The following is a 65764-nucleotide window of genomic DNA, read 5'->3' as shown; positions in this document are numbered from 1 at the left end:
GGCATGACCCTATTGCCGTTCTCCAGACAATGAAGCTGAAGCAGAGAGAGGTCAAGTAGCTTGCCCAGGGTCACAGAGCTAGCTGACGGCAGACCTGGGATTTGAACCCCCCAAATCCAAACTCTAAACCCCTGCAATAGACTTTTTTTCCCTTGTTCACCAAGGGATTCTCATTGCCTGCCATATAGCAGGTGCGCCAAGAATTATTTGGAAAAAAGAAAGAATGCATGAACACCCACAGGGGAAATAGCCAAGTCTTCTGTGGGGCAGTGGGGTGAGGGAAAAGAGGTAACCGCAGACGGAGACGGAGACAGCGAGTGAGTTTAGGAGTCCGAGGAGTTGAAAGCAAGTCTTCCAAGGGGTAAGGAAGATGCCAATAGAAGTGGCAGGTGACGAAAGACAAGCTGGCCTGGGAGGGGGAGTTCAGAAAGGCAGGTGACAGATAACTCCACAGCTGACAAAGGAAAATATAAAACAGACCATTGGATCTGGCCAGGAGCTGGCCCCTGGGGACCTCGGGGCAGTTTCCAAAGAGTGCCGGGAAGAGAAAGCAGACTGCATGGGCCAGCCAAGGAGGGAGTGGGAGCGGGAGCAGCCCGACAGATCTTACTCCCCTCTGAGCCATGACTGGGTGGGACTCAGGAACGGGGAGTAATCAGGATAAGTAAGGTCTTTTTTTCAAGATGCCAAGGTGATTAGGGCCTGCTTAAAGGCAAGAGGCAACAAATCTTTGGAGAGTCAGACCAGCTCTCCCCAAAACAGGGATGGACTGCACCCCACACCATGGCCAATGCCAGGAAATATAAACATGGGACAAAGCGTGCTAACATTTGGTGTGAGGGGAGTGAAGGCCAGGAGAGCAGTGCTTGGGAGGAACTTTTATCCCGAGAGCTGTCTGGTAACCCCAGACATGAGGTAGAAAGGTCTGGAATGGGAGGAGTATGGTGAGGCATTAAAGTGAATTGATTTAGAGGCTACCAGTGAATGAAAAGCAGATAAAGGGCAGAGACATGAAGAGGAAAGAGGAACCTATTTTCAAGAGCTAGCGAGTTCAAACAGCATGAGAAAAGCAGAAAGAAGACAGGACGGTTAGTGCTGGTCATACAGCTACCATGAACAAAGCATCCCGTTACCTGCAGAGGGCTGGCAGCGAAAATGGGCCTGACATCGGAAAGCAGGCGGGGAGAGGGTTTGGCTGAGGGAGGCAAACAGTGAGCAGTGGCCCAAAGAAGAGTCGCTGAGGAGGGAAGCCTGCGTAGAACCACGGGGAAGCAGCAGGGTTTTTGGTTGGTTGGTTGGTTGGTTGGTTGGTTGGTTGGTTGGTTGGTTGGCAGGGCAGGGTGGGGATAATCAGCTCAAGGGCTTGGCCCGAAGGGGCCCACTGGTGCCCAAACCCCAAAGGGACAGGGAGCTGTCCTGCTTGGGTGGAAGGTGGTAGGCAAGGGCCAATAGGCAGGCCCACGAAGACAATGAAGGAAGGGAGAGCCAACAATTTCTTTCAACAACCATTTGCTGAGGCAGGCGTTGGTTATAGGCTCTGCCTGCTCTCCAGGACTTGACATTCCAGAAGGGGGCAAAGCCAAGACACAAATTAACCTATAACCTGAGGGGACTGATGGTCCGGAGCAGAAAAAGATGGAGAAAGGGCTCTGGGGGGGGGGGGCGGGGTTAGTGTTGATGTGTGCCAAAGAAATGCGATAAAGGGGTCTACGCACGTGCCAGCATGACAAGCCCTTTACTTTCCACCAGGAAATGAGGAAGAGAGGTTTCACGCTGAGGGCTGGGGGTTTGGTTCGATCTGGATAAGCCAATAAATCCACTAGATGGTTATTTTTTTTATATATATATATTGTCACTTTCATGTTTTATAATGAGACACAGACAGTTTTCAGATTCTATGTTTACATCATTTCAATTCCATTTGCCCTTATGCCGAGAAAGATCGATAATGTGTCCTGGGAGGCGACAAAAAACCCCATGAAAAGGCATTTACGTGCACAGGGAGCACAGGCTTAAGGACGGTGCTGTGGGGCTGGCATGCCCTCTACCTCGGGAGCTCGGCCTGCTGGAAGTATGTGCTTCCCCAGCACTGGGAAAGCATTTCTGACAACTGTTTCAACAGTATTCACCTGGGAGGGATTGTTTTGAACACTCTGTATGTCATTTTGTAACATAATCTCTTAGCTGATTGTAAAAGTAGGGCACACTCATTGTAGACAAGTTGGGGAGGAAAACATAAAGATTTTTTATGCCATCTCAAAATGCCATTGGTGAATTGGGGCATAGTTCTATCTGTCTATCTACCTACCGACCTATCTATCATATATAATATAATATGATATATGTTTATAATTAATATATTTATTATATTTATTACTATAGGTAAATGTTTTTATATAGATACAAATGCATAAATAAGGAGTGTGATATGCCTCAATTCACAAACGATAATTATATATCAATGTATTATAAAATATATTAAAATGTAAAATATACAATATATTATATATATATGATACAAACTCCTAATAGGAAATATTTTTTAAAAGACTTATTTATTTATTTGAGAGAGAGAGAAAATGCACGCGCTTGTGTGTGTGTGTGTGTGTGTGTGTGTGTGTGTGTGAGTGGGGGGAGGGGCAGAGGGAGAGGGGGAGAGAGACTCTCCAGCGGACTCTCTGCTGAGCCTGGAGCCTGGCTTGGGGGCTTGATCTCACCACCTTGAGAACATGATCTGAACTGAAATTAACAGTCAAATGCTCAGGCCCCCCTTAATGGGAAATCTTGTACTTCTTCAACCAAAGCATAGTCTAAGGAACCAATCAACCCCATGCATTGATCTCGAGGTCTGGAAGTGGTGTATTATTACTTGGAGTTGACTCTAACAAAACTGTGAGCTAGACAAAGTTTGTTTCTAGGTAACAATCCCACCCCCACCTAATGCTAGGCGGAATTCGTAGATGACCCCCACGATCTCCACCCCCTGGGGTTACTTCCTGTATAATCTCTCCTTGAGTGTGGATAAGACCCATGACTTGCTTCTAGTTAACTGAATATGGCAAAGGTGACGGATGTCACTCACAGTTAAGTTACATTATGTCAGGCTATGTCTTAGCAGATGGGAGCAAGCAGTGTCCCTGAAGGGCCTGAAGAAGCAGCCTATGGAGGGGGCCACATGGTGGGGAGCCGCACCCACGGGTAGACCTCAGGGTGGCCTTCAGCCAAAAGACAGCCACAGGGAAAGGAATTCTGCCTCTGTCATCCTGACTGAGTTTGGAAGCAGATTCTTTCCCAATCGAGTCTCCAGATGAAAACCCAGCCTGGCCCACATCTTGACTGCAGCCTTTGAGACCAAGCAGAGAATCTGCCTGCTCCATGCCCGGATCCCTGAGTCATGGCAAGTGTCAGGTAATAAATATGCATGTTGTTTTGAGCTGCTGACTCTGTGGTAATTTGTTCTGATGCCCCAACCAGTCCTGCACTTTTAGTGCCCTGGCTCACGTAGACATTGCCTCTGTCCAACCATATTTGTATCAGAATGGAAATGGAAGCTTCTAGTGCCTTTTTCATCCTGATTTCCTTATTAATTCCCACCGGCTGTATGCCACCGGACCGGCCTGAAATGCCCAAGCATATTACTATCACTGGCTGAATTTTTGTTCATACTATTCCTTCCAACCCAGAATCCCTCCCTTCTGCCTCTGTGCCCCATCCATGAAACCTTCTGAACTTCTAGACTACTGGACCATTGTCTCTGTTGCACTTTTTACTGGCATTGCTTGTTTGTCCCTGGTTCAAATACTGCCATGTGGCCTCCTCTGGAATCTTATTTTTCTGAAAATGTTATTGAATGTGTATGTAGGTATATATACACACACATATATATTACAAAGAACATATGAAATGGTAAAAGCTCATTGAAGCTCAAGGATTCCATGTTGTTTATAGCATACTGCTGGGAATCACACCTCTGTATTTAAAAGTTGTGTTACATGAAGTACTCAGCCAAGTGTGATTGGCTCCCTCCTGTGCCTCTCCATAGAGCCGGACCTGAGAATATTCCTTTAAAAAAAAAGATTTTATTTATTTATTTGACAGAAAGAGAGAGCCAGAGGGCAGAAGCGGGGTGGGGGGATGGCAGAGGGAGAAGGAGAAGCAGGCTCCACTCTTGGCTGAGCAGGGGATCTGTTGGGGGGCTCATTCCAAGGACCCTGGGATCATGACCTGAGACAAAGGCAGACACTTAACCATCTGAGCCACCCAGGCACCCCTATTTTATTTTTTAAAATGATTTTATTTATTTATTTATTTGAGAGAGAGTGAACACACAAGTAGGGGGGAGAGGCAGAGGGAGAGGGAGAAGCAGACTCCCCCACTGAACAGGGAGCCCAATGCGGGGAGGGGGGGCGGGGGCGGGGCTGGATTCCAGGACCCTGAGATGGTGATCTGAGCTGAAGGCAGAGGCTTAACCGACTGAGCCACCCAGGCGCCTCCCCCTTTTTAAAGAGAGAATATTCCTCATTGTTGCCCTAATTCCAGCAAGCTGCACTTTCCCTCACTGAAAATGGAATATAATGCCATCTACCATCATTGTTTCAAAGATTAAATAAAGCTAACGTGGATGCCTGGCACTTCATAGGTACTCAATAAACGTGAGCTGAATCAGAATCTAGGTTGGCAAACCTCCCATGTGTAAAGGCTGTGCAGACGCAACCATGGGTGGAATTATCACTGGCAGGCCAATACTTAAAAAGCTCAATGAAACTGAAGAAGCTTGTGCATTCAAAAGGCCGGTTTAGGTAACTGTGTTTAAGCTTTAGTTTTCTTTCTAAGTGGATATAAGTGGAATGCAAGGCCAGCAACCGCCTTACAAATACTGATCAAGAGTGGGGAGGCACTGAAAGGAATGCGAGTAGGTCTTGCCAGGAAAGAAGTTTGCTGCTTCTGAAATGTTTTGGTCTTAGCCACTGGCAGGACTGATCGATTGCAGTTAGCAGAGCGTTTTCTGTGCAGCCTGTCCAAGCATCTGCTTCTGTAGTGCTGCGCAACTGTTGCTCCAATTCACTCTCCCTTTCGAATCATCATCTCTGAAGAGCCAGGGAAAACCCTTCAAACCGCCCTAAGTATCCTAACAGCTTTCAAGTCCCTTAAAGGAGGGTCCTTAACATTTCCCCTTACCCCCTGCCTGGGTTCAAACTTCAACTCCCAGGGTTCGCCCAAGTCCCTCCCCTTGCCCTGTCATCTAATGAATATGCAAATACCACATAATTGGCAGCCAATGGCGTGGGTTCTGGTCACATGGTGCCCATGGTAGGTGAGCGGACAGAAGTTGTGTGTCGGTGAACAGAGACAGCTCTCAGTCTGGGGCGAGCGCTTGAGTGAGCGTGGACGGATGCTTGGGCAGTAGTCCCTGCGGCGGCGGCGGCACTAGTGGTGGCAGGGGAGGGGAAGGGGGAGGGCCCCGAGGGCTACACACGCTCACACTTTCAAGTTCCCTTGGAGGGAGAGGAGGTGGGGCTGCAGAAAGAGGAGGCCAGGAGCAGTTCATCCGTCCCGTCCCGTCTCCCGCTTTTCCTCTTGCTCCCTGCACCCTGGCTCTGCGAGAGTTGAGGGTTCGGGTGGTAGTCCGCGGCAGTGAGGGCAAAAGGGTCAGGAGAGTGGGGAGCGGAGCCAGGGGTGCGGGGGAAGATGCCCATCCTGCTGTTCCTCATAGACACGTCCGCCTCTATGAACCAGCGCACTGACTTGGGCACCTCCTATTTGGACATTGCCAAAGGCGCTGTGGAGTTATTCTTGAAGGTAAAGGGAGGGGAGGGGAGAGCTGGGGAGAGCTCCCGAGGGGTGGGGGTGGTGGTGGATCTAGGTGCTTCTGTAACGTCCGTATCGCCCCCTCCTCCCTCCTTCCCTTCGCGGCCCCCTCCGTCATCCCTCGTCACGCAGCTGCGCGCCCGGGACCCGGCCAGCCGCGGAGACAGGTACATGCTGGTCACCTACGATGAACCCCCGTACTGCATCAAGGTAAAGGGGCCATCGAGGGCGTGGGCGGGCGGGAAGTGGGAGCCAGGCGCCCAGGGCTGCCGCCCCCTGCCCCCGCCCGAGGCGGTGCTGCGATGCCCGGCGGAGCGCGCGGGCTGGGCGGGGGCGCGCGGAGGGCTGGCGGAGCGGCGGCGGCGCCGGGGGCCAGGGGACGCGGGAGGGGCGGCCGCGGGGCAAACGGCTTCGGGGTGGGGGGCCGCCGAGCCGGTGGCGGCGCCGACCGCAGCGGCCTCGGAACATGGCGGACATTTTGCTTTTGTATGAGCCAGAGAGGGAGACTGAGGGCGCTGCTGAGATGGAAGGGAGGGAAGGGAGGGAGGGGAGGGGAAGGAGGGCCCGAGACCCGGAGGGAGGCCGCGGGGTGGGCCCGCCCCCTCGGGGCGCACCGGGCGCGGCGGCAGCGGCAGCGGCGGCGGCGGCGGCGGCGGCGGCAGCGGCGGCGGCCGAGGGGCCGGGCGGGCCGAGCGACTCCGCCCAGAGGTGCTGCGGGAAGGGCGCGCGGGCTCTCCGGCTGCCGGCTCCTCCTCCGGCCCTGCCTCCTCCCCCCGCCCCCCCGCGCCTCCCGCTCTTCCTCCCGCTGCCCTCCCCTTCCTGCTGAGAGCGTGGCAGAGCCAGCCGCCGGCCCTCGGAGAGGAGTCGGAGCCTGTGCACGTCTGTGGTCTCTACCCCACCCCGCTCGATGGCAGATCTCCCCGCGGAGCGAGCCTCCCCACCCCCAGACCCGGAGAAACTTCTCATTTCGCCCCCCCCCCCCGGGGGATCGGTCCGCTCCAGCCCTCTCGCGGGCACCTCCGCTACTGTTAGTGTTTCATTGCGGACTCCGCCGCCGAAGCCGCGACGGGCTGGGGCGGGGACTTGCAGATCTGAACTCACACGGGGCCGAGCTTTTTAGGGACCTGGCCTACCTATTTACATCCTAAATTAGGTTGCTGTTAGCCACGTAGGGATTTGTCCCGGGAGAAGAAAGGAAGGAAGGGGGAGGACTTGACTGTGCGCGGCTGCAGTAGCCAAATTCGATGATTTGATCCACGGCATTCTGTCCTGCAGGCGAAAAGTAGGGAGGATTTAACCTCCGTGGAGTAGTTAATTTATGTTCCGAATGGTGAGGTGATAAAGAACTGCCTCGCCTGCAGTGGCCCGATAAAGTAGAACGCAGACTATTAAATCAACCTGCATAAGAGTCCTGCTTGCATGTTGAAATTTCAAAAATGTATTATTACCATAATCCTTGACGTCTTTTGCTAGACGCCTTCTTTTTCTCAGAATTATCATAATAGTGCTGGGGAGCAGCAGTCTGGATGTGTTGTAATCCGTTTTCAGGCGAGGAAAGTGTTTAAAAGAATGGAACCTACCAAACCGAATAGTTGGCCAGAGAGAGTGCGCCTTCAGAAATAAAACCAAAGGGAGGCTTTAATCCTGTAACTCGTAGCTTGGGTTAACAGTTCGATTAGTGGGTTCCCCTTCAAACTGTTCTGGTTTGGAGGCTTTGTTTTCCGTTTTCGATTTATCTGTATTAAAAACTGCAGGGAGTAGACAGCTTTCAAAATGCCTTAAGCTTTTAAAAAATGTCAGTTTCCCAAAAGGGTGTGACCATTTTTTTTCCACAGAGAAAAGCAGATGTTTGTACATCCTAAGTCTGAAAGTCTACACCCTTTGAGTACTAATGCAGATAAGAACCCACCATCTGCAGTGTGGCCATTGGAAATTCTCCCTAATTTGAAGGAGTAAAAAGGATAAGCCACAAAGCAGTGTGCTTTTCTTTTTCTTGAAAGGGTAACTTATTTAGCATTTTTGATCTAGAAACATTTCATGGCAATATTTACAGAATCTTTGGGAAGGAAAAAGAAAGTCTCACCCCCTTCCCCCAACAACCATCATGCATCTTAACCACGGTATACATATTACTTTGCTTTCCCCACCTATTTTGTCCCATGAATTATTCCGGGTTGCCACATAGTCTTCATAGTTAACATTTTTAGTGGCTGCGTAACTTATCCATGGTATTTTGGAGGCTCCAGATAGTTCTGGGAACAGAGGGGAAAAGTTGGATCTTGTTTTTAGTGGAAATTTCATCTGTTAGCTCATTTTATCCTGCCATGTTATAGATCACATTTTTTCCCCTTAAGGGGGAAAAAAAAAAAAGAAGCATCCTTCCAAGTTGAATTTGATCCTTGTTTTCTTGCGTAGGTCAGACACTGGAAGGCACTTTGTGTAATGCTTTTAATTACCCATCATTAGTTGCCTTCTGATTTAGGCTTGATGCTTTCCCAAGGTTCGCTCAGGTTTTTCATTTTCATCTCGCATGATAACTCCATGTGCTCGAAAATGATGCTTAATGATCTTGATGATGTTTCTGTCACGTTGCTGTGTGTACCTGAATCACTAATGCTCCCCATCTTTGGTAGCATTTTCTCTTTCTGAGTCTCCTCAGCCACTCCCTCCTGCCTTCCCTCCCACCCCTCCCCTCCCCTCAGCATGTGGTAACTATTTGTTCTTTGGCTTTTAGGATCTAGGCATTTGGGAAGGCCTGAAATTTTAGAACATCTGGTGAATTTTTCTTAAAATTTAGTCAAGTCTTTCATTAGCTAATAGCTGGGAGCCAGAAAGGTCTGTTTTCCGTCCCACGGATTATCAAAAAGATCCTTCTCTGATGGTCAGTGGGCATCTTCGTTCCTCCTCAAAACTTCCCTCTTCATGAAGAGCCTGGGTCCCTTCAGCCAAGTGATGGTACACAGAGGGCTTTATTGGTACCTTCTTTTTCTGCAGAATACTGCGGACTGTTATTTCGCAGTCGCTCTACGGTTGGAGGGCTATTGTTTATCTCTCCTCAGAATAACTGCTAATTTCTCAGGTCTTGGTTATATACAGCTCGGAACACTGCAGAGCGATTTCTTTTCCTACTAGAAGATTCAGTTCTGTTGGTGGTGTAACAGACAGGAGTTGTGCATTTGGTTGGGAGGGTTTTTTCTAATAGGCGTGGAACTATTCCCAGTATATCCACTTACAGGCTCTGACAATAAATCTTGTGAAAAGTTCCAGTGACTGGAATTTTTCTCGAATGTATACTGGTGCGTACATGAATATAGTGTTTCACCTAGGACTTAGTAACGTCTTACTGCACATCCCCTAGGAATGGCTATGTGCTCTTTTAAAATTAGTCATACCTGTTACTTGCAGTCGGCTTGGCAGGGATGGAATGAGGTTGGATTTGGGGACTGTATAAAAAGCATATGGAATGCAAGCATTTCGTGCTACATCTGTTTCAAGCGTTGCTTTGTAGACAAGTTTTATACACAGTGTCCCAAGTGTTAACACTACTTTTACAAACTGGTATCTTCAGTGTGCACAGCTAGGATGAAACCCTGTTGAATATTTTAAAATTTCGAGTGTAACCGTGTAAGACGAATACGGGGATTTTAAAAAGTGGGGCTTGTTTTGCATATTGGTTCTTAATAGTTTTGGCTGAGGTTCTGCTGTCTTGTATGTTTTCTTTTGCTATGAATCATAATTTCCTTTTATTCAGTGAATAGCTGAGGTAAGCTTGTCGCTGCTCCTCGTTCGGAGCAAAGTGAGGGCTCCGAAAAGAAAGTGAACCAGGAGACTGGCGGATATAGTAGATATTCAAAATAGTTTGATGTTTGAAGCTACTTTCTTAAAATGATTTCTTTTTTATTGAAGGAAATGCTTTTTTAACACAAAACGGAGTCACTTTTCTAGAAATAGCTGAAACCCACGTATAAATAGTGGGCAGAAGTTGTTTTTTTTTTAATAAATAGGAAGAGATGTTTCAAAGAAATATCCCAAGTCTAATTTGAAAACAGAGAGCACTTGAAAAAGTGAAATTTTCCCTTGAGTGTTGCTTTTTCACATCCTGTAGCTAGTTTTGGTCACTGGTATGTGCATGCCCGAGTCAACATGTGTCAGCAAAGGCAGCCGTTTTGCTTACAGATTTAGGAAGTAAACTTAATGCTTTTTTTTAAAAGACTTTATTTATTTATTTGACAGAGAGAGAGACAGCCAGCGAGAGAGGGAACACAAGCAGGGGGAGTGGGAGAGGAAGAAGCAGGCTCATAGCAGAGGAGCCTGATGTGGGGCTCGATCCCATAACGCCGGGATCACGCCCTGAGCCGAAGGCAGACGCTTAACCGCTGTGCCACCCAGGCGCCCCTAAGAGACTAAATCTTAAAAGTTCTCATCGTAAGAAAAAAAGAAAATAATATTGTAACTGTGTATGGTGATGGGTGTTAACCAGACTTATTGGGGTGATCGTTTTGCAGTATATACAAATATGAAATCAACATGTTGTATACCTGAAGCTAATATAACGGTTCATCAGTTACACATACATACATACGTATGAAGTAAATGCTTACAGACTTTTGTCCACCACTGAACCTCGCCTATATTCCAAAACCCCATCACATCCTATGAATTAAATACAGTTTACTGGAAAATAATTTTCTTTTCTTCTTAAAAGATTTTATTTATTTATTGGAGAGAGAGAGAGAGCGAGCATGAGCGGGGTGGGGGGGCACAGAGAGAGGGACAAATCGACTCCCCACTGAGCAGGGAGCCCTATAGGGGCTTGATCCCAGGACCTGGAGATCATGACCTAAGCCGAAGGCAGACTGAGCCCCCCAGGCGCCCCTGGAAAGAATTTTCTGAGTGAGGTACTTGAGTGGTCACACTTTTCCTTTATACAGGAATTAGAACTTTAGTGGAAGCTTATACAGAAAACCCTTCATCACTCAAGTGTATGCCACTCTATCTGTACTTTTGTTGGTGGTTTTTTTGGGGGGGGGAGCAGTGAATAAAATGTTCCGTGTTAAAAAAAAACACAACAAAAACAAGCAAAGTTTTTGGTAGAAGACCAGATCCTTGGGCAGGGGAGTTAAGTGCTATCTGCAGACTAAGCACAAGCTCTCAGATGACGAGGGAGTACTGACCGAATTGCAATTGCGGAGTCTGGTCTGTTCCTTATCTCAAACCTCTCCTCTATCCATTCATTCTTACCTGCTCCTCCCTTGCCCCACCCCTCAGCATTCCGCAGCTGGACCCCTACTTCCGGTCTTGCTCTCCATCCTGGTTACTAAATTGGTCATTCTCAAAGTAAAACAAAGTCAAGTCATCCCCCTACTAAAACCCTTCTTCAGTGGCTCCCCAGTACATTTCTGAGTAGCATCCAGACTCCTCCAAGGGCACCAGGTATAGCTTCCCTTCGCAGTTGTGCCTTTCCACTCTCTTGTCTTCTCCTGGCCCTCAGGCTACAGCCACAGCGAGAAAGTGGGCTGTGTTCTCCAGACTCACTATGCCTCTTGCTGTTCCCTCTGCCCCGGACACACTGGTTGGCCTGACATGCCTCCACTCTTCATTCTGTATTCTCCAAAGTCATCCTGTCCCTCTGTCCTACCTCTACTCCCAAGGCCATAACAATTCCCACTGTGATCCCCCAACACTGTCCAGACCTCAGCGATAACAGACAGCATGTCATATGGTGATTCTCAGTGCTCATGTTGGCCTCCCTAATGTGAGCTCTTGAAGGGCCCATATTTGAAGTGCTCTCTCTTTGTACCCCGTTACAAACGGTTCAGATTTATAATACGGGAGAATTGTGTCTTTGACAAGACCAATGTATATGCATCCCCTTTCTTTTGTTGGTTGAAATATAACTTACATACTGAGATACATCAATCTTAACGACCTTTCTGCGTTCACGCAACCACCGCCTCAGGCCCAGCTACAGAACATTTCCATCACCCCAGAAAATGCTTCTTGCTTCTTCCTGCGATCCCTTCCTCCCCTGCAGGTAACCGTTGGTCTGACTTCTATCGTGACTGTGGTGATAGGATCAAAGTGGCATTTCCAGAAGAGAAGTCTGACAGTGGATTGCTACCACAGCAGTCTAGGAGCCTGTGATCTAGGCCTGAAAGACCTGGCCCAGGGGGAGACCAGAAGGGTCAATCAAAGTCATGGTCCTAGTCATCAAGGGTCATGAGAATGGCCCTTGGAAAAAAGGTGACTGGAGAATGTGAATGAAGGTATGGGCAGTGTCAAGAACAGTGGACTCTTAACCAACAGATTGGTGGTGAGGGAGGGGGGTGGGCAAGATACAGCGAGAATTCAGTTTCTCCAGTCAGGATTCTAACTAGCTGTGACTGGATCACAAAAGGGCTTTGAAACCTCCAAGCTACAGTGTGTACATTTTTCCTGGGATGAAGAGCTAGGAGATGGAGTTGAAGAGAAATGGGGCCAGGTTTGCCTGTGTGCTTGTTTGGGGATGATTCCCACTAGGGGAGGATGACATGGGCAGGGGAGAGGGACGAAGGAGAGGTGGGAGGGGACCCAGAAGATGTGGTTGAAATTGCCTAGTTTTGCATTAGTGCTGACCACCTGAGAGCTCTTGGCCTTGAAGTTGGGATTGGGGTGGGAGGGATGGGAGAAGGGCAGGGCTCATGGAAGGAAAGGGCAAATCCTGCCCTCCTCAGGTTGCCTGTGCTTCAGGGAGATAATTAGAACTGCTTCTGAGACAGGGCTCTTAGTTTCACAGAGTGGTCAAACATGGCTGCTTCCTGGAGAAGGGCAGGATCAAAGGACCCTCTGTATGGGGGAGCCTCTGTATGATAGGTATGAAGATGGGACCCCACTGATTTAGGTCCTTCAGTGAAAACCTCTTTGTAAACATGGTCTCCAGTTCCCTTTTGCCCAGAGCATAAATGAGAGATCCAGGCAGTCCCTTTGTGTGTGTGTGCGTTGGAAGATCAGAACACACTACCTCCTGGATACAGTGTTCCAAATGGTGATTAGGTTCCCAGACCTTCCTCCCCAGGAAAGCCTTTTTAACCCTTAATGTCACTTAGCCAGAGAACTATTGTGTTTGTTATTGTTTCTACGGGGAAATGGGTTTGGGTTTCCAGGGTGATTTGTTAAAAACACATCCTTCCCCTCTTCCTCACAACTCCTGGTGACTAGTGGTCCCAGGGAGGGGTGGGGATACTCTTAAGGGGTCCAGTAAGGAGGATGAAGGGCTGAGGTGGCAGTGAGGGTAGGCATAGCTCTTCAAATACACCATTCATGTTTTATTTTTTTAATCTTTTTTATTCATTTATTATATATATATATATATATATTTTTTTTTTTAGAGAGGGAGGGAAGGGAGGAACAGAGGGAGAGGGACAGAGAGAATCTTAAGCAGTCTCCATGCCCATCAGGGGCTCGATCTCACGACCCTGAGATCCTGACCTGAGCCCAAGTCAAGAGTTGGACGTTTAACCGGCTGAGCCACCCAGGCACCCCCACCATTCATGTTTCAGATTGGCCATATTTACACCATTCGGTACAGCACGCACTGGGCACATGTGGTGAAAGAGCACTTGAAAGGCGGCTAGTCTAAATCAAGACGTGCTGTAAGTGTAAATTAAACATTTGATTTTGAAGACTCAGTACAAAAATATATAAAATACCTCATTAACAATTTTTGTTGATCACAAGTTTAAGCAATCATACTCTTCATGTATTGGGTTAAATAAAATATACTATCACTTTCACCTATTTTCTGTATTTTTTAAATGTGGCTACTTGAAAATATAAAATGACATATGTGGCTTGCACTGTATTTCTGTTACCCAGCGGTGTTAGTTGATGTTTTTTCTTAAGATACTTATGACGTTCAAGTCCTAGAAACTATTTGCTAAGGAGGTTCTTTTCTCTTGAAGGTCTGTTTAAAATTAACACCATAATGGACTCATTTGTGCATGAAAGGTTATCATACAGTTCAGAGTTGATGGGTTGATAACCCTTGGCCCTGGGGCAAAATATGAAAGCATCCCATTCTTGTTTAAATTGAAAGCCAGTTTGGTTGCTTAGACTTTTGGATGCAGTTGGTGATCCAACTGGTTGGGTTAGAAGTGTTTTCCTAGGCTAAGTACAATAGAATGTATGTGTGAACTCCTAATGTAACCACGGGAATGCAGAATTCTGCTTGTAATATGTGTTCGCCAGCAGCCCTAAATGTTGCATGCTTTCAGTGTTATTAGAAATATGTGACACAGCCCTGATTCGATTTATAGAGCTTCTTGGCTCAAGAATCCTTAGGAACAGCATTCATCAAGAAAAGTAGGATAAAGGATAAATTCTCTAGCTTGGCATAGTATAAAACCTAAGAAACAAAGGGGGGTTTGTATCCCTGCTCTTATTGGAGGCTTTCTCGATGTTTCCTAGCAGAGTCCTTGTCTTATATCATGGGGTGTCATCAGTAGCATTAAAAGGAGGGGGGAGGCCCCGGTCCACATGATAGGAGAGCTCGCATGGTTATTCCTCTCTCTAACCTTGGTCCTCCTAATGGGGGCTATGGAAGTGACTACGTTATTTTTTGCTACTGTAATGACTCCCATTTAAGGAAGAAATAGCCATGTTCAATTCCGAGTCTGGACGAAAGTGCAGAAGTACTGCTGAAGGGCTTGTATTGTATAGCCCTGGTTTTGGGTCCTCCTAAAACCCACCGTGTTGTCAAAAGTGTCATCTGGCTTTTACAGATACGATTGGCCTTGTAACTACTTTCTTGTAATTGTGAGCAATAATACAGTCGCTTTCTAATAATAGCAGCTGACGTTTATTGAGTAATGCCTATGTACAGGGCCATGTGCCAATGAATATAAAGCACTTACTTCATTTATCTTCCCAACCAGCCTAACTCAGGGAAACCGGGGCGCAGAGGTTACTTACAACACAGGCGAATCGTAACCCGGGTCTGTCTCTACTCCAGAGTCTGCAGTAAATGAGCCACTTCACTTTTCCTATCAGTCATGGGAGAACATTCCTTTGAATAACTTCTCACTGCTATTTTCTCATTATGATATACGTCCCAGAGCCATGTTTTTTAGACAGAATTATCATGCTCTTATTTATAGTTGTTCTTGATATAGCAGTGCTGGTATTAGAGCAAGCGCTCAATGAATGAAAATTATTACTAGTTTTATTTATTTGTTTTTTCCCCTGACTATTTCTAGGTGAATATCACGGTGCATCCGTTTGTGAAACAGTTTGGCTTGTGATGGGCCACGGTTCTGCCCCTACCCAGGACGGTGGGCGGAGGTGGTGGAGCCGGGGATAGTGGCTGTATGTTGGGGGTGGAGCTTGAGGGCGGGGCCTCCGGGCTGAGTCCGCCCTATAGAAAGAGCGGTGGGCTTGAAAAAGCAACCGGGTCGTCCTTGCCCATCTAGTGGCTTCCAGGATCCGATCTGCCGCTTTCACTCTGAATCTCCTGAAAACATGTTTTTCTTGTAAGGAAGAGAAAGATGTTCAAGATAAGCCACAGTAACCATTTCGTTTCTTCTAATCCATAACCTGTGGGGAGGTAGAGTGGTTTTAGGTGTCAGCCTGTGCCTTACCTAATGGTATCTTCTTCGTTCCCTCCACATCACCCAGTCTCCCCAGGCCCCCCACCCCTGCCAAACCCAGGTCGCTTGTGTTTCCTCCTGCTTAGTTAGGTTGGGAGAGGTGGATTTCAGAGAAGGAGTGGAGATCCCCCCCCCTCCCCTCAGCCACTGGAATCTTAACCAGAGAAAAGGGGAAGACTTTCGTGCTGATGTGCCCGATGTTCACCCGATTATACTCGTCATTCATGGCATTTGCTGTTTCATTATCTATATCCTGCCCTGTGAGTTGAATAGTTCAGTAAACTTAGTACCAGGAGCCAAACTCTGGACTTGAATGCTAATGAACAAAAGACCAAAAGCATTTATGTTTGTGCAAGTAAGGAACAGTACTAGCGAGAAAAGTAAATATGATTTCTCAAGGCCTTGGGATTCACTATATAGCTACTTGGGCCAATTGACTCATGTTTATTCTCTTTGCCCTTGACTACGTTTGGAACTGTTAATACTCCTTCCTTCCAGAAACTGCCTCCTCTATATTCTTTCCCTGTCTTCCAAATCCACTCCCTTGGTCAATGCATCTGATCTCATTCGTGGTTTCCAATATTTCTTCCACATGGATGCCTCTGCATTGTCAGTTTCGTACCCAGGCATCTCTACTTGGCTGTCTGTCCTGCCATCAGCTCAAAGGAAGCATGTCACGGAGACCCTGTGGCCCTAAACCTATCCCCTCTTCCATACTCCCCGGCTTTTAGTCACCCAGGGTTGAAAGCCAGACATTATTCAGCTTTGACCCTGACCTTCCATTTCTTCTAAGACCTGTCCGTCATCCCTTTGAAATGTCTCTTACATATGTTCCTTCAGCTCAATTTCTGCCGCCTTCACTTGAGGCCCGGTCCTGACCTTTTGAGCTTTGACCACTCTAACAACTTTTGACTTGGTCTCCCTGGTGCCTCCCAAATTCCCACTCTTCCCACACTGACCGCTGACTTTCTAAAAAAGCTGGTTTCATCATACCCACTCCCTTCCCCCGCCCAGGCCTTCAAAGACTCCCCACGCCTGTGGATGGCATCCCGGGCCCTCTGGGATCTGCTCCGTTCGTGTGTATGAAACTTATTCCCCGTCATTTCCCCACAGGAGCTCCGCGCTTCAGCCAGACTGGTCTCTTCCACCCCCTGAGTTGGGTCTCCCCATTCCTGATGCCAGCCCTTAGAGCATCAATTAACCAAAGGAAAGGGGGATCGGAGCCCAGATAGCTGGAGGCTGGGGAGGGGGGAGGAGAGAAAGTGAACTGGCAGCATTCCAGGAAGGGTGTGACTTGAGGGGGAGTATGTGACGGAAGGTGCTTTATTATAATGATGAGAAGTTGCAAAAGGAAGAGGGAGGAGGGCGGAGTATGACCTTTGGAGGTTGATTAGCCTGAACTAGACCAAGATGTTGTGATTTAAATCGGCCTGAGATGCCCGGAGGCACGGCTGTGTCCTCAGAAGCCCCTGCTCTCTGCATTTGTCTGTGCCCAAGAGAGCCTGCATCGGTAGACAGTAGACAACAGGATTCTGGGGGGAGAATAGCTAGGCTTTAATACGAACGCGGCATTGGAAAGGGGGGGGGTCCCTCCTGGTTTATTTCTTGTAGGAGAAAGCTGAAGACAGGGCAATGCTCTCCATTTTTCTTAAAAGCTCACACGTCTGTGCTGACATTGTAATCTCCACCTCATACCGGCATTTCCGAGCTGTTGTGTTAGAAGTCTGGTTAAGTCTAGGTGCTTTTATAAAAACCCGTTTCTAGAAAGTGGTCATGGTACATCCTGTCTGGTAGGTCACCCCACCCACTGTCACACAGCCGCAGTCTGCTGCTGATTAGATAGATACATGACCCTGGGCAAGTCACTTGCCTTTTATAGGGTCAGTTTTCTTATCATCTGTAAAATGAAGGGATTAGACTAGATTATTTCCACTTTTCTTTCCGGGAAGAAGTACAGACAGACTGTATAACCGAAAGGCGTGCAAAGTAATAACTGAGCCACGGATGGAATTCAGGGTGATTTCAAAATTGCTTTAAATTTTAGAAAAATGGATCCTGTCCATGCCTAATGTGCTTTCTCGCACACTTAACGTTACGTCCATGAATGTCACTCCATTTTATGGGTAAATGTCACTCCATTTTATGGGTAAATGTCACTCCATCTTATTGATGTCATTTCTGTTTGCTGCTAACAGCTCAGTGATTCTTGGCAATGGTTACCTCTGAAGAGTGTGGAACTGGGAGCTTGGGGGAGATATTGACTGACTTCGTATTTCTTCTTTTTTCTCTTTTTTAGATTTTTATTTATTTGAGAGGGAGAGAAAGAGCGAGCATGTGCATGCATGCGTGAGCTGGGGGGCAAGGGGTAGTGGCAGAGGAAGAGGGAGCAACAGACTTCCCGCTGAGTGGGGAGCCCGAGGTGGGGCTCAATCCCAGGACCCCGGGATCATGACCTGACTGACTGAGCCACCGAGGCTCCCCTTGACCATGTATTTCGGTTGGGATTTTCAACAATGAATGTATGTTACTTGTATAATGTAAAAAAAAATTGCATATACAATTTTTTGAGAAAATAATTTTTAAAAAGTCTAGGGGTGCCTGGGTGACTCTTGGTTTTGTCTCAGGTCTTGATCTCAGGGTGGGGGCTCTACGCTCAGCAGGGAGTCTGCTTCTCCCTCCGCCTCTGCTGCCCCCCTCCCCCATGCGCTCCCCCCCTCAAATAAATAAATAATCTTTAAAAAAATTAGTCTGGAGGAAAGAGATGCTATGTAATCTTTGGAAAGTCGTGAGTGGCCATTCTTCAGTCTCCTCTGTTCAGTTCTTTCTGCAGTGTTTGGGTGGCTTCCATCCTTGTGTCTTTCCAAGGCCACCTTTGTTAATTTTTATTTTGTGCATGTGTTCATAAAAATGTCTTCTGTGGGAATCCAAAGTCTCAACAGTTGAACATGTGATCTGCACAGTGGCTTTTTTTTTTCCTGATAATAGGTCAATAGCTACAGTTGAAACCGTCTGAGAGTGAGAGGGGTAGTAACATTTAACACCATATCTGACCAACTTTGGCAAATTTTTTTGCTACTCTAAGGTATTTTTCCTTTAGTAACAATGCAGTTGAGTTTCAGGGACAATTTTCCAAAAGTTCCGTTTCTATGTGTTAGCATACTCTGGAGAGGATCAAGTTTTGATCTTACCGTGCTTTGAAGTGGGAGGTGTGCTGCTTCATGATTTCATCCTGATTCATGATTTCATCCTGATTCCCTGGGGTAAGAATTGAAAACTCATAAGTGAATTTTACAGGTATTGTAGACTAGTCTTTAGGATAACAATCCTATCCACTAAAAAATCCTATCCACTAAAAAAAACAAAAAACAAAAACCAAAAACCAAAAAAAAGCACATCTCATACTAGGTATTCTTAGGAGACCAGTGACACAAAATCGTGAACTTTGTATCAGTAGACTCAAACTGTGAATCATTTCTTTGCCTATTACTTAAAAATAGATACTCATGGTGGCACATGGGTGGCTCAGTCCTAAGTGTCTGACTTTGGCTCAGGTCATGATCTCGGGGTCCTGGGATCCAGCCCTGTGCTGGGCTCTGTGCTCAACACGGAGTCTGCTTGAGGATCTCTCTCCCTCTCCCTCTGCCCCTTCCCCTGCTCATGCTCTCTCAGTCTCTCTCTCAAATAAATAAATAAAATCTTGAAAAATAATAGACTCTCACAAGGGCCTTTAGCCATCTGCTGGGAAAACGGTCCTGCAAGCCACAGACTGTCAAATATATTTCTGCAATGCACTAGGGGGACAATTTCTTAAGAACTTTTTTAACAAGTAGAGGACTCAACTAAGCCAGAATTCTTGTATGTGGTCTTGACTGGTAGTATTTCCTGAAGCATGTGGATGGAAATTAATTGGTGGACAGAAACACAGAATGGTAGCATTCAGAGTTCTCAGGGAGAGAACTGATTTAATCAAATAAATGCACTTTGAGCATTTTAGCAAGTGCAGGACACTAAGTACCCGTGGGGAAGTGACTTCGACAACAAGGAATCCAAGAGAACTGGATATTCTTTTTTTTTTTTAAAGATTTTATTTATTTATTTGACAGAGATAGAGACAGCCAGCGAGAGAGGGAACACAAGCAGGGGGAGTGGGAGAGGAAGAAGCAGGCTCCCAGCGGAGGAGCCCGATGTGGGGCTCGATCCCACAACGCCGGGATCACGCCCTGAGCCGAAGGCAGACGCTTCACCACTGTGCCACCCAGGCGCCCCGAGAACTGGATATTCTTAAAACCAGTAATTTTATAAGAAAAAGCTATATTAGTAACACAGAATGATTGACCACCTCTTTTGAACCTGGAAGTGTATTAGTACCTTGAGTCACCAAAAAGTGAAATCAGCCCAAATCGCTTGAGTTTTGAGGGGGGGGGGGAATGTGTCAGCATCAGAAAATATAATAACAGAAGAGAGTTTAAAGGAGATCCAAGAGGCAAGACAATTCCATTCTTTTAATGACTCGGTGTCTTCCTAATGTGTAGTTCACCATTTTAACAAGCTCCTTTCTAAGTGTGCGGCCTGCAAATACAATTTAAAAAGAAGTTTGAATGTCTTAAGGTGATTCGGCTATCACAGTGGTCTGTTTATGTAGGAGAGCAAGAAAACCTTGTCTTATATCTCTCAGAATTAGAGTCTGTTTTCATTGTGCGAAGAAAAGTCCAGAAGCTTTAAAGTTTTAACTCGCACAGATATTCCATATAAGGCTAAGGGCAAAGACCAAGGGAAAAGTCATCTGTCTCCTCTGGAGACAGAGTTGATTGGAAAAGCAGGTCTTCCTACTCCTCACGTCGTTTTGTCTCGCTGGTCAGTTTACCAGCACAAGAACGGTACGCGATGACAAAGCTGATAGAACTTCGGAGGGGAGAAGAAAGGAAGTAGGTCGAAAAATGCAGTGGAAATTGATTTAGTCCGATTGTCTGAGTTGTTGCAGAACCAGTTTGCCCCCAAGCAGATGGAAAAAGGAAAATAGTTTATCTTTCAACAAGAGAAATGGTGGCCCTGCTAAATTTAAACTCTTCGGCTTTAACTTGCAACATCTGGGAAAATACTCAAATCCTTTCATCATCTGGTTTGTAACCACCTCGAAGAAGAGCCCGAGGTCCAGGATAGCCCTCTTATATGGGATTATGAAGGGCAAATATTACCAGGCTGATTTCATTTCCTTTCGTAAAAGACAAAAACAAAAAAAGTCTTATCAAGGAGAGGGAAGCAATGTGTATTGCCTCTCCCCGGATCCCAGGGAGGCCTTTTATTCGTCACGGAGGGCTTACTAACAAGCTTGGAAGACTTGGGCTGAGCGGAACTGTAGCTTTTCAGGGGAGTGTCCAAATGGGCTTTTGGGTGTGTGTGCCTAGAATGGGTCGGTGCAGTGGCTCAGCCTGAAGGGACACAGCCAGCGGGACACAATCAGAAGGACACACTCTTCCAGTGAGAGAGCCTGGCTTGTGACAAGCTATATTCCTGCTCTTTGAAAAGATTCCCTGCGATTCCCTTTCAATAGCTCTCACCCTAGAGAATTGGAATTTATTCATTTATTTCTTGATTTCGAAGTATTCCATTTACATAGTTTTTAAGGGAGCAGTTCTCTTGTGGACGGTTAGCTGTAGCTTCCCTGAGTATGTTTTCCAGTTCCCTTAAGAGGCGGAGATTCACAGCCTGTTCATTAAGTTTACACGTGAGACTAAGCCTAACAAGGTCATTTATATTTTGGAAAAGAATTACAAGTGCCCTTTAGAGATGGAGCAGGGCTTTTCCCAAAGGGCTCTAGCACCACTCCCACATCTCCTTCAAGGACATTTGATCTGCTTTTATCTCTGTGACTTGTTTACGCTTCCTGGCATGATTTCGATGGAGGAAAGGGTTCTGTTTAAAAAAAAAATAAAAATAAATAAACATCAGTGAATCAGAGAAGTGATCTAGCCAAAATGGGTTGAAGTTCGGGAAGGACAAGTGTCAGGATGGTGAGGTTTGGAGGACCCACTACACAACGCCCCCTCCTTTTCCTCCTCCGTTGAAACCAATGACGAAATAAGACACGGGAGCCAGCCAGAGTTCTGAATAATGGCTGTCTTCCTGAGGAAGGCTAGACTGGAGGACATAGCCTAGGTGCGTGTTCCCGAAAAGTTCCCAGATGGTTCCCATGTTGCTAGACCTCCCGTATAGTCTGTTGTAGGGCCAGAGCCTACCTCTTAAGCAACATATGTCAGAACATACCAGAAAATTAGAAAAAGTTTCAGCAACAGGCCTACAGGGAGCATGCCAGCTTCCTGTTGCCAAAGCCAGCAGTGAGGTAAGAAGATGGAAGTATTTCTCTCAGGCTTTGCCCTTCTAGGGAAAGGAGGGCAGTTTCTCTCCTTTCCGTGGTGATCCGAGGGGGGCAATAAATAGCAAGTGGCTAGTCGGTAGAGTTGGGACAGAGCCCAAGACACTGATAGTCTGAAAGGCCCATGCTTTTTCTCTTGGTATTCAAAGACGTTTTCAGTTGACTATACAAATTTCAACCAGGACTGAATTAGCATATTTATTAAGATGTGAGGTGTTTTCCTTCTGTAAGTCAGATTTATGTAGCAGTATGGAAGTAGGAGATATGAAAAGTCGAAGGGACCTCAGAGTTGGGTTTTCAGCCTTTTCGTTGCTTAGATGAGGCAACAGCCCCAGTAAGGGGCAACCGACTTCCTCTGGACTAGTTGCTTCGCTAGTTGGTCACGGCCAGGATAGCCCAGGTTTCTTCCAAGTCCTAGCTCACTGCTCCCCACACCCTACTGGTCTGCATTTAGACATCAGGGAAAGTCAGCTTCGGTGAAATGAGATTTGGAAGTTCCGTTAAATGTATGACCTCAAGCTACTCTAACAAGGCTTGTCTTTGAGGTGAGTATGTGGAATGGGTAGAGTATCCTCTAGTAGAGTGGTTGTTTTTTTTTTTTTTTAAGATTTTATTTTATTTATTCGACAGAGATAGAGACAGCCAGCGAGAGAGGGAACACAAGCAGGGGGAGTGGGAGAGGAAGAAGCAGGCTCCCAGCGGAGCAGGGAGCCGATGCGGGGCTCGATCCCAGGACCCTGGGATCACCCCCTGAGCCGAAGGCAGACGCTTGACGACTGAGCCACCCAGGCGCCCCTCTAGTAGAGTGGTTTAAATTGCCAGGCTCTAAACTTAGGCTCCCTGGGTTCAAATCCTGGCTGTGTCATTTACTGGTTGTTCGCCCTGGATGAGTTGCTTATCCTCTCTGCGCCTCAGCGTGCTCATCTATAAAGTGGAAATAAGAGAGCAGCACCTGCTTGATGGGGCGGTGGCGGCGCCCAGACGAGGAGGATACTGTGCTTAGTAAGTGAGGCCCTGACACATCGGCCCAGACACGCGTTTCCTATGATTAGTATTCAGCACCGTCATCATTGCCATCACCATCATCATTTGACTTCTGCGAGACTTTTAAAACTTGAGCTGTGAAGACAGTAAACTCTTAATTTAGGATTTTACTCATCCCAGGCTACTCCTTAGTCCCAAACCTCTGTTTCTTCGGTGTCCCGGGCTAGAATTTCTGTCATCTTTTGCTCTCTCTCTTGGAGGCCCATGCATGGTCTCTCTGTCACAAGGTCCTATCTTGTTGGTTTGAAATGTTTCTCAGTGAACCCCTTCCTCTTCGTTCCCGTCCTAATTCGGGTCCTCATCCCCTCAGGCCTGAATTACTAATTCAAGCCTCCTGGTTTCTTTTCCCTGACCATAGCTTCTCCTTCCCCAGTCTGTCCTCTGTGTCACTGCCAGACTGACCTGCCTAAGACACTGCTTTATCCTGTCTCCCCCTGCCTCAGAGTCTGTAATGCATCTGTTGTCTTCCGAAACCAGGCCAGCCTCTCTTGCCTGACCTCCAGGTCTTTCTAGAACATCTCTAGCCAACAGACATATAATTCCAGCCATGTACAAAACCTAACATTTTCTAGTAGCCACGTTAAGAAGTAAAAAGAAACAGGTGAAACTTCTAGTAATGCATTTTATTTAATGGCGAATATTCAAAAATGATCACTTCAATATATCATCAATATAAAAATAAACACCGAGCTGTTGTCATTCTTTTTTTTTCCTTCTAAGTCCTCCAAATGCCACCTGTGTTTTTACACTCAAGTCAGACTAGCTCAGAGCTACCAAAGTAAGTGCAACCTCAGAGTGTGACTCGCTGCCCCTGTCACCCCTCCCCAAACAAGACCTACTTAAGTCTTCCTGCTTCCTGGTTTAGGAAAACAAAATAGGGATGGTAATACCATGCCTGTTTTATAGGGTTGTCCTACACGAATGTGAAATGGGAAAGTGCTTTGTAAGCTGTAAAGTTCCATAAGAATGAATGGAACTTGTCCTGAGTCAAGATTTTATGGACATGAGAGTAGGATACCTTTGGAGTAAGTTGAAAGAAAAGACGATATTAAGAAGGTAAATGGCTCGGGGGAGGGGGGGCGGTGCCTGGCTGGTTCAGTCCGTGGAGCATGCAACTCTTGATCTCGGGGTTGTGAGTTCGAGCCCCATGTTGGATGTAGAGATGACTTAGAAATAAAATCTTAAAAAAAAAGGTAAATGGGCTGTCCTGAATTCATTTATAAAAAAAGTCAACTCCAAGCAATGAAGAATAGAATGAGAATGAAGAATATAAACATCTACTTTCTGCCACTAGCTCTTTATAATGATCTTTGGGGAAGAAATTTGTCACATGAATTGGGTTTTCTAAATATTGAGATTAATCCATAGACTTGTCCTCCCCCCCCCAGGACTGTGAGGAATTCATTTAGAGACATTTGGTTTTTCTCTTGAAGGAGCTAGACTGCTCCCAAGACGTTTACTGCTTTGGGTAGTACGTGTGGCCCCCACACTTTGTGATACCGAGGGGGGAGTAGCATCCAAATTTCTCGTACTGTTCCATTCACTGCAAAGAATTGAAATTGACCTAAAAACAGAATGCCAGTGATTGAGGCACAGAAACGATTTGTAAAATGCTTTCAATCCATATTATAAAGGGAAATTCAAAGGGCGATTATTCCGACAGATTGATTAGTAAGAGCATGAGCAATCAGGGCACATTGTTTTAAATATGGATGAGTTACAGGGCGTTTGCTTACGTGGTACCCATGTCTTATCCCAGCCCTTTCCCAAATCAAGTAGTCCGCTGATTTTTCTTTGGTCATGCCTTAAACTGCTTTGTAGCTCCCAGGAGTTCAATGCTCACTGTAGATCTAATGCCGAGTTTATGGTGTGGAAGTAAGATTGCTCAGTGAAGTAACTCCAAAAAAGAAGTCAACTTTATTTGGGGGTGAACAACGGGCCATTCTCAGGTTTGCCCAGGCCACAAAGCTCAACCTAATGGAGGACCTTCCTCTGTCCCCCAGCCCTTCTAATTAGCTCCGAAGACCTTATGATTGGCCTCTGAAGTACTTCATTCATCGGCAGCCTCCTTTCCCTCCCCACTGCTCTTGCTCGGGGTTTCATCACTCTTCCCATAAGCTATTGCAACAGTTTCCCAACCAGTTTCCCTGCCTGGAGCTTCAGCCTCCCCTCCACCCCCCAATTTATTCTCCAGCTCCCCAGCAGAACGATCTTGCTAAAATCCGGATCTGATCGTGCCGCTGCCCTAATTAAAAACCTCAAGTCATTCCCAGAGCCAACAGATAAAATCCAAACTACCGAGCACAGTGTACAAAGCACCATACAGTGAGAGCCCCACTTATCAGCCTTGCCTCCCGCCACTGCCCAGAACAACGATAATCAAAGTATTTGTGGTTCCCCACGAAGCCCTAGCCTTTTATGGACTCTCGTTCTCTTCCTGGGTGGGCCCCTCCACTCCCAGCATCAGGGCAGGGTGTCCCACGCTCTCCCACAGATTCCCCGTGCTCGGTGAGAAGCCCTCCCTGACTTTCTGGCCGCTCGTCTCTTTCACCACAAAGAAGAAAGCTTATTTTTGAATTCAGTGTGATTTGTAACCTGCTGATATTTCTAGGTATTTGGTGAGGACAATTTACACCACAGGCCTTCCCTTTAAGTAAAGTTGAGTTTGTCTAATCCAGTAAGATTTTCGTGGGGCCACAAAGAATTACTCTCGTGCTCTGCTTTCCGGCACTGGAAGTCATGTCTACAGTGTGGCCAGAGGAACACGTGGAAAGGTTTTACCTTTAGATCCTTTGATCTATAGGATATGGTAGGAGTCTTTTAAAAAAACAACCAAGCACATCTTTAATTTCAGAGAGTCTCAGACTGTTGGACTAGACTGGATCTTAACCAGGACCACCCTCACCTTGCATGGTTATGCAGGTTCTAGACTGTTCAGCTGAAGGGGGCGCCATTCTCATGGATTCCAACGGGAGTGACTCCTCCCTCAGGTTGCATTTTGCACCGCCTGCTTGCCTAACCCTCTTCATTTGTGGAGAACACAATTTAGGTCCTCAGGGCCAACAGGTTTGCTCCAGGTCACGCAGACCCTGCCCCCTTTCTGTCTCCCACTCATCCTGACCCAAACTGCTTCTGGAGGCTGTGAAACTAGCAAAGATTGCGTTTGCTGTACTTGCGTGGATAATGGACAGTATGCTTTCAGTGAGACGTGACATTTAAATGCTTTACTTTATCTCTTCTTATTTGCTTTTGCTTCCGCCTCCAGCTGTACTGGCCTGCTTGGCATGACCTCAGCATTCAGCCTCTCACACTGCTGCCCTCGGGGCTACGGAGACTCAGGTGGCCATTCATCCCACCGAGTTGCCACTCTGTGCTGTTTGCTCTCTCGCTTGCTGGCCGTCTCCTCTGTGACCCGCTCTTTGGTCCTTGGCTGTTGTCCATTGCTGCTGGGGGTGCCTAGGGGACGCTGCTTCTTTGCCAAAACTTTTTAAATTGCTTTCTCCCCCTTTTTCTAGATTTGGGGCTTTCTGAATGTTTGAAGATGCCAGAAGGGTTGTCTTCAAATAGTTGTGGCTCTATTCCTAGAATTCCCTGTTGACTCTTATTTAAAGTGAAAATATTGTTTGGGAGGATGAATCCTGGTTAGAGAAGTTCAAGTCGATCAGACATTCTCGAGCGAGTTGTCTCTATCAAGGACAGTGCATTTACAAATAGTCCTTCCTCTCCTCCTTACTTGATGCTGAGGTGTTTGGGTAGGTTCGATTGGACCTGAACAGAAGACTGGACTTCTTGAGGCGGAGCCTTCCAGCTGGAATGGATGAATGCACTGTTCGCATCTTTGCCGTTGGTCATTAATGCTGACAGATCTTTCTGACACTGATGGCTTCAGTTCCACTTGGTCAGTCAAGACATAGACTAGAATTAGATCGAGGAACTATTCGTTTGTTAGAGGTTTGATACTTGCTGTTTAGCGGTTGCTTGCACTTTATATATTGTTCATTGTATAATCGGGAATTTCTTTGTAAATGTTTGGTTTTCAGGCTGGTTGGAAGGAAAATCACGCAACATTCATGAGTGAACTAAAAAATCTTCAGGCTTCTGGACTGACTACTCTTGGTCAGGCTCTAAGATCCTCATTTGATTTGTTAAATCTCAATAGATTAATATCTGGAATAGACAATTATGGACAGGTAAAAAAAACTTTGAGTGAGTACAGCTAATTTATTTTGGTGACTTGGGGTAAGAGTTTAAAATTGGGCGTGGTTACCAAGTTTTCTGCTACTTTTCCCAACTGCCAAAAGGAAGTCCGTAACTTTTAAATACCTGCTTTAAAAAAGATCCCTCTTTTGGGGTGGGTGGGGGGTCCTTGTATGTGGCTTGATCATAAAATATGTAGTGAAAATTGCCTCCCCATCAGATCATCAGATATCTGAGAATGGGATAAATAAATTGCTGAGAAGTATTGGAACGAGGCCATTAAAGAGAAATTTTCAGTGTCCTGAACTCCCTCGTGTCTCCCAATTCAATTGAAAAGCTCTAGAATAAAACAAAGGCAAGACAGCATCTGGTGCTCCTGTTGTCTTTACTCTAGAAAACTCAGCGCACAATAACCAGCGTCCCTGTCTGAGCTCCAGAGCATAAGTCACTACTGTCCCCCAGTCCGTGCCAGGACTCAGGTGAATTGGATTCACGGGTGTGGAAGCTGCTGCCATTATAATCTCTTTAATCTCTTTCTTTCACGATTACTTGGAAAGCAGAGGGAGAGGAGTATTTGGAAGTTATAGTTCGGGGAGCTCCTGAGTGATACGAGTTCCTCAGTGTATTCTGAATCTTAACCTCAGCAGGGATCCTTATTTTGATTCCCACCCGTTTCAGTCCCTAATCTTTTCCTTCTGATTTATCCAGGCAAATTTTATCACACACCTGAGAGATCCCTGGCAAGGCAAATGTAAAAAAAAAAAAAATTTTTTTTTAAATACAATTTTATTACTTTACATGGCTCTAATACTTTTTAAATGTATTTTAGGGGAGAAATCCATTTTTTTTAGAACCATCTATTTTAATTACCATCACAGATGGAAACAAGTTAACAAGTACTGCTGGTGTTCAGGAAGAGGTGAGATTTCTTTTCTTTTTTTTTAAAGTTTCGTTTAAATGGCAGAGAACATGCCGCTATTTCTGGGGGAGGCACACGTTGCCAGTTAAGAACACGTTTGATCAAACCTTCCCTCTCCACTAGCCCTGAAAGATTAGCAAGTCCATGAAGGAAAAGTGACCCTTTTAACTCTTTCTTCGCTGTTGCCCGGGTTGTTATGATGAAAACTTCTCAACTTTTGCCTTACCAGCTTCATCTCCCTTTGAATTCTCCTCTGCCCGGAAGTGAACTAACCAAAGAACCTTTTCGTTGGGATCAAAGGTTATTTGCCCTGGTGTTGCGTTTGCCTGGATTGGCTCCCACGGAACCAGAGCAACTAGGGAGTGTACCGACTGATGAGTCCGCCATCACACAGATGTGTGAAGTCACAGGAGGTATTGGCAATATTTCATTATTTCTAAAGGAAGAATCCAGAACGGCAGGGTATGGTTTCTCTCAAGCGCCATATTCTGTCTGGTCTTGCTTTTTCCTTCAGAATCGTCTAGCTCTGCCGCTTATGCTGCCAACGTGGTTATAATCAGTTCAAGATATATTTTAGGATTTCCGATGCTTATATTGTTAAGTCGTATTTTATTTGATCCAACTTACGCTGTGTGTTCTTCCTTCTGGTATAGGTCGCTCCTACTGTGTTAGAACGCAAAGGATGTTGAATCAGTGTTTAGAATCTCTAGTCCAGAAAATTCAGAGCGGTGTAGTTATTAACTTTGAAAAAACGGGACCAGACCCACTTCCTGTTGGAGAAGGTACAGTAGATGACCGTTTTTTGTTTTTTTGTTTTTTTGTTAACCCTGGAGAATGATCTGAGATGGGGAAGGCGTTAAACTAATCATAGACGCAGTCTTTACTATCTGTACACATTCATGGGGTTGCAAACATCCATCCAGACAAATGCCTTTCATTCACTGCCGGTGTGGTCAGATTCTAACAACTTTAATTCAGTGTCAGATCTTATGGAGATTCTTCCTTTTCCCCCACGCTTTTCATATCCCCTGGTCTCAGTCTGGGGATACGCTCTTTTATGCGCTTCTTGATTCACGAAAAGCTGGAGAATTACTTTGGAGTGCCACTTAACCAGTAACCTGGTTTTGTGCCAAGTGATCTTTCTGAAATCTGTGTTTGTCACTGCATGTCAGCAAGAGATGGTGAATGTGTGTCCAGAAACTACTAGCATCCTATAAGATCCTACACCGGGATTTTCCCGGCCACTTTTTAACAGCCGAAACTTTCCTCTTCAAGTGACATTTTACAGAAAGTTCAGCTTCTCAAAATAGATGATCGCAGAAGTACTTTTGTATAGGGGAAGGGTCTTTTCCCTCAGGTCATCCCTGTGCCGCAAGGCTTCCCGGGAGCACTCTGTAAGGCTGCTGCTTCTCCTCGTTCCTGTGCGCTCACACACATCATTACCCGTGCTGCTTGTCTGACCTGATCCATACGTTGTCATTGCGTGGCCACAATCAGTGGCGGCTGCTCAGAAAGACACACGTTTCGGTCTGAAGCCGTGGATCCTGTGGTTCCTGACCTTTTTGATGCTTAGTTCCCAGAACCCTGTAAGAGACAGCTCTCCCTAGAATAGTGGACATAGGCCACACAAATACAATTTTGTATTTACTTCTAGGGTTTCTCGGACTCCACTTTAAGAACATCTACTACAGAAGACTGAGGCCTCACAGCCTCTTTGAAATTCATTAAATTAACTGAGGACGGACATACTCTATTGCTAACAGTTGACTGCTCCATCCGTACTTTTGTGCTTGTTACCTTACTGTGAACTGGGAACTGTCCTATGGAAAGCCTGTTGGATTTGGTGTCCTGTAAATAGCTCCGATTTTCTTTCTAGCTCCATTTCCCCTTTGTCCAGGGTTCTTAGCCTTTGAGATTCTGACAAAAGCTAAGAACTATCTCCTCAGAAAGATGAACATCCCCAGAGTTGTGAGCTCAACTTCAAGGGGGTCTCTTGCTCCCCTGAAGCCATTACATATATTCCCTAGAGATCCATGGACCCTAGTAAATCTCCTGGTGTAAAGTAATTACTTGTTTAAAGTAATGTTTAAGTAAGTAAATCAAATGACCTGTAATTTTAGAAATATGACTCAAATCATTAGAACATCTCTTTTACAAATATAGACTATGGAATTATTGCATTAAAGGTTATATAACTCTGCCTTGCCCTCTTTTGGGAGGCAAATGAAATATGCTAGTTTCAGTAATATTTATACATTCTGGATACACCCTTCGGCGTTATATAATGCCCAGTTTCCATGGAATTTTAATGGCGGATGGGGAAACTATCATGAATTAGTCCGTTATAAACTTGATGCATTTGCTTTATAAAGTTCCTTCCCCCAACCATATATGTAGATTGTATTGTCAACATTTCTTCTATCTTTGAGTGACTCTGGATTGTTTTTATTTTGCCTTTGTGGTCACTGGGTCTGTTTAGTAAAGAATACTTTTTTTTTCCATCTAATTGGGAAGAGAAAGAAAATCGAAATGGGATTTATGACCTATTTTGTCAGATCCCAAAAATGTAAAAACTATAGCAGGGGATGAGCAATTTCATTTGCCTAATTTGGAAAAAATAACTCTAGTGGTTTGGTGTGTGTAATTTATGTGTCCAAATTCAGAAAATTGGAAACTAATTTTGTAATAGTTTTCCATATAACTAGGTTTCTGGGGAAGAGTTAAGGATGGGGATGGGGTGTTGGATTAGAGGGCTGGATTAGATGAAAAATGCTAGAGAGAACATTCAGAAATCCTGGTAGAGTCTTTTCTTTCTTTCATTTTTCATGAATTACCGTTTTGGCTTGTTTTGTACTTTGCTTTTAGGTGAAAATTTTGTGCAAGGAGATCAGCAGCTGTAAAAAGAAACTGATGTCTTAGTGTCTGTCTTTGTTTAACTTTTAGATGGACTTCTGGATTCATCCAGGCCAAGCAATTCATTTGCTGCTCAACCATGGCATAGTTGTCATAAGCTCATTTATGTACGACCTAACTCTAAGACTGGTGTTCCTGTTGGACATTGGCCAATTCCAGAATCTTTTTGGCCAGATCAGAATTTACCTTCACTAGTAAGTGTCATAAAACAAAAAGGTAAACATCATTCTGGATTTTCAGTTTGCTGATTACAGTGACCCTTGTAAAATGGCTTTGAGGCTTTTAAACTATACCTTTTATCTCTTGCTAGAAGTCTAAGCTTGTACCTAAAAGCAAGAGAGGACTTCCTTGCTCTTCTGGCATTCTTTTCTTTTAGTTGCCTTTTGCCACTTGAACTGCCCACTTTGGATGTTAAAGCATTGTTATTTTGGATGGCGCCGCCATCTGTGTCTTGGTTTTTATTTCCGGGCGGCTGAGTTGATTGACATGGGAAACACCATGTCCTAAGAGGACTAGCATTGTTTTTCGTGTACATCCTCAGGAAATGAAAACTTAGCTTGCACCTTGTATAGGTTCTAGAAACATATTCAGAACAGAAGCTCTTCTGCTTCCCCCTAGGGAGTCATTAGACACGTAGTGGAACTTTGTGGACCTGCTTTTCATCTTTTTGTAACCCATGGACTTGCGTTCCTTGGCAGTGTACCTTTCAATGATGGATAATTGAGCAATATTTTAAAAATGATCTCTAAGCGAGGACTTTTCTTTTTGTTCACTGCATTGGGGGAAGAGGGTTCGATACTGTAGTTGCTTCTGGTACCAGATGAATCGACTTTCATCTGGGGGAGATGGGTGTCTGCTAATGAGGGAAAGCATATGAAACCCATTCTCCCTTCATCTTCCTCCCCCCAGCCTCTGCACAAAGGCCAGAGTGATCCTTCTTGTGTGGGGGGAGGGGCACCAAACGATCACTGGGCCTTCAGGTCAGCACCTTCCTGGTTCAGCCAATCTACATTCTGTGTACATTTTAGAAATTTCTGACATGAATTGTATTTTCTTCTGGATTACTCTTTCTAGGCTCCTTTTTTCAGGAGACGCCATGAGAATGTAGGACTGAAGAGCCACTTCCGCCCCTGCTGTGGGTGAGGGTATATCTCCTCCGCCTTCCCTCAGGGCTCCAAGGTGACACACTGGTCAGGTCTCAGTGCCCAGTTGCTCTTAGCTCCAAACCCGAGTGAATGTTTTAGTTACGAATTTATGTCATTATTGCTGGTGACAGGGCTTCACTTGTGTCTTTATGGCTTTTAAAAAATTGATTTAAATCTAAGAAGCCAGAAACATTTCTCAGGTTTAATTAAGATGAAAATGGGGGGGGGGTGGCACCTGGATGGCTCAGTCGATTAAGTGACTGACTTTTGATTTCAGCTCAGGTTGTGATCTCACGGTTGTGGGATTGAGCCCTGTGTTGGGCTCCATGCTCAGTGCAGAGTCTGCTTGCCCCCCCATGCTTGCATGCTCTCTCACCCCCAAATAAATAAATAAAATATTAAAAAAAAAGAAAATTGGGAAAAACTGGAATAAAAGAAATTCCAGCTAACTCACACATCACCCCTGTTACCATCCCTCCAGCTTTAAAAGCACATTTGAGGGGCGCCTGGGTAGCGCAGTCGTTAAGTGTCTGCCTTCGGCTCGTGATCCCGGTGTTCCGGGATCGAGTCCTACATCGGGCTCCTCCGCTGGGAGCCTGCTTCTTAGAACTCTCCCACTCCCCTGCTGTGTTCCCTCTCTCGGTGGCTGTCTCTCTGTCAAATAAATAAATAAAATCTTAAAAAAAATAAAAAAATAAAAGCACATTCGATGGCTGTCAAAACATCTTGTAGGTGTGTAAATCACAAAGGCAAAGGAGCATGTTTTTCCCCTTTATAAGGGAAATGGAAATGTTTTGTCCTATTCACATTAGCCTGAGAGATCTCTAGTCAAGAAGAAGGGGAACCACGTCGCACCCTTGTCCCTGGGACTTGTCCTATCTCCTCATCTCTTCGGCTTGCTCTTGGCTGCTACCATTTCTCTCCTCAGTGCTGTCCATCCCCACAAACTAAACCTGTTAATGCAATGGCTGCCCCACCAATCCGCTCTGGGACCCCAGGCACATAGGCCTTTGCAGCCCAGCCCAAAGCCTCCTTGGCTCCAGCTGTCCCGAGGCAAGTGTGCGGGTGTGAGAAGGGCTGTAAAAATGCAAGTTGAAAAGAGATTTCCACTGGTCCTGGGTGTTGTGACTGGCTCTTTTTTGGTACCTGTCTTGCCCTTTCCATGGCTTTACAATTTTTCTGCTTGCTCGTTAGTGGCTCTAGCCCTGTCATTAGCTCATCAGACAGCTTCGTGGATTTCTTCTTCGCTAGCTAGCAGCGTCGGGACAAGCTCTAACCTCATGGTATGAAGGAGTAAAGGGCAGGTCATGCTTGGAGGTTGCAAAGTGGATCTGAAAATCGGGGTTCATCCTATGGATCATTAGTGACTTCCTAACCGTGTTCAAAGCACTTGTCATCTTTACTTCACTGAAATTGTAGTTACGAGTGTTCTAATTTACCTTTCCTCCTCCCAATGCCAAGTAGACAGAGTCAAAGAGTCTCTGTGCCCTCCCCAGATGGATGCTGTTGGTGATGCCCTCCTCTTCAAAGCACTGGGGTATAGCTCAGCGATGGTTTCACGAAACATGAAAGGGGTTGCGGATTTGTCAGCAATGTAAGCTCGCTTTGATAATGGACCGTATCTTCCCCTCTTGTCTTTTAGCCTCCACGAACATCTCATCCTGTTGTGAGGTTCTCCTGCGTAGATTGTGAGCCAATGGTAATAGACAAACTTCCTTTTGACAAATACGAACTTGAACCTTCACCCTTAACTCAGTACATCCTGGAACGAAAGTCTCCCCATACCTGCTGGCAGGTACTTACCCTTACCTGTTGGCCGAATGTCTGTACCCACTCTGGGATCTGGGAATTGTTTTCAGAAGTGTCAGAGGTTAATGTGGGAGTCTGTTAATAATTTTTCTAACAAATGCTATCAAATAAGCAACAGGGCCAAGCAAATAATTTCAGAGTGATGCGATTCATTAGCCTGCATACATTGCTGTTTGAGGTGGGGGCTCTGATGACACCTGTATCTTTGGGAGGCTTTGGAGGACCCGCTGAAGCCTACTCAGGGATCCCAGGTTAAGAAACCCTAACCTCAGTGGTGTAATTCTATTTAGTTACAGCTTCCGCAGCTGAAGTTTCATATGAACTTGACAGATTGGAAGTACAAGATCAATTTTTTTAAATGTTTTTCTTTAAACTACGGGTAGTTAACAGTACAGTGTAATTAATGTTCGTTTCAGGTGTACAAGATATTTTTGACACAAAAAACGCCGTAAGCCCTGAAACTACTTTTTGTGTTAGTGTCACGTAGTCACACTTCTCTTCCTGTACAAAGCACAGTGGCATGTGTAACGTGGATTTTACTGGGATGTGGCAAATGCCCGTGTTACCGGCTCTCTGAGCGTTATACTCCAGCCCGAAGGGCTTGCTGATTTATTAATAGACTCACCTTCGGATATTAGTTTGTAAAAATCTAGACCTGGCAGTCACACAGCCCTTTCATTTGGATATAATAAGGAAGTCCTACGCTGGAAGTATGTTTGTTCTATTTCTAAACGCCAGCACCATATAGCAATCAGTAATTGTTAGGTTCTATTTACGCAAGAAACACTTTTAGACTCCCATCTGTTTCATCCTAAAATGTGAGATTATTGCTCCTCGTTGTCTTCAAGCTACTTAAATTCCCTGGAGATGCTAAAACAGGGTAGGGGAAAAGGAACACACTTGAAGCAAGAATGTACAAGTGTAAGAAACAGAACAATCTCGTAAATATAATATTGAGCGGAAAAAGCCAGACATTAAAGATCCCATATTGTATGATTCTGTTTTATCTACGCCCGAAAAGAGGCGAAGTGGGCTGGCTGTGTCAGAAATCGGGTTGGTGGTTTCTCCTGGGGGTGCAGAGCAGTGTCCAGCAAAGGACACGAAGGCGTTTCTGGTCACGTGCTGTTTCTTGATTCGGGTGCCGTTGACACATGCGCTTTCACGACTGAGCTATATACTTAGGACTCATGCACTTTTCTGAATGTATGTTTATATTACAGTACAAGGCCCCGGAAATGTGCTGAGAATGTAGAGATACGGATGATAGAATGTTAACTCAAAACCACGATCGGAGGTTGACTTCATGGACTGACACAAATTTTGCAGTAAAAGCAAATACAATTACAGATCCTACCTTGCCCCTAAAAATAAGCCCTCTTTTCTGTATGGCACATTTCTTGTAAAGCTTCTCCCAAGGCACATAAGAAATCCTGCCCTCGCTTCCTGCACTACCCCTCAAATGTGCCATATGCCTATCTCCTATACCTTATGTGACTTTGGTTTAGTTCGAAGGCAAGGAATTAGTGGGAGTGAGAAGGAGTAAGATGAACCAGGAGCCAAGAAATGTGGCTAAATTGTAGTGGAGCCTGGATTCCAACCCTAGCTCTGACACCAATGATGTGGTCCTGGGCTAGACACTTACTTTCTCTAGATGAGATGGCCTCTAATGATCCCTTTGAGCCAACCGCCTCCCCTCCACCCCAGTTCTATCTGGAGGTGATAAGGAATTTGGAAAAACTCGGGGCTTATTAGAAGGAGGGGAAGGAGGGAAGAAAGAGAGAAAGGGAGAGAGAAGAACAAAAAACACTGTTTCTCCTCTCTTGGGCCTCCTAGGTCTGACCCCCAATGGCGGTGTGTAACATTTTTAATCCTTTATGATGATTTCCCCCCTTCTTCTGTTACATATACTTAGGGAATAGGGGAAAATCCACCACGTGTTATTATACTACTCTGTTTCTATTAAGGTTCAGATTATGGCATGAAATCTAGTTAGATGAGTCCTGTTTTATAACACCAGCACGACTCATTGTTTTGTGGGGTCACAAATGACACAGGAAAGATTTATTCTTAGCTACAACTAAATATAGCAAGAATTCAGTCAACTGGTAGGTGATATGGCTGGCACCAGGAATTAGCGAGGTGAATGGATTCTGTTCACCATCAGGGTTTGACTTTTGTCTTCAGTGATCCTGCTGGAGGACTCGGGAAAAGGCAAAGGTCTAGGTCCCTAAAAGTATATACCGGTGCCCTAACTTGGACCAAAGAGTAAGCAGGGAACAGAGAGAAAGCATGGTAGCCAGAGGACGTGAGCCCAGCCTATCGAGTGTACGGGACCTGACCGTATAATATCTATCGAATCAGGAATCATCAGCGAGGAATAAGACGGTAGTCACACGGAATAAAGATTACTGTTTTGATCGTTACTGAATGTTTGCTCTACCAGCATCCTTTATAAGAGAAAATGCCTTCCGGATTGAACCAAAGCATCTCCTTTCTGCCTCCAAATAATGACCACTCCAGTCACCACTTGTTCTTTTGAGAAGTCTGTTTTCATGGCTGGTATCACTTAGTGGTATTTCGGCCTCGTTTGCCATTGTGCTTACCCAAGTAAATATTTGGGCATTGTTGATGTAGCCCGTGGTCTCCAAATGGTGAGCACAGAGCCCGGTTTCAGTTCTTAATATAATGTATAAAGAATTCTAATCAGAACATTCTTATTTAGTATGGCCTGTGTGGACATAACTAGGCTGAAAGCACTATTGCTATTTTTTACATTACAGTTAAGCTGCACCTTAGGTGTCGTTCTGGAATGTTGCTGGGAGCTTGGTTTCACATACAATCCTTATTGTCATCACTGTGTCTAACTTCATGTTCTTAGGTATTTGTTACTAGCAGTGGAAAATACAATGAACTCGGCTATCCATTTGGTTATTTAAAAGCCAGTATGACTTTAACTTGTGTAAACCTCTTTGTGATGCCGTACAACTACCCGGTTTTACTCCCTCTTTTAGGTAAGTAAAGCATGTGCCACTTCTTCATCTTTAAAACGCCACAGAAATGAAAAATAGGAGAACGCGCTAAGCATTTTAAACGTAGTTGAAGAGTAATTGATATCGGGTTATAGAAAAAGTTAACATGGGTTTGGAAGGATAGAATTTGCACACTGTTTTCTGTTCTGTTTGTTTTGTTGCTGTTGTTTTTGTTTTTTTTTTTTGTTGGTTTTTTTTGTTTTGTTTTGATTGTTTTGTTTTTGTTTTTGTTTTTGTTTTTTTTGCATCAGACCTTAGAGATACAGCCTCTGGCTAGGCTCGTGCTGCTTTTTAGGCTGCAAGCACGAATGCTGCCCCCACCCCCGCCCTGGGTTTCAAGCGACTTGGTTTTTTCGTAGACTAATTTGGGACCAAAAATTCCATTGATCGGAATTAATGTTCCGAGAATCTGATGGTTTTCTCCAGGAAAACAGGGCTCCTCTGGGGGGGGGGTTGTTACTGGCTCACACTCATTCCCCCATAAAAGAATCTTAAATGCTCCGGAAGCATCTGTGTTAGGCAAGTTAAGGAACGAGGTACGAGAGTCAGTTCTGCAATTACTGTAGTCGTAGAAGCTGTCGTTTCCATGGTGAAATTCTACAAGGAACAACTCCAGACGCTGGTACCGAGATATCACTGGAAATGTGTGTAGAGATTTTTTTTTCTCATTGAAAGAGCCGCATCTGTTTGGAGCAATACAGTCGTACCACGTGGTATCCTTCTAGTTGTAAAATTGGGATCATTTTTATTTGATGGGGTTTCTTAATTTTTGCAAAAAGTTTCAACCTTTACGTTTTAATCTGGTCGTTAAAAGCTAAGATTTTTAGTGCTGTAAATCGTGTTTGTACTAAATATACTGAAACATGTTGCAAGTTAAGCAGGTGAAGAATGGGTCAGCATGATTGTTCTGTGTAGTCTACCGATTTTCTTAGTCCGATCTAAAAATATCCTCTCAAAGGTTATTGTCACTGATATAAAATATAGGTTATGTCTTTGAGGTTAATAAGGGTACCGGTAGAAAGTACCTATATTTTGTGGATTTGTTGAAATTATTTATAAATTCAAATAAATTTATTAGTTATTAATGATTTCTTAAAAAATATTTTTACATGGGTGTAGTTGACACACAATGTTACATGAGTTTCAGGGGTACAACATAGTGATTGGACAAGTCTCTTCGTACTGCTGTGCTCCCCACAATTGTGGCTGCCATTTGTCCCCGTACAGCGCTGTTATAATACCATTCTCGACATTCCCTATGTTGTGCCTTTTATTCCCGTGACGTATTCATTCCGTAACCGGAAACCTGCACCTCCCTTTCCCCTTCACCCATGTTGCCCATCCCCCTGCCCCCTCCCCTCTGGCAACCGTCAGCTTGTTCTCTGTAATTATAGGTCTGATTCTGCTTTTTGTTTGTTTATTCATTTCTTCTGTGTTTTCAGATTCCACATATGAGTGAAATCATACAGTTTTTCTCTTTCTCGGTGTGACTTAATTTCACTTAGCATAGTAGCGTCCATGTCACAAATGGCACGATCTCAGCCTTTATGACTTCAATTTTCCCAACTAGGAAGTGAAGGATTGGACTAGATAATCTCCACTTAAGACTGTTAATGGTATTATTTTTCTATTTTTTAATAGAAATATTTTTAATTTCAGATAATTGTAGATTCACATGCATTTGTAAGAAATAATAAGAACACTGGGGCAGCCACTGGGGAAGACAGTATGGAGATGCCTCAAAAAGTTAAAAATAGAAAAAAAAGTTAAAACTAGAACTACCCTATGATCTAGTAATCACACTACTAGATCTTTACCCAGAAACTACGAGAACGCTAATTCAAAGGGGTACGTGCACCCCTATGTTTATAGCAGCATTATTTACAATGGCCAAGATATGGAAGCAGCCCCAGTGTCCATAGATAGGTGAATGGATAAAGGCGGTATGTGCACACAATGGAATATTACTCTGCCGTCAACAATGACATCTTGCCATTTGCAACCACGTGGATTGACCTGGAGAGTATTATGCTAAGTGAAATAAGTCAGAGGAAGGCAAATACCATATGATTTCACTCCTATGTGGAATTTAAGAAATAGAACAAATGAGCAAAGGGAAAAAAAAAGATAGGCAAACCAAGAAACAGACACTTAACCATAGAGAACACACTGCTGGTCACCAGACGGCGGGGGGTGGGGGGCTAGGGGAAACAGGGGATGGGCATTAAGGAGTCCGCTTGTTGTGATGAGCAGTGGGTGTTGTATGCAAGTGTTGAGTCACCAAATTCATACCTGAAACTAATATTAACACTGTATGTTCACTAACTGGAGTGAAAATGAAAACTTGAAATTTAAAAAAAGAAATGAGAGAAAGGTGACACCAAAAGCACAGGCAATAGAAGCAGAAATAAACACATGGGGCTCCATCAAACTTAACAACTTTTGTGCAGCAAAGGCCATGATCCACAGGATGAAAAGGCAAGCTACGGAATGGGGAAAATTTTTTCAAATCACAGATCCAGTCATGGTGGTGGTGGTGGTGGTGGTGGTGGTGATGGTGGTGTGTGTGTCTTCTGTCATTCAGATTGGGTGATTTCTCTTGTTCTCTTTCCAGTTTACTCATTGTTTCCTCTGTCCCCTCCATGGTGCTTTTGAGCCCATCCGTTGAGCCTTTTTTTTTGGTTATTGTATTTTTCACTTCTAAGATTTCCATTGGGTTCTTCTTTACATCTTCTGCTTTCTACTTTTTCTTTGATAAGGCTTTCTGTTTTCTCGTCGTATCACGCCTGTTTCTAATGGCTTGTTGGAACATGTTTTGTACCGGCTCCTTTTACAGCTTCATCGGATATTTTTAACATCTCTGCCTTTTCAGTGTTGGTGTCTCTTGATGGTCTTTTGAATTTGTTTTGAGATCTTTCTGGTTCTTGGTATGATGAGTGATTTTCAGTTGAATCCTGTGCCTTTTCGGTATTATGTTATGAGTCTCGATCTTACTTAAACCCTTCTGGCTCAGCTTCCTCTCACACTCCTGGCAGAAATTGCCAGGTAGTACCTCGTTAGTGCCAGGAGGGGGTAGAAGTCCAGGTTCCCCACTTGGCCTCTGCTGACACTCAAAGGGAGGGGAGCGGGGTGGGGGTTCTGGATCCTCACTAGAGTGATACCTCCCAGGCTGGGAGAAGTAGGAGTTCCTCGTTACTCCTCCCCACGTGGTCTCCATTGACACCGCGGGGGTGGAGGTGGCCCTGTTACCGCAGGGCAGTGGAAAAGTTCTATAGAACTATTAGGGGTTGAATTCTAGGATCTCATCTTTGGTTTAAACTCAGCCTGCCTTCCAAATTATTATATAAAAGTGGCCCTAACCAGAGTAGCTGGTCTCCCAGTAGAAATTGAGATGTACAGCTCTTCACAATAGCGAGACCGCCCTCTAAGCCTGGGCTTTGCTGGTCTTGCGAGTAATAGAGGTCAGATGTGGACATGGCATAATGGCTAAGAGGAAGCATTCAGTCCTTCCTTTGTCTAAACTTGCCATGCCTAAGTAGCCACTTGTTGCCCACTCTCACACTCCCCAGTACTAGGTAAGGTCAGCTCCTGGTGCTGTCTGCTTGGTCACCCGTTAGTCTGCCTCTTCCCCAAATACCAAGTTCCCCTTCTCCCTGCAATGTCTTCTGTCACGAGGGATACATGTGCCACATCTGTCCCTTGTCCTCCTCAACCTATGACACCGAGGATCCAGCCCTGCCTAGGGCATCACCATCCCTCTGCAAATATCTCAAACCAGAAACTCCAGAGGCCACACATCCATTTGAGGGTCAGTCTGTCCTTGACTCAGTTCCCATTCTGCCCTTTGGCTTTAAATATCCATTTCCAGGCTTTTCTGTAACCTGTGTCTTCCCAGGGAGCACAGAGTTTTTCACACCCTTTGAGGCCGGAAGTCCTTGTGCCCCTGAATCCCATACTTGGGTTTCATGTTGAGTTCTGAAATAGTCACTCTCAACATTTCCACCATTACTTCACTTCCTGGGTTGTGTAGCCCCATAGTGTTAAGAGTATGGACTGTAGAGGGGCACCTGGGTGGCTCAGTTGGTTAAGTGTCCAACTCATGATTTCAGCTCAGGTCATGATCTCAGGGTCATGGGGTCGAGCCCAGCGTCAGGCTCCTCACTCAGTGAGGAGTCTGCTTGAGAGTCTCTCCCCCTCTCCCTCTGCCTCTCCCTCCTCTCGCAAATAAATGAATGCATCTTTAAAAAAAAGAGTGTGGACTGTAGAGCATGGCTGCCCTCATATGGATTCTGATTCTGCCCTTTGCTAGCTTTGTGACCTTGGATAAGATACATAGCCTCTCTGTGCCTTACTTATTTCATCTGTAAAATGGGCATAATGATAGTATGTATCCCAAAGGTATTGAGTTGGGATTAAATGAATGAATGCATTTAAATTGCAAATAATAACGGCTCAGTAATTGCTATTAACATTGTCATTACTGTTGTCATTATTGACGTCTGTGTTATTTTCATAGCTCTTGAAGGCACTGCTATTCCATATGAAGCACATTATATAAAGATGTAGGACAGTTTTGCAGTCTGGTGGACAGGGCATTTAGTAAAAAGACAAGTTAAGTCACACTTCCGAATGCCAAGAGACATCACTGTATTACTGCTTCGTGTGATAACTGTCCCTAAAGGTCACCCTTGTTTTTTTTCCTTATCAATTCAGGATTTCCATCAAAAGTAGTTAATAGAGGTTTAATTATTTAAGCACGAAAACTTACCTGGAATGGATAAGTGAGGCTTAATTGGATCAGTGAGCCATCATGAGAATCATGTCAGTAGGGTGGTAACCAGAATATCACAGTGGGCAAGAAGATTATCTCTCAATAAGGATTTTTTTTTTATTGAGGGCCAATAACTACAGAAATTAAGACATCTGTAGCAACTTTTTTTTCTTAACTATACCACGTTCAGTTCATCTGTTTTTTTAAAAAACATTATTTATTTATTTATTTTAGAGAGAGCGTGGGGGGAGGGGCAAAGAGAGGGAGAAATCCAAGCAGACTCCCCACACAGAGCCCTAGGTGGGGTTCGATCTCACGACCCTGAGATCATGACCCTGAGATCACACCTGAGCCAAAACCAAGAGTCGGATGCTTGACTGACTGCGCCACCCAGGTGCCCCTGTTTGGTTTTTTTTTTCAATTAAGAAGTGGGATTTGTGTAAAAAAGTAAAATTCAGCTCCATATCAAGACCAGTTCCGATCAGGAGGACAAAAAGAAACGGAGGCACAAAAAGGCAAAGTGGTTTCTCAAAGCTCAGTCTGCTAAGTGTGTGGCTGAGCCTGGCACTCAAACCACCTCTTCCCCCCATTTTTTGCAGCAGGAAATGGGAAGAAATGAATGAAGGGAAAATGTTAGTAGTTTTGGAGGTGTGGGCAGTATCACTTCACTCTCCTGCACTCTCATCTCCTCAGTCTTTCAAATGTCGACTAGCTGAGTGTAGATGACATCTTCCCTGTCCCATCCTAATGCCACCTAACGCCATGGAAATCCTTTCCTGCCCTGCGGAGAATGTGACTCAAGCGGCCTTACCCCAGTAGCTCTCTACTCTTAATCTAGACTGTGGAACATTCTCTTTCTTCCTCCCCCGTTTCAGAAACTCCGACAAGAAATAATTAGACTAAATTAGACTAATTGGTGGAATCATTGCAATCGGCATTGTTTGAAATTCTAAGACTATTCTTGACTCTCATTATCTAATCTATTTATATCTAAATGTCTCCCCAGTCTTGTGGTATTTCAATTTGTCAGTTTCCAAAAATCTGCTTAATTCCCAACAGACTCCACATAAAGACCCAAGTATAACAGCATATTTCCACCGCGTCTCATTCCTTTCTGTCAAGATATGAATGGTCTTTAAAGGACCTGCATGTTACAATGAGCCAGAAATCTCTTCAGATCTGTTTTTCTTTGTTCCCTCTACCCTGCACCAAAAGAACAAAAGACCCACGTTTTATGACTTTGTAAATTCATTTAAATTAGTTTCGGCAGGGGTGAATAATTTATTATAGCAGTAAAAGGAAGAAAATGTGTAGTTGCTTTTCTTAACTAGAGTAATTGAGCATTTCAAAGAATAGGCCTATTTGTAGAGAAATTATGCATATGGCATAGGGACGCTTTTGTCCTTGGAAGTAAAGCATTTGGATTTTTTTGGATAAGAGCCAATGAAACCTGAAGAAACAAAATAGAAGATGAATTTAAAATATCTTCGGCATTTGTATTAAGCGTGGTGGGTTCCTGTTGATGTCTGGTGATACCAGTTTTGAATTAATATATAAAAAAATATCTTTTCGTACCCTCAGAAGGAAATAATGACATGGTTTGGAAATTTTCCTGTAGTGTCTATATGCCTTTAGGTTTTTCAAGCGATTAAATTTAAGTGTGAAAAAGGTAGGGGATGTCCACTTATTTAAGGACAGTGTCTTTAGGGGTATTAACGCACATGGTATTCAAGACACATATTTACTTGTACAGTTTCGAATTTCAACTTAACACTACTAGCTTGTACTAGTCCCATGACCCAATTGTTAACTAATGTTTGACAGACCCAAAGTTTGGCTCGAAATGCTGCACCCCTGAAATGGAAGAAAAATGAAAGGGGGGAGGGAATAGGACTAAACAAAGCCTAGGCTGATGAAGGCAAATCCAAAGCATAATTTAGAGCCCGCGTCATTGCCTGGAAGTGAGAAGCTTCGCTTTTGTTCTCGTATACTTTGTAAAGTCTCTTTACAACACCCTCCATTTATTTATTTATTTATTTATTTATTTATTTATTTATTTCTGACATGTAATCGACACGTAACATTACATTAGGTTCCTGTGCACAACATAACGAGTCAGTATTTTGTACACATTGTGAAAAGAACACTGCGAACGCTAGGTAACACCCCTCACCATGTATGATCACAAATTTCTTGCGATGAGAACTTTCAAGATCTGCCGTCTTAGCAGCTTGCAAGTTTGTAGTACAGTACATCCCCAGGACTAACTTATTTTGTAACTGGAACTTTGTGCCATTTGACCACTTTTAGCCATTTTGCCCACCCCCTGCACCCCCACCCCACTTCTGGCTGCCACCGATCTGTTCTCTGTCCCTGTGAGTTCGGGGTTTTGTTGTTGTTGTTGCTTTAACACCGTCCGTTTGAATAAAAGACATCTTCCATCCACCAGTGACCATGGATTCCCCCTCAGGTGAAAATTAGTACAGTCGCGTTACCCGTATGTAGCAGGTCAGAAAGATACTTCACCTGCATCAGAGTCAGGGCTTTCATATTATATTTTATGTAGCTTCACAGATGGCAGAGGAATATCTAACCTGAGAATTTTTTTCTTCTAGAAAAATACCCTATATAATTGGTAAATCGTACCAAAAAAGACAATCCAATCAACAAGAGGTTCATCTCATGCAATTAAAACTTGAGATTTCTAGGAAATGATATCACAGATGCGGTTTGCTTGATAGAGATCTTGGAATTTAGGGCTGGAATCACGTAATACTGTTTGGTTTTTCTCTTACAGATGACTTGTTTAAAGTTCACAAGCTTAAGCCAAATCTGAAGTGGCGACAGGCTTTTGACAGCTACTTAAAAACTCTGCCTCCGTACTACTTATTAGTATGTATTTATGTGTATATATGCATTAACTGTATCAGTGATGATTCTTGTCACCAGAAATGTCAGTGAACCAAAAACTGGACCCCTGAAATAAGCTCGATATTTTTATTGCTAAATATTTGTATCGCCACTGTCTTCTCAAATTATGTGTAAGAGAATCGTTTCTTTGTTTTATTGCCTTTAACTGCCATGGTGAGTTTTTATAACAACACCATCTGTCTGTGTTTCTCTTATTAAAAGTAACCTTATGAAAGTGGAATTTGGGGATTTAAGAAAAATAGATCTGGATTCGTGTATGATACCAATTTCCCTTTTTAACTCTAGAAATTTTCAATATGGGGTTTCCCTCTGAAAAACAATTCTGAAGGCCGTATATTGACACACTGCCTGTTAAATGTGTCCGAGACACAGCACGAAGCAGGGGTGCTGGTTGGGGGAGGGGCATCCAAAAAGAACAAAAAGCTACTTGGCCTCATTTGGGTTCCTACAATTTGAGAAAAATCGTCATGATGATTTCGAACTGGTGGTATAATGGAAATCAAAATGATCAAAATCATTCAGAGGCAGATGTTTCTAGAGGTGAAAAGGCAGAATCTTAAAGGGTACCATTGGTGTCACTGGGAGGAGAAATTGGGGTGCGTTAGTATTTACCATGGCAGGAATGGGGTGCACGATAAAATGCAACATGAAATGATTTTTATGACTTGGGAATTAAGCCTGAAAGCAATTTACCTGTTTGAATTTGCTGTTTCTTGCTCTTCTTATCCCACTCTCTTCTGATTTTGTTACTTTCTGCTCCTTACTCCTCTGCTATATTCATTGCCACTTTTTAATGTTCCATGTTTGGTTTTATGTGCAGCGCCTTGACTTCTAAGAAATGAATCATGTCCCTTTGCCCCTTATAACTGAACTTTGAGTATTTTAAGATTTATTCTATTCTTACTGTTGTGTATTTTGTTTCCTTATAGCCATTAAAGAAAGCACTAAGGATGATGGGAGCTCCAAATCTGATATCAGATAATTTAGATTGTGGACTTAGTTACAGTGTTATCTCTTACCTTAAAAAACTCAGCCAACAGGTAGTATTGGTAAAAACAAACAAACAAAAATCCTTTGCCCTCAGAAGTGCATTTCCTTATTCTTTAGTGTAATTGTAATTTTTCAAATTAAATGTGTATATATTTCTCCACTTTATGGATTAGTAATAATGTGATTCTCTATGGCTTTTAGCTTCACCATTAAACTGCAGTTAAGGGTCTGTCAGTGTCATTGGAGGCTGTGCCGTTTCTCCTTTCGCCCGCCAGTTTGTGCTACCCACAAGCTGGTTGATATCTTGTGGCCTAAGGGGCAGAGGCTTCGTAAAATTATCTCATGGGTCACAGTTTGTCTGTCCTCAACCTAGTTTCTCCTCAGGTCACATTGGGCTAGAGCACCCCCCCCTTTTTTTAGGTCAGCACACGGAGGCGTGGTGGGATTCAACGTCTTGCCTGACATTCGTGTTTAGGCAGTAAATATCCAGATGGCTTTTCTTGGAGACGGGGAGATGAGACCAGTGTTCCTCACGCTGGAGGGTGATAGGCCCCGAGGGGACCTGAAGAGTGGAGTTCAACCTCCTCTCTTCTTGCCCTCCACCTGTTCCTTTATACCCCCACCTCATTTACCATTATTCACCTTGTCCCTTGCCTGCCCTCTATTAGTACCTCATCCTCCACTCACCCCTACTTATCATACTTCTCACCTCTACCTAGCCCATTCTTGCAGGATGGAAATATTTGAGAACTACTGAGTTAGAGCTTTACTGCCATACAAATGTGTTATGTTATATGACCAGTTGATGCAGCCTTTTACTCTCTTCTTCTGCACAAGGGTATTCCCAGGCAGGGAGCAGTACTAGCATTTACGGTGGCCATCAGGCTTTAAGTCAGATATGTTTGGAAGCTGGGCCTGTAGGAGACAGACAGTAGTAAGCAAAAGAGTGTCAGATTTCACTAAAGAACCAAAACGACTCCACAGTTGGGAACGCTGACCCACCTTGTGAGGCCCTGGCACTGACGGAAGGGCGGTCTGGGGCTTACCAGCTCCTGCCCGGCCAGCGTGCTCATAAATGCAAAAGAAAGTAAAGGCAAACCCAGATTTCTGGTCTACCGCGTGTCCGCACGACCCCCTTTCCTCTCTGCTAATAGATTTTTGTTGTGGTTGTTAATGTTTTGTTTTGGTTATTGATTGATTGACCTGTTGATTTATATATATTTTTTATTTGATGTCTACCTTAGGCCTTTAAGGCTGTGTCAGCAGGGTATGGCCACAAGGAAGAATAGTGAGCAGAGTTGAAACTCATGCAAGTTCTGGGACCTTCTGGGACACGTTGCTTGTGTAGTTTTCCAAATGAGATTTCAGGACCATTTCTGGAAACAGACCCTTCATGTGCTCTTCTCCCTTATTTCATACTTAATTTTTTAATAAGTGTACTTCATTCCAATCGTAGTGAGAATTAGTGAATATCTCTGACCTAACCATAAGAAACTCAAAATTCTTTTGGGCTTACTGGGTATTGGTGGGATTCCTTCTTTTAGAGAAAAAGAAAAGATTATTACTAATTTATAATCACTCCAATTACTAATTTAATTACTAATTTAATAACTATGTCTCCAGTGTTCCTTGAACCACCTCAGATGTCTGTAAATCACAAAATATGCCCACTATATTGCTACAATACGCTGTCAAGCAATATTTATCAATGTCGTTTAACAGTGTCTAGTAAGAGGATTTTTTCGTAAGTTAGCTAGAAACTTACTGAGTACACATTACATGTTATTTACATGGTAATGTTTGTTAAATTAAGCATTACTTTTTGGGGGCGGTCCGATATTAGGAATAAACAGTTTAATTTTTTCCAGATGTAATATCCATCTATGTAATCTGAATTTTAGCACTAGTTTACGTTTATAAATACAGAGTCTTAAACCTTTATGTTTGGGTCTGAAATAAATATGTTGACTTAGACTAGATTCTGCAGCAACAAAACGTGATAGTAAGTGTCTAGGAACGGAAGTCTTAGCCAGTTCCCATTTTCTCCACGATTCGATCATAATTTTGACACTAGACAAGAGAAAAAAATGCAGTAAGTTATTTACCTTTCTAAGCCCCCTCCCTGTTTGCTGTGATTTACGATTGAAAGATTGTTCTGTGGGGGTTCTTAAAGTATTACCTTTCTTAAGTAGTGAAAACAGCAGTGATCACGTAGGTCTTTTCTTAACATACTATCTACTTTCATTTTAGACCAAACTAGAGTCAGAACGAATACTAGCATCCGTGGGGAAGAAACCTCCCCAGGAAATTGGAATCAAAGTGAAAAACCATTCTGGAGGTGGCGTGTCCTTGACACACAGTAAAAATTTTAGAAAACTATTGAAAGAAATCATAGGGGAAAGTGCACCAAGACTGACAGAATCGAATACCAAAGAATTTGCTGGCTTCCGGTTAGGGCTCTTAAACAAGGTAAACGGGGACAGAAATCGTTCGTGTGTGTTTGAACTTGTCTGATACGTGTCTGTCGTATGCTTTTAATTTTGAAATAATTACGATCCTGTTTTGGACTTCATGGTTATCCAGATGGACCAGTTCAGGAATTGGCCTGCCGGCAGGTGCCCATACAGAATTTAATGTACAGGATACGTTCGGGGGTGGGGGTAATGTCTGTGAAGGCTAAAGGGGAGGGAGGACAGGAGTAGGCGGGGAGAGCCTTCAGGCCATGCTGCTGATGAGCACCTGTGAGAGCAAAGGACAAGGAAGAGGATCGGGTATGAAGAGTCTCAGGGGTACAGCTGCGAGACAGTCTTGGGCACTCCCGTAGGGGCCCCTGGCCCCACGATTTCCCATAGAGGAAGTCCACATGGGGCAGAACGGGCCAGGCCAGCTGACATACTCGGAAAAGGATATTCCCAGTGCTTTGAATACTTTGTGTCCGTATTGGAATTCAGAACAAGGCCATCGAAGGCAAACTTGCCACCGGCCGAATTCTGCTATAGTTAGTTACATTGAATATCCCCCATATTCACTAACATTTTTTTTAAAAGATTTTATTTATTTATTCGACAGAGATAGAGACAGCCAGCGAGAGAGGGAACACAAGCAGGGGGAGTGGGAGAGGAAGAAACAGGCTCCTAGCAGAGGAGCCTGATGTGGGGCTCGATCCCAGAACGCCGGGATCACGCCCTGAGTCGAAGGCAGACGCTTAACCGCTGTGCCACCCAGGCGCCCCATCACTAACATTTTAAGAGAGTTAAGAATGACACCGCTCTGTCAAAAGCCTCAGGAGTGACTGAAATGATTTGTTCCCTTTCGAATAGGATTTGAAACCTCAGACCTATAGAAATGCTTACGATATTCCACGGAGAGGTCTTCTAGACCAGTTAACCAGGATGAGATCCAGTCTGCTGAAGACACACAAGTTTATTGTGGGACAAGATGAAGGTAAACGAACAAAGCAGTACTTTTGGTTGGTTAGGAAAACGTCAAGCCTGACGTACATGAAGATGCTTCCTGCATAACCAGTAGGTTATTTTGTAGTATTGTAAGGCTGAGAATGCCCTGTGTGAATTGTGCTGAATCCCTACACTCCCCAGGCACAAGTTGCTTGTCCTGGGGGTTGAGGGGAGGTGTGCATTAATCGGCATATATCCTGCGCTACCCATACTTCAGCTCTTGTAAGCCTCACAACAGTCCCAAGAGAGAGAGACTGTTTTTATGCCCGTTTTATGGACATGGAAACTGAGAGTGAGCATTTTTTTCCCTTTTTTTGAAGTTTTCATTTTAATTCCAGTCTAGTTAGTGTACAGTGGAAAATTCGTTTCAGGTGTACAATTCAACACTTCCGTACAAACACCTGGAGCTCATCCCAAGTGCGCTCCTTAATCCCCATCACCTGTTTCACCCATCCCCCACCCCCTCTCCTCTGGTAACCATCAGTTTGTTCTTTGTGGTTAAGAGTCCGTTTCTTGGTCTCCCTCTCTCTCTCTCTCTCGAGCATTTTAATAGCTAGTCCAGGTTCCGTGAGTTGGAAAGTGGCAGGACCTAGGTCTGTCAGATTTTGGAAATTGCACAACTGGCCTGCCACGATGAATTCAGTCCAGAATTCCTCATTTACGTGAAAAGAATGAACCTGATAGTGTCTAGGATAATTGGTGATGGTGTACAATTCCCCTTTACTCCCTTTTGTTCATTTTAAAAGGGGTCATTTGTCCGTTAAAGTGAGCACATCTTAGCCTGGCCCGTCTCCTGAAATTATACACCCAAGTTCTGAGGCGAGGAGGAAGCTTCTCTAGGAAGAGAGCCCGTAGATACAATCACATTCTCCCAAGAACATAAGGCCTGCTAACCAAAGTTCTCTGGATGATAAGAGATAACCGCGGAGCCTAGGCTCTTGGAAATGCAGAACAAACATGGTGCCTGAAATTGGGTGGGGGGATCTTGGATGTCAGCCCATTTTCCAACCTGGTTGGAAGCGGAGGGGAGTTGTGGTGGGCCTAGTGATTTGAGTTTGTAGGCAGGAGCGATGGTACCCTGAGTAATGAGTGGGATGAAGAGAGATGCTTTTGGATCTTGGAATTTGAGATTTTAGGCTCTTGGATGCCAAGGTCTGCATCGTTAAAGCCAACTGTGATCGTGTCCTCTCAAAAGGATGGGACACTGAGCTGTGGAGCGTCTGTTTCTCTCCCTGTGATGTTACAGATTCCCTTCATAGTGTTCCAGTCGCACAAATGGGTAACTATCAGGAATATCTAAAGACATTGGCTTCTCCTCTTCGAGAGATTGATCCCGATCAACCAAAAAGACTGCATACTTTCGGCAATCCGTTCAAACAAGATAAGAAGGTAAGATGCCGATTTCTGCGTCTGCCTACCTTGTGATATCCTTGCTATGATTCCTTTCTTCTGGACAAGATGAATATAAATCAGAGCTTCTCCCTCTGTTTGTTTAAAAGATAAAATAGCACTCTAGGGCTCTTTGTGAATGGAAAGCTGGAGCCTTCTGGTGCAAAGGTCTGTTGCTGGCAGAAAATAATAGGCCTCGATTGAGTACCGTGTAGGAGCTGGTGTTTTAAATGATCACATTTCATGCTCGTAATGCAGTTGAGTGTTCCCATCTGCCCCTTTAATAAGAAGAAATCAAGGCTCGCAGTGGTCAAGTGGTGTGCCCTGAGTCACACGGCTGATAAGAGGCAAGATTTGAACCCACGTCTTTCCGGCTCCAGAGTCTGTATCCATTCCCACCGCTACACACTAATTCCTTTAATATTGAGATCACCATTTATTTCCTGTTTCCATGACTCAGATCTCTAATGCTGTATCTAGACCGTGATGAAGTGTTCCTCTTGAAATAGGAAGTACTAGGTGATGTTGCTTTACTTGGATTGTGACGTGTGTGTGTGTATAAGAGAGTGAGAGCGAGAGAGCGAGAGGAAGATGCTGACTTGACCATTTAAGGATGAGGACACATGGGGATTATGTCTGCACACATGGAGAAGACAATTGGTATTAAGTAAGGTGAAGCCCATACAATAATCTCTCTGGTAACAAAATGAGACTGGAAGGTATTCCACCTCACCCCCATCCTCAATTAATTGGAGTTTTTCTTAATTTTCCTGTGCCTTGGTCTCCTCATTCGTAGCACTGGGGCTGTTTGTTACACTTAACTAATAGAGCCCTGTGGAGTATCGAGTGAGTGCATGTGATTCCATTTTGAACATCACCTGACATGTGGTAATGGTCAAGGAATGTGCTTTCCCCTTTCTGTACTGTTTTGCTTTGGAAAGTGCCTTGGAAATGTCATTTATCATGATTTTATGAAAATATTTTCATATTCTTGGATGAGAACAGCTTTTAGCCACCCTTCTGCACTTTTGCTCTCATCCTTTACCCCCGAGAGTGAAAAGCCCCCACGGCGGCCATGTTTGAATCTCTGCGAGGTTGCTGTCTGGGGAATGACATTTTCCATCTGCCTGCCGTCCACCATCAACATGCAGCATTCTGTACAGTGATAATCAATATTTCCTAATGATGCGTATAAAGCACAAAAGCACACAAAAGGGAATTGTTTCCCTTACCCAGGGTTGGTTCAGAGTGGTTTGTCCTTCCTCAGAAGGGTCACTGTGGGTTTATTCCCATTTCCGTTGATGAGAGTTGCTCATTCCTCAGGCTTTCTGGGTAATCACGACTGTGCCGTGTTTGTTGTATACTGGTGGTTGAATCTAGAGGCTTAACCAGATTTGGGGTTATTTATTTATTTAATTTTTTAAAAAAGATTTTATTTATTTATTCGACAGAGATAGAGACAGCCAGCGAGAGAGGGAACACAAGCAGGGGGAGTGGGAGAGGAAGAGGCAGGCTCCCAGCAGAGGAGCCTGATGTGGGGCTCGATCCCACAACGCCGGGATCACGCCCTGAGCCGAAGGCAGACGCTCAACCGCTGTGCCACCCAGGCGCTCCGGGGTGGTGCTTTCTGAGCACCGGGTCGGTGTGGGGGGCGTGGCAGGCCTGGCCCGTGAGCAAGGTCTGTGTCGGCGGTGAGACTCATGATCTTTAACGGAACACGTTCACTGATGTCTTCTAGGGAATGATGATTGATGAAGCCGATGAGTTCGTGGCAGGGCCACAAAACAAAGTGAAGCGTCCCGGAGAAGCCAGCAGCCCTCTGTCACCTAAGAGAAGGCGGAGTATGTCCCTGCTGTTGGCGAAACCGCAAACACCACCTACTGTAACTAACCACGTGGGCGGAAAGGGAGCACCCTCAGCCTCGTGGTTACCATCTTATCCAAACCTCCTAAAACCCACCCTTGTCCGTACAGGTATAGAGTAGTGGTTGTGGTTTCCTTATGGCTCCTAGAGGACTAAGACACTAAGCAACTTTAGTTTCCTTTGTACTCATTTCGTTTGTATTCGCTTTATGGTCGTTAAGTAAACCGGTAGGGAATCCGCTATGTGGTAGGTGCAGAGGTGCCCCGTGGGGAGTGGAGGCCCTGTTCGTAGAGGTAGGAGCACGTTGCTGTGTGAGTCAGAAAGAGGAAGCAGGTGCCCGAGGCAGCAGGAGCGAACGGGCTCAAGAAGAGCGTGGATGGGCCTGCGCTGGCTCTGTGGCCTTATTTCCTCTTCCTGCTCTCACCATGTGCAGTCCGGCTCTGCCGCTCCCCTCCACTGCCACGGGGGTCATCGGGGTCCCCCGTGTCTGCCGCATGTTGCCATTGTTCTTTCGTGTCACTTGGCACAGTTGTTCGCTCCCTCCTGCACGGAAACTTTCTCGGGTTCCCAGACACCACGAGCCCTGGTTTTCTTTGCCTTTTTATGGCAGCCCCTCTTCATCCTCCTTTTTTGGTTCCTCCCCTTCTCTCCCACCTGTAAATAGTGTAGGGACCCGAAGCGCCATCCTGGCCCCTCTCCCCTCCCCCAGGTGATCCCGTACAGTCTTGGGCTTTCCAGGAGATGCATATGTCAACAATTCGGGTATTTACCCCTCTCGACTCCAACTTGCTCCAAACGCCAGACTTAAATTTATCGATGGACATGGTATCTCCACCTAGGTGTCCGATAGGCAGACAAAACTCGGTTGGTTTCACGCGTTCATTGGAAAGCCTCACCTCCGCCCTCTCCAAAACATCTCTCCCCGCAGCCGTCCCCAGTGTGTGACGCTTAATCTTAAGTGACACCATCCGGCAGTGTGTTGGTAAAGCTGTGTGTGACAGCCAGCTGTCGGAGGGTGTGGGGGTTGGGAGGGTGAAGCCCTGGATTATAGTGTCTGCGGGTTTCCACAGTGTAAATAATGCCAGCATTATCGATGTCAGGCCATCAGCCTGAGGTCACTGAGCCAGATTGGGAAGAGGAGGGTGCAATCCACTCACGAGCACGTGGGCACCGGCCCCTGGCCAGCCCTGGCACTATTTTTTCCCCAGGGATTCAGGTGAAAAGCCTTGGAGTCACCGTGATTTCTCTTATTTCTTCTCTCACTTCCTTCCCTTGGCAAATCCAGGCAACCTGACACCCACTAGAATTCCTTTATCGCCCCCCTTTGTCTCCATCCCTTGAGTCTATGCTGCCACCATCTGTCCCCAAGCTACTACAGCAGCTTCTCATCTGATTTCCCTGCTTCCCATTCTAGGCCCTGTCTAACCCAATCACCGTGCTGCGGCCAGAGTGACCGTGCCCACACAGAAACCAGGTTGTGTCACGTCCATCCCGAAACCCGTCATCAAGCCGCCCCCCCCCCCCCAGCTCTCAGAACAGAGTCTGAGCTCCCAGTGCTGGTCCGCACACCCTGCACGACCTGGCCCTGCCATCCTTTCCTACATGCGTCCTCTCTGTGTCCTTCTAGCTCTCTCTGCCTCTGTCCTCTGCTCCACGGCCCTGGCTCGTCCCCTCCTAGGGGCCCTGTGCGGCCCTCCCGGCAGCTGGAACTCCTCTGCGTGTGCACAGGCCGCCTCTGTCTCCTGCTCCCGGCTCTGCCCAGGGGTCACGTCCTCAGAGGGCCCTGCCCGACCACACGGTCGTGGAGGCTTCCCTCCTGCTCTCGCTCAAATCCCTGCTTCCTTCCTTCCTCACACAAAGTCAAACCGTGTTATTCCCTTTGCCCATTGTGCACGTACCGTCCGACTCCCCCAGGAGGATGTAAGTTCCATAAGGGTAGGGATTGTTTCCGTCTGTCTCATTCCCTGCTGATCCCCCGGCTTTGGCTCGGTGCCCGGCCCAGAGGAGGCTGAGCATATGAAGTGTGGAGATCAGACTTGGGAGTAAAAGGAAACCCACTTCTTTGTCACAGAGAGGAATGATGAGAATCATACACAGACAAGGATTTTTGGTGATGGAGTCCATATAGAGCCTTGAGACCTAGTGGGCACCTCTGTTTCCTCAGAACTTTTGAGGGAGAGAGGAGGAAGGTTGAAGGGGGCCCATGCAGTGTGGTGCCAAGGTCAGTGAAGCCGGGCAGACATTTTATATGTCAGTGACAGGAATCATGAGATCAAGTGAGACTTGCTGCTTTTCAGCTTGTAAAGTGTGGGCAGCCGCTACACCATGGATGCCAGGGATCTGAGAAGGCTTATTCATTGTCCTGTCTCGCTTGGTTTCCATATGTATTCAGAGCGCCATGAAGAGAAGAAAGTGGTTTTGTGGTATTATCTTCCTGAGCTCAGTTGCAGGGTGGGGGGGCTCTTCAGACTCCATCTGTACACCTTCTTGCTCTCTGAAACGAAGAATTTCCTCACAACTGAGGAGTTCTGGGGATCTACCTGTGGGCTGGATAGAACGCACCTACCTCACAGCTCAACTTCTTAATTTGCTTTCCAGATGTCACTGTCATCCCTGAGGTCCATGAGGAGAAGATGGAAAATGGTCAGATCCCACCTGATGGCTTCTTGTCAAAATCTGCTCCGCCCGAGCTTATGAATATGGCTGGAGATGGTGTTCCACACAACCAGTTGGATTCTCTGTCTGATGACTTTGCTAGTCTGAGGAAGGATGGCGTGATTCACAAACCTGGGGCTAACGCACTTCTAGGTGGAAGCAGAAACGGTGGCGTCTCTGTAGAAGATCGAAAAGTCTCAGTAACGTCTGCTTTGGGAACTGTACCAAACACTTTCCAAATAACCCCTGCCATGGCACAAGGAATCAATGCCGATATAAAACATCAGCTAATGAAGGAAGTTCGGAAATTTGGACGAAGTAAGTAGTGAAAGAACATGAGTCAATAATATAACGGAAGGTCCTCATGCTATGATTCGTGCTATCTCTTGAGGTACATTTTGGGGAACTTTTGGGTTTTCACTTCATTTAAAGTGATTTCCTCTTGCTTTAACTAAAAGGACCCACTACACCTTTCTGATGCAGTGGTGGAAGTCAGAATCCTGAAATTATTTTCACTGGGCTAAAAGGAAGGCTCTGGCAGGCCAGCGAGCCTTCTGGAGACTGTAGGGAGAATCTGTGCCGGTGCCCTTTCCAGCTTCCGCAGGCTGCCTGCACTCCTTAGCTCCTGGCCCCTTCCTCTGTCTTCGAGCCGGTCACATTAACGCCTTCTCTCCTGCCTCGCCTCTTCTCCCATCCTTACATCTTTTCTCCCTGACGCCAACTCTACAGCTTCCCTCTTCCTCGGGTGTTTGTGACTATGCTGATGCAGAAGCCTGGATAATCGCCCCATCTCAAGAGCCATAACTTAATCACATCTGCAAAGTCAAGTCCCTTCTGCCATACGCGATAACGTATTTGCACGTTCTGGGAATTAAGGCGCAGACAACTTTGGGGGCCATGACTCAACCTACCACATCTGTGCAGTGTTCACGAGAGTTTCCTTAGTAGCTAATGGGTGGATGTTTTGATTTGAGTGGTTAAAATACAAATTAGATATAACTTTCCACCCGTGAAGAAGGACTCCTGAGGATGTGTAAAGACTGAATTTTATTTCCCATTCGTTTTTTTTTTAAATACTGAATTTTTTTTTTATGTCTTCAGAGTACGAAAGGATTTTCATTTTGCTTGAAGAAGTGCAAGGACCTCTTGCAGTCAAGAAACAATTTGTTGAATTTACCATCAAGGAAGCCGCAAGGTGGGTGTAAAGAGGAGAATGTCTTTTTTTTTTTTTTTAAGGCAGTCGGGCCCAGTGCAGGACAGGGGGAGGAATAGTTTGGGTGGTCTCCAGAGGCATTTAGATTGATAGTGTCTGAGTCCCACTGAGTCACCCAAGTCCGCGGTATCTTCTGGGCTCACCACAGTCTGAGGTGGGCTTGGACCCTCCCCCAGTTGGCACTGTGAGTACTTGCTAAACCCCATCTTTACACGGGGGTGCGTTTTTGATCCCCGTGGAGCTCTCCATCCCCACTTTGTCCCCCGCACGGTGCCATGCATGTTGGAAGTGCTTTTAATATCTTCCAGTTAATAAAATTTCTCTCTCTTTTTAGGTTTAAAAGACGAGTCTTGATCCAGTACCTTGAGAAGGTCCTAGAAAAAATAGACTCCCACCACCACCTCAACAACATTAATCACATCAACAGCAGATCGTCGTGTTAATGCAAAGACCAGGGAGCAAAAAGGGCGAGTTCTCCGTGCTGTAGGATGGAATGGGATACTGTTAAAGCTTCCTAGAATGTTTTAGCCAAGGGAATTGCCTTTCTGAAGCTAAGAAAAAGCCATGGAGCTTTTTTTTTTTTAATTAAAATTTTTTTTTTAAATTTTATAAGTCTCTGGAAGTAAAAGCTGGCTTTTGCCCTAAGAGTTTCCCTTGAAAGTATTAGTTTGTTATTTTGTTGTTTTTTCCCAGTTAGTAAATCAGCAGGTTCAATTCAGTAAACACTGTCGCCCCTACGAGATGTGATCAGGGTTTCTTCCGCGGAGCTTTGTTGTTCTGGGCATTTCCAGAGTGACTAGGGGCCATCTGTAAGTGGAGCTCTGCTAGTGCCCTTACTCTGTCCTCCAGAAAGAGTAGGTGTCCAGAAGCCAACTGGTCATCTTGTGTGTGCCGAACAAAGTTTTCAACAATTCCTAGTCGTGCCTTCTAAACCACGCAATATGCAGGACAGTTTGAATCAAAGAGTAAGAAAGCTGCTATTCGGGTAACTTATTTCTCTGTGGGAGGGGACAGGGAGAGTCACAAACGATCTACCTCCAACTCTCTTCTATTTTGTCTAGAGACATCACCAAGTGCACCTGAGGCTGCCCCAACCCTAACATTTGTTCTTGCATGTGACGCCAGAAAGTCTTCAGGTGGACTTGGACATTCTGTGCTTTGGAAGCACTAAAAGAAAAAAAAATAATGTATATGTTTCCTTTAATGTTTATACAAAGGTTTATATGGAACAGTATTGTGATGTCTGTATTAATTTGCAAAAATTTAAGTGTACAAAGAGACTTTGAGTTTGCGTATATAAAATAAATCATTTTATGGGTTTTCACAAGTTTGGTAATGCTACAGAAATTTCTAGGTTTTTGTTTTTAAAGATTTTATTTATTTATTTGAGAGAGAGCACGAGCAGGGAAGGGTCAGGGGGAGATGCAGGCTCCCCACTGCACAGGGAGCCTGCGGTGAGACTCAATCCCAGGACTCTGAGATCGTGACCTGAGCCAAAGGCAGATGCTTGACTGACCGAGCCACCCAGGGGCCCCGAGAAATTTCTAGTTTTATCTTTCCTGTGATGTGTTACTCCTTTCAGAAAACCGTGCACATTGTTAAATGAAGATATTAACATTAGGATTTAAGCTTCAGAACATCACTCACAGAACCCAGTGATGTTGGGGAAAATGGCAGAGAACTGTTCTCTGGGGGGGTCAACGCCTCTCCAGACACACTGAAAAACCTGTCAGAATGAAGATAGCCAAAGATTTATAGCAACCAAGCAAACGCTGAATCAGGAGAAAAGCCATCGAAACATGATAAGAGTTTTGGGACATTTGAATGTATTCTTGGGGGCATTTGAACCCCCTCCCTGGTCTTAAGGATGGCAGCTTGCATTCTACGTGTGGGTTCCTGATTCTGGAGGGAGGAGAGTGGACCTTAGTCCCAAGGAATTGTATTTGTCTGTTTCAACCTGTCTGGGGGCTCCTGGAAGGACTGACACAAGGGGAGTGATTGCTTCTGTTTGGCCCAGCTCCTGGAAGGAAACACAGGGGAATGAGTTACCTTGGAGAATAAGGGCTTTGACATGCTGCCGTGTGTACCTGGGTATCTAGAAAACCATGTGCATGCCCGGGGCAGGGCTCAGAGTCAGAAAAGACCTGAGGAGACCATAAGATTTCACCTCTGGTTAAGCTTTAGGCTTAGCACGATAGTGGATAGAGCAAGTAGTCAGAGGATCAGTAAGGAAATAGAGCACTTGAACAACACTGTAAATCAATTAGATCTAACAGACACCTGCGGAACACCCACCGGACAACAGTAGAGTACATATTCTCAAGTGCTCACGAAGTACGTTCCAGGACGGCCCATATATTAGGCCATAAAACAAGTCTCCATGAATTTTAGAAGATTGAAATCATGCAAAGTATCTTTTTAGAAAAGATTTTATTTATTCGTTGAGAGTTTGTGCAAGCAGTGGGGAGAGGGCAGAGGGAGAGGGAGAGGGAGAGAGAGAATCTCATGCAGACTCCCCACTGGGCGCAGAGCCCAACTCAGGGCTCGATCCCATGACTCTGTGCTCATGACCTGAGCCAAAATCAAGAGTCAGACGCTTAACTGACTGAGCCGCCCAGGCGCCCCTACAAAGTATCCTTTTTGCCATCGTGGAATCAAACTAGAAATCAGTAACAAGTCGGATACTCACTTCATACCATAAACAAGAATTAACTAAAATCAATAAGAGCTAAAGCCATAAAACTCTTAGAAGGAAACTTTGGAGTTAACTTTCATGACCTTGGATTTGGCATGGTTTCCTAAATACGGCACCAAAAGCACAAGCAACAAAAGAAAAATATAGATAATTTGACTTCATCGAGATGAAAAGCTGTGCATCAAAGGACTATCGAGAGTGAAAAGACAACCCATAGGGTGGGAGTGTTTTAAAATATTTGCAAAGCATACATCTAATAGGGGTCCACTATCCATGATATAAAAAGAATTTTTTCAACTCAACAGCCAAGAGGCAGTCTAAGGAAACACAGGCCAAAATTATTTTGGAAAAATGTAACTCCAAAGAACATACGCAAATCAAAACCACGATAAGATGACACTTGACACCTACCAGGGTGATCATAATCGAAAAGACATAGAACAAGTGTTGAGGATGTAGAGAAACCAGAACCCTCATACACTGCTGGGAATGGGGTACTGACACACGCCACCAACATGGGTGAACACTGAAAGCACGATGCTAAATGAAAGAAGCCAAACAAAAGACAAGACGGGGCCTATATGTATGATTCCATTTATATGAAATATCAAGAACTTCCCAGTCCATAGAGACAGAAAGGAGATAACTGGCTCCGAGGGGCTGGGGAGAGGAGGAAATGGGATGACTGCTAGTGTAGTTTCCTTTGGGGATAGTAAGAAATTTCTAGAACCAGATAGTTCTGTGATGGTTGCACGACGTCGAAAAAGATTTTATTTATTTATTTGACGGAGAGAGAAACAGCCAGCAAGAGAGGGAACACGAGCAGGGGGAGTGGAGCAGGGAGCCCGATGCAGGGCTCGATCCCAGGACCCTGGAATCAGGCCCTGAGCAGAAGGCAGACGCTTAATGACTGAGCCACCCAGGCGCCCCTGACTTGTACCTTTTAAAGTGGTAGATTTCATGTGTAGTTTACAACAACAACAAAATGCTCCAGAGCAGTCCAGCTGCCATCTAATAGCACTTGATGCCATATGGAGCAGAATGAGTGCCATCTTGGCCCTGCTCAAATTCCTGACATACAAAACTATGAGATGCAATCATGTTTTTTTTTAATTCCAGCATAATCAACATACAGTGTTATATTAGTTTCAGACGTACGATACAGTGATTCAACACTTCTATACATGACATCACGGTAAGTGTGCTCTTAATCCCCTTCACCTATTTCAGCCATCCTCCCTCCCACCTTCCTTCTGGCAACCACCGGTTGTTCTCTAAATTTAAGAGTCTGTTGTTTTGTCTCTTTTTTGTTTTGTTCATTTGTTTCTTAAATCCCACATATGAGTGAGATCATATGGTATTTGTCCTTCTCTGGCTTCTTTCACTTATGTTATACCTTCTAGCTCTGTCCACGTCGTTGCAAATGGCAAAATTTCATTCTTTTTGTGGCTGAGTAATATTCCATTACACACACACACACACACACACACACACACACACACACACACCACACACACACATCCCCCCCACACACCTCATCTTCATCTTTATCCATTTATTGATGGATGCTTGGGTTTCTTCCATATCCTGGCTATTAAAAAATGCTGCAGTAAACATAGCAGTGCATGTATCTTTTTAAATTAGTGTTTTTGTTTTCTTTGGGTAAACACCCAATAGTAGAATTACTGGATCATATGGTAATTCTAACTTTTGATTTTTTGAGAGATGTAATAACATTTAAAAAAAATCATTGACTTCTGGTTTCTGGTCCTGCATGTAAAGAGCTTGGAAGTTATCACTCGATCCCAACAAGTGAGAGGCTGAACAGACTGAAAAACCAACAACTCTTCTTGGATCTGTAAGTGAAGGGAAGACGCAGGGCAGACCACTGCCCCCAAGATTGGAGAGATGGACAAGCAAATAACAGGGGGTCATGGTTTATTGGAGCAGAGATTAATGATAGGAAACCACCATGAGAATGAGGGCCAGGGTAGAAAAACCTGAACTGTGGTCAGCAAATTGTTGGATGCTTTAGTGTGGACAAGTCTGAGAGTTAAAAACTCCAGTCTTTGTCAAGATGTCAGTTCTTCCCAACTTGATCTGTAGATTCAATGCAATCCCAGTCAAAAATCCCAACAAGTTATCTTCTGGACATTGATAAACTGTTTCCTAGATTTATAAGGAGAAGCAAAAGATCCAGAAGAGGAGGAAGGAAAAGAAGGAAGTTGGAGGACTGACCTTATCCGACTTCAAGACTTACTATAAGCTGCAATAATTAAGGCAGTGTGGTATTGGCAAAAGAATAGACAAATAGATCAATGGAACATAATAGAGAACTTGGAAATAGGCCCATAAAAAATAGTCAACTGATCTTTGCAAAGGAGTAAAGGCAATACAGTGGAGCCAAGGCAGTCTCTCTCTCTCTCTCTCTTTTTTAAAAGATTTTATTTATTTATTTGACAGAGAGAGACAGCCAGCGAGAGAGGGAACACAAACAAGGGGAGTGGGAGAGGAAGAAGCAGGCTCCCAGCGGAGGAGCCCGATGTGGGGCTTGATCCCAGAACGCCGGGATCACGCCCTGAGCCGAAGGTAGACGCTTAACGACTGAGCCACCCAGGCGCCCCCAAGGCAGTCTCTTCAAACAAATGGTGCTGGAACAACTAGACATCCATGTACAAAAAACAAAACAAAACAAAACAAAAAAAACCCCAAATCTAGACACAGATCCTTCACAAAAGTTAACACAAAATGAATCGTAGACCAAAATGTAAAATAGAAAACCATTAAACTAGAAGATCACATAGGAGAAAACCTAGAAGACTTTGGGTGTGATGATGACTTTCTAGGTACAGTACCAAAGGCACAATTAATGAAAGAAAAATTGACAAGCTGGACCTCATCAAAATTAAAAGCTTCTTCCCCATGAAAGGCAATGTCATGAGAATGGGAAGTCAAGCCACAAACTGGGAGAAAAGATTTGCAAAAGACATACGTGATAAAGGACTTTTCTTTTTATTATTTTTATGAAAGATGATCCACATCCTTTGCCATTAGAGAATTGCAAATGAAAACAGCAAAATCCATAAGACTGACAACACCAAATGCTGATGAGGATGTGGAGCAACAGGAACTCTCATTCATTGCTGCTGGGAACGCAAAATGATACAGTCACTTTGGAAGACAGTTTGGCTGTTTCTTACAAAACTAAACACACGCTTGCCACACCATCTTGCAATCACTCTCCTTGGTATTTTACCCAAAGTAGTTTAAAGCTTACGGCCACACAAAAACCTGCACTTAAAGTGTTTATTGGCAGTTTTACTCTTAATTGCCAAAACTTGGAAGCAACCATTGTCTTCCAGTAGGTGAATGGATAAGTAAACTGGTACATCCAGACAATGGAGTCTCACTCAGTGCTAAAAAGAAATGAACCACCACACCATGAAAAGACATCGAGACACCTTAAATGCATATTAATAAGTGAAAGCAGCCAATATGAAAAGGCCATTTACTGCATGATTCCAACTGTCTGCCATTTTAGAAAAGGCAAAACGCTGGAGACAATAAGATAGCGGTTGGCAGAGGTTGGAGAGATTGAGGAGAAACGAATGGACCAAGCACAGATTAAAAAGATTTATTTATTTATTTTGTATATATAGAGAGAGCATGGGGGGAGGGGCAGAAGGAGAGGGAGAGAAAGGGTCCCAAGCAGACTCCACACTGAGTGGGGAGCCTGACGTGAGGCTTGATCTCGTGACCCCGAGATCACGACTTGAGCCAAAGCCAAGGCTTGGATGCTTAACTGACTGAGCCACCCAGGCGCCCCAGTACGGAGGATTTTTAAGGCAGTGAAAATGCTGTCTCATAGTATAATGATGGATCCATGTCATTAGACATTTCCCCAAACCCATAGAATGTGCCACACCAAGACTGAACCCCATATAAACCCTGGACTTTGTTGACCATGATGCACTAATGTAGGTCCATCAATTGTAACACGTGTCCCGCTCTGGAGGGGGACGCTCATGGTGGCGGAGGCTGTGCCTGTGTGGGATTGTATTAGGAGGTCGGGCCTTTGGAGGGGTGACTAAGTCACGGGGATGGGACCCTCCTGAATGGGATTAGTTCCCTTATGAAAGAGACCCCAGAGAGCTCTCCTGTGCTCTTTCTGCCCTATGAGGACACAACGAGAAGTGAGCAATCTGCAACCTGGAGTAGGGCCCTCGCTAGAACCCCATCGTGCTGGCACCTAGATCTCGGGCTTCCACCTTCCAGAACTGCAAGAAATAGATTTCTGTTGTTTTTAAGCCACTGTGTCTATGGTATTCCGTTACAGCCACTTGACGTAAGACACTTCCAATCAATAATGGTGTTTGTTTATGCTGGAGTGGGAAACGTTGAACAACAAATTGTAAAAAGTGAAATTCAAAGGTGTTTCTATCTACAATATATCAGCCCAGGGAAGACTACCAAACTCTAGAAGCCAGTGGTATAATGAGGCTTAATAAAATCTAGTCATCCTCCTGTCTGCATCAGTCGACTAGAGATGCAGAAAAAGTGGGGGCGTATATGCTGTCACTGCTGCTGGTGGTGACGCTGGTACAGAAAATTGGTCTTGTTTATTTAATCGTGGAATGTGGTTAAGCTGTCTCTGGAAGGGTGCTGTCACCTCAACTGGGATAGGGGGGTAAACTCTTGGGCTAAAACCCACAGACTTGACTGGGAAACCCATAAGAACAAGCAAGCGCCTCTGACCTTGGTGACAAGGGTATCTGCAGAATCCGGGGCCCTGCTTCATGGGGCTAAACGCGAACATCAATGAGATAGAGAAACCAAGGGAGAATCCAGGAGAAGGTCGAGACATTCTGGGCCCAGCTGCCGACTCTGGGCAACAGGTGAATCAGCAGACCAGCAGTAAGTAATGTGTGCGAGCTACGAAAGGGTTTTGGCTTCTCTTCCGCCATGCCCTTCCATCTCTGGAAACCTCCCTGCAGCACGCTCTGGCTGGAAATGGCCAGGGGAAGTGCCTGTAATGTGTGCCGTCTAACCAAGTGAACACATGACAGTGGGTGCCCGCTTGTCAGTTTGGCCCCTGTGAACGTCTCTTTAAACCACACTTCATCTTTGTGTGAAAGGCAATAACAAAACCAGATTCCTGGCTAACACGATACAAAACTCCCTGCTTATGACTGAGAATATGTTAACCCTTTTCCTAAAGAGAGTACAAAGCTCAATTTCTGCCTTTAGGTCTTTGCCATTCCTTGGCTGCCTAAATGACCCCTGCCTTGATCTTTTTTTTTTATTTGTTTGAGAGAGAGAGTGTGTGTGATTGTGTGTGGGAGGGAGAGGGGCAGAGGGAGAGAGAGAGAATCTTAAGCAGGCTCCACGCCCAGCACAGAGCCCACTGCGGGGCTCGATCTCACGACCCTGAGATCATACCCCGAGCTGAAACCAAGAGTCAGACGCTTCACCGACTGAGCCACCCAGGCGCCCCTCCTCTGCCTTTAATATCCTGCATCTTAAGTACTGAGAAATAAAGTTAGCCCACATTAATACATTCTATGTTAGTAGCTCAGGGGATGAGAGCGGATGAACCCCAAAAATATCTGGTGGGGCGCCTGGGTGGTGTTAAGCATCTGCCTTCAGTTCGGGACATGATCTCAGGGTCCTGGGATCGAGCCCTGCGTCAGGCTCCCTGCTCAGTGGGGAGTCTGCTTCTCCCTCTGCCTCTCCCCCCCAGCTCGTGCTCTCTCTCTCTCAAATAAATAAAATCTTTAAAAAAAGTTAAAAAAAATTTGGTTGCTATGTATGTAAACCTATTCATATCAAAATAAGGAGGTAACACTCATAATTATTACAGTCCTTGATTCTGCAAATGGCTGCGTGGTCATTTCTCTCATTACCCATTCCACATTCCCTTAGCCCTCAGCAAACACCTTGCCTGGTGGTGGTCCTCTTTGCGTTGGGGTGACCCAAACCTTTACTCCTGGCTCACCGGCATAGCAGTCCTGAATGAGTTAGCTTGGTGTAGTTCCATTGACCATAGGAAGTGGACGTGGGAGGACTGACGTGGGAGTATCTCTTGCATTGCACACAGCACCTGCTTACTCCCCTCCTGACCAAGGGTCCCTGAATCAATCAAACCCCACACTTGACTTGGTTAAAGATCCAAAAACTCGTGTATGAAGGGGTGGCTTCTTAAGGAAGGACCCCTGTAAACCAGTTTCTGTTATTATCTTTCTCCCATGCATACCCAAAGGGGCCTGCAACCCTTTGCTAGGGTGACTGTCCATCGGGGACGAGAACTAATCAGATTGGTCCCTGATTACAGGACCCCGGCTCCGAATCGGCACTCCTGTGAGGCCACGGGGCTTTGCATGAGCACGGGGCCCCAACCCATGGCTCTGACTCCTGCCGCCTTAACTTCTTTCTCTTGCTTGGAAGGACTCTAAGATGTTCCCAAGGACCTTTGCCCTCTGGCATTCTCCCATCCTTTTTTTTTTTTTTTAAAGATTTTATTTATTTATTTGACAGAGAGACCGCCAGGGAGAGAGGGAACACAAGCAGGGGGAGTGGGAGAGGAAGAAGCGGGTTCCCAGCAGAGGAGCCTGATGTGGGACTCGATCCCAGGGATCACTTCCTGAGCTGAAGGCAGATGCTTAACGTACTGAGCCACCCAGGCGCCCCATGGCGTTCTCCCATCCTGACAGCCCAGGAAAAGAGTGACTTCTCAGAGGGAACTGAGATGCCTAGTCTCTTGGCCTTTACAGTGGGGTGAATGGGAGTGCCCAAGCCCCCTCCTGAGCCTTGGAAGCAGAGTCTCCTCCAGCCGGTAGCACCAGCGCCTGGCGTGTTAAGAAAGCACGAGAAGAATTTGATGTGTCATTGCTGACTTGGAGATGGACAGAGCCACAGGAAAGAGTGGCCTCTAGCGGTGACACT

General features: G+C 45.1%; 1 protein-coding gene across 7 annotated transcripts; it reads left to right on the top strand.

Annotated features, from left to right (window-relative positions):
• Positions 1-5360: 5360 nt before the first annotated feature.
• INTS6L (integrator complex subunit 6 like) lies at positions 5361-57454 on the top strand. Of its 7 annotated transcripts, XM_087859853.1 has the most exons (19): positions 5361-5378; positions 5714-5799; positions 5941-6018; positions 26889-27038; positions 27875-27964; positions 28194-28377; positions 28618-28746; positions 30908-31071; positions 33665-33817; positions 36710-36842; positions 44429-44523; positions 45492-45602; positions 47803-48021; positions 48873-48996; positions 50254-50396; positions 52135-52237; positions 54858-55232; positions 56016-56109; positions 56462-57454. In XM_087859853.1, the coding sequence occupies exons 2-19, from the start codon at positions 5728-5730 to the stop codon at positions 56568-56570; spliced, it is 2526 nt and encodes an 841-aa protein (XP_087715979.1). In that variant the 5' UTR covers positions 5361-5378; positions 5714-5727; the 3' UTR covers positions 56571-57454. The 7 variants fall into 7 exon arrangements, with proteins under 7 accessions (XP_087715979.1, XP_045655990.2, XP_045655992.2 ...); XM_045800034.2 differs by lacking the exon at positions 5361-5378 and having other exon boundaries at positions 5415-5799; positions 52135-52369; XM_045800037.2 differs by lacking the exon at positions 5361-5378 and having other exon boundaries at positions 5417-5799.
• The last annotated feature ends 8310 nt before the right edge of the window (positions 57455-65764 follow it).

The sequence above is a fragment of the Ursus americanus genome, chromosome X (genome assembly GCF_024610735.1).
Source record: "Ursus americanus isolate L20-20 chromosome X, mUrsAme1.1.p, whole genome shotgun sequence".
NCBI classification, from domain to species: Eukaryota; Metazoa; Chordata; class Mammalia; order Carnivora; family Ursidae; genus Ursus; species Ursus americanus.
Note: the sequence above shows the minus strand (reverse complement) of the source record. Positions and strands in the feature narration are given on the sequence as shown.

Bases quoted from the DNA above. Each gene is read 5' to 3' on its own strand.
- INTS6L (XM_045800034.2), top strand. From the start codon at position 5,689: ATGCCCATCCTGCTGTTCCTCATAGACACGTCCGCCTCTATGAACCAG. The intron at 28,747-30,907 runs GTACAGTAGATG...TTTAACTTTTAG, and splicing joins CCCACTTCCTGTTGGAGAAG to ATGGACTTCTGGATTCATCC. The intron at 50,397-52,134 runs GTAAGATGCCGA...GATGTCTTCTAG, and splicing joins CGTTCAAACAAGATAAGAAG to GGAATGATGATTGATGAAGC.